The 60,948-nt window shown below is 38.3% G+C and overlaps 3 protein-coding genes, 1 long non-coding RNA gene and 2 pseudogenes across 11 annotated transcripts in view; 5 read left to right on the top strand and 1 right to left on the bottom strand.

Annotated features, from left to right (window-relative positions):
• The window catches only part of LOC148720238 (uncharacterized), a 7,880-nt gene extending 884 nt beyond the window's left edge, over positions 1-6,996 (top strand). The window contains exons 3-7 of the mRNA XM_088739709.1: positions 1-117; positions 218-343; positions 560-595; positions 4,305-4,362; positions 4,716-6,996. The exon at positions 1-117 is cut by the window's left edge and continues 12 nt beyond it. Coding sequence (XP_088595835.1) covers positions 16-117; positions 218-343; positions 560-595; positions 4,305-4,362; positions 4,716-4,807 — 414 coding nt within the window. The 5' untranslated portion in view covers positions 1-15 and the 3' untranslated portion in view covers positions 4,808-6,996. The remainder of the gene's footprint in view (positions 118-217; positions 344-559; positions 596-4,304; positions 4,363-4,715) is intronic.
• LOC148720236 (uncharacterized) overlaps positions 1-7,535 on the bottom strand; it is a 13,416-nt gene extending 5,881 nt beyond the window's left edge. For all 5 annotated transcript variants that reach the window (XR_015993523.1, XR_015993522.1, XR_015993524.1 and 2 more), the window contains exon 1: positions 7,203-7,535. This is a non-coding gene — a long non-coding RNA (uncharacterized LOC148720236). The remainder of the gene's footprint in view (positions 1-7,202) is intronic.
• Positions 7,536-19,679: 12,144 nt separating this feature from the next.
• LOC148720239 (octopamine receptor beta-2R-like) lies at positions 19,680-23,620 on the top strand. 3 transcript variants are annotated; one of them, XM_088739684.1, is made up of 2 exons: positions 19,680-19,872; positions 22,445-23,616. In XM_088739684.1, exon 2 carries the CDS (start codon positions 22,471-22,473, stop codon positions 23,308-23,310), a length of 840 nt encoding a protein of 279 aa, XP_088595810.1. In that variant the 5' UTR covers positions 19,680-19,872; positions 22,445-22,470; the 3' UTR covers positions 23,311-23,616. The 3 variants fall into 3 exon arrangements, with proteins under 3 accessions (XP_088595810.1, XP_088595812.1, XP_088595813.1); XM_088739686.1 differs by having other exon boundaries at positions 19,682-19,819; positions 22,445-23,618; XM_088739687.1 differs by lacking the exon at positions 19,680-19,872 and adding an exon at positions 21,453-21,501 and having other exon boundaries at positions 22,445-23,620.
• Positions 23,621-27,869: 4,249 nt separating this feature from the next.
• LOC148720240 (coadhesin-like) lies at positions 27,870-39,325 on the top strand. Its single transcript, XM_088737592.1, has 9 exons — positions 27,870-27,971; positions 30,198-30,537; positions 30,652-30,825; positions 34,563-34,736; positions 35,179-35,352; positions 36,605-36,778; positions 37,920-38,352; positions 38,530-38,575; positions 39,137-39,325. Exons 1-9 carry the CDS (start codon positions 27,870-27,872, stop codon positions 39,323-39,325), a joined length of 1,806 nt encoding a protein of 601 aa, XP_088593718.1.
• Positions 39,326-45,445: 6,120 nt separating this feature from the next.
• Positions 45,446-55,840, top strand: LOC111327202 (coadhesin-like; annotated as a pseudogene). The gene is made up of 12 exons (XR_015993508.1): positions 45,446-45,486; positions 47,847-47,913; positions 48,012-48,029; positions 48,626-49,072; positions 49,863-50,022; positions 50,810-50,983; positions 52,144-52,317; positions 52,813-52,986; positions 53,132-53,305; positions 53,761-54,209; positions 55,187-55,346; positions 55,690-55,840. The product of XR_015993508.1 is annotated as a coadhesin-like (transcript).
• Positions 55,841-59,554: 3,714 nt separating this feature from the next.
• LOC148720241 (uncharacterized) lies at positions 59,555-60,711 on the top strand (annotated as a pseudogene).
• The last annotated feature ends 237 nt before the right edge of the window (positions 60,712-60,948 follow it).

Consider the following 60,948-nt stretch of genomic DNA (forward strand, 5'->3'; position numbering starts at 1 on the left):
CTACGCAGGGCAAGGATGACAGCACCACCAACTAATGGTGGTGGAACAACCATTTTCATCCGTATTGGCAATGGAAAAAAGTTTTCCAGGGCCTTTGAAAATAATGCCTTTTTCCAAGTAAGAATATAATGTAATATATACTACATGATACATGATGATGTTGGTGATAGTAAGTGATGTATGTTTTCTTTTTTGATGATATCAAAACAATAAATAGGAAGTCTATGACTGGATTGGTTCGCTCGTTGAAGTACCACTCCACTTCACGCTACAGAGAAGAAGGGAAGTGGTGAGGCACTCCGATTGTCTACAAGGGGACGAAGTCCTGGACCTTTTAGAGAGGGTATGTTTCAATCAGAACCCACTTTAGTTTTTTCATTGTCTTGAAATAACGCATTCCCATTCAATCCACATTTAGTTCTGAAAATTAATTAACTCTTAATTCTCTAAAATCATTAAATACCAAAGAACAGCATGGGCTAGGGTAGCATAATAAGTTATTTTAAGTGTGACCTTTCATCATAATGGTCTAATTTTAAATTCTTTATCAAATTTTCAGAATACTGAGGAGATGACTACCTCGGAGCTGTCACTGGTAGGTGCAAAAGTCATTTACTAGAAAATAGGGGTTTCATTCTCAATTTCAGATAGAATGTCAAGTTTGTATTAAATGATGATCAAACTCTGTTTTTATTTGGAACTGCACTTATATTAGCATATTAACATCGATCTGGTATCCTTAGATTATTTCCCTTCATAAATGCCCCAGGTGACTTGTAAGCCAGGACTCCTATGACATGACATTTCTAGATTATTCCCCTTCATAATCCCCCCAGGGCTGCCGTTGACCAGCTCTCCGTGAGCCGTGTCCGGTTACGACCTGGTATCCTTAGATCATACCCCTTGGTAATCCCCCCAGGACCGCCGTTGACCAGCTCTCCGTGAGCCGTGTCCGGTTGCGACCTGGTATCCTTAGATCATACCCCTTGGTAATCCCCCCAGGGCCGCCGTTGACCAGCTCTCCGTGAGCCGTGTCCGGTTGCGACCTGGTGTCCTTAGATCATAACCCTTCGTAATCCCCCCAGGACCGCCGTTGACCAGCTCTCCGTGAGCCGTGTCCGGTTACGACCTGGTATCCTTAGATCATACCCCTTGGTAATCCCCCTAGGGCCGCCGTTGACCAGCTCTCCGTGAGCCGTGTCCGGTTGCGACCTGGTGTCCTTAGATCATAACCCTTCGTAATCCCCCCAGGACCGCCGTTGACCAGCTCTCCGTGAGCCGTGTCCGGTTACGACCTGGTATCCTTAGATCATACCCCTTGGTAATCCCCCTAGGGCCGCCGTTGACCAGCTCTCCGTGAGCCGTGTCCGGTTGCGACCTGGTGTCCTTAGATCATAACCCTTCGTAATCCCCCCAGGACCGCCGTTGACCAGCTCTCCGTGAGCCGTGTCCGGTTGCGACCTGGTATCCTTAGATCATACCCCTTGGTAACCCCCCCGGGGCTGCCGTTGACCAGCTCTCCGTGAGCCGTGTCCAGTTACGACCTGGTATCCTTAGATCATACCCCTTGGTAATCCCCCCAGGGGCGCCGTTGACCAGCTCTCCGTGAGCCGTGTCCGGTTGCGACCTGGTATCCTTAGATCATACCCCTTCGCAATCCCCCCAGGGCCGCCGTTGACCAGGTCTCCGTGAGCCGTGTCCGGTTACGACCTGGTATCCTTAGATCATACCCCTTGGTAATCTCCCCAGGGGCGCCGTTGACCAGCTCTCCGTGAGCCGTGTCCGGTTGCGACCTGGTATCCTTAGATCATACCCCTTCGTAATCCCCCCAGGGCCGCCGTTGACCAGCTCTCCGTGAGCCGTGTCCGGTTACGACCTGGTATCCTTAGATCATACCCCTTGGTAATCTCCCCAGGGCCGCCGTTGACCAGCTCTCCATGAGCCGTGTCCGGTTGCGACCTGGTATCCTTAGATCATACCCCTTCGTGATCCCTCCAGGGCCACTGTTGACCAGCTATTCCTTAGCTGTGTCCAATGCGACCTGGTATCCTTTAATTATTCTCCCTCCATAACCCTTCCCCCATCCAGCTGAAGCTACTTTGACCAGGCTCTTCCTATCTATTTTTAAATTATTCTTTTATTTTATAATTCAGCCAGACAGTAAGCACTGTGCATTGTGAGGTATTCCCTTACTCTTCTCCTCACCCCAAAATCACTGTTATGAAGTGTCCCCTAACCTTAACTCTAACCTGATGTTTTTAATTTGTGGCTAATGATAACCCTTAACAGGATACTTCATGATAAGTGTCATTCTTTGCCATGATCATTCCTTAAAAATAAATTTATATATATATATACTTTTTTCTGATGACTCCCCCCGGCCATGTACTTTATAGTGCACTATACTATTTTTATTTCTTGTTATTATAATGATGGTCATAGCTCATTCTACAGATGTTCAATCGAAAAGCCATCTAGGTTTGTTAATTATGACATTTCTTCCCTGTTTTCCATGATTAAAAGTGTTAAGAATGAAATGATTTATGACTCAATTTCTTATGGTCTTCCTTTTGAAACTTCCTGGGTGTGTTGCTGTTGGCCTTTCAACTTGTTCTCTAGTTTTTGATAAAAGCAAGAAGGACATCATTTGTAGAGTTATCTTCCTCTCCAGAGTTGATGGAATCATTGTCGTTCTCATTGTTACCACTTGCATGGCTTTCACTTTGCTCTACTTAACTTTAGCTAAGTTGGGGTTTTCACTGTCTTGCAAGTTGTTTACATTCTTCAAACCAATCTTTCCCAGAATAATCAGGAAGAGTCTTTCCTGTGTTTTTGTGGTGGTTTCTTTTTTGTTATCCTTTGCCTGCTCTCCTCTTTTCTTCTTATCGAGCTGCATCACCTTGATATGCTGGAGGTTATCAACCACACATGTTGCCTTCACGATCCCTTGCTTTTCTAGTAACATTGGCTTACCCTGAAGCAAGGAGAACAATTTGCTGACTTCTAGCAGAGCAGATGCAGTGTGTCGAGCTCAAGATGTTAAATGCAACACAAGATGAAGATACTTGAAGAGAGAAGCCAAAGTTAGGGAGGCATATTCAAGATGTCTGCAATGACACCATGTCCCTAAAAGAGTGTAGACGTTGAGAGTGTTTTGCTAGCTGTTTGGCAACGATGCAGCATACCTGACACAGCTCTTGTGAAGATACCATTTCACTTATGCCAAGAAAGCAGAACTACCAAAAACCTCAATCAAGAAGTCAGAGACCAAGTCAAGATACGACATACCTCGCACAGCTCTTGCAAAGCCACCACTTTAGTAATGCCACGAGAGTAGAACTACCATGAAACTCAAGCTAGAAGTCAGAGATTAAGCGTACTGCTTCATGTATCCTGAAGAGTATGGCATGGATGAGAAGTACAAAAGCGACTCTCGCAGATGCATGGTGACAAGGAAGAGCTTGACAATGCTAAAGATGAGCGAAGAGATATTGCAGACGACTAACGCGATAAAATGTCTCTTAATAAGAGTACCCTGGTTTTGAAATCTGTTGTGATGGAAACAGTCATAATTATAAATGCAGAAGAATTATTAAGACAAATGCATGTAGTACATGTAGTGTTATCTAAATGGTATAAAATCCATGTAAAATCTATAATTGCTAAGATACTTTAAAAAGTGTTGGGATGAAAAGTCATGCAAATGCAGAGGAGATATAACTACATAAGCAGAATCATGTTTATACACTTTTTGTTTGTTTCTGAACATGTAGATGCATCTAAATAGTATGAAATCATGTAAATTCTATAATTAATAAGAATTACTTTGAAAATTTTTTGGATGGAAACACTCATATATATACTTCTTGTTTATTTTTGAACATTTAGATTTGTCGAAATAGTGTAAAATCATGTAACCTCTACAATTACTGAGATACTTTGGAAATTGTTGGAATGGAAACGGTCATGTATGAACTTTTTGTTTATTTTTGAAAATGTAGTTTTCATTTAAATACAAAACTATACAATTACTAACATATTTAGTGTGACCTCCCTCCTTCCAACATTTCATTCAGGGAGATGGTTCCCCCTTAAATCCATTATTTTTATATAAACTCACCTCCAACCCCACCCCTCCCCCCCTTCTGAACCCTAAGGGGTCCAAATTGTATGACAGTTTTCAGAGATGGGCCAGTGAATAATTTAAATTCTCTGGATAATACTTCCCAGCAGCACCTACACAAGGGTGGTATGCCACTCATGGGATGAGTGGCATATCACCCTCTGCCTTTGTTTCATTGCAGGTGTCATTCAAGGGAAACTACCCCTCAGACGAAGAGGAACTCTCAGAGACAATGAAAGGTAAACAAAATAGTAAATAGAATAAGCATGACCAATGTTAACACCACCAACTTCATATTTATATTCAAAACTCTTCTTTATCAAACTTGCTTGTGCAGTGTTTGTGCCATGGTGAAGCACAGTGAGGCACCTGTTTCTTCCAGTAAATGAACAAAATAAATTATAATGGTTGTGAATTTGATTGGGGGGTACATCCCAAAATATCTCCAACAAGCCCCTTAGCTTGTTATTTTTATCATCAGTTGATGGTATGTAAACATGAACAACCCTCATTTTTGCCTTTATTCTAGTGAGCACATTACAACATTCAACTAATCTCTCACTTTTCCCTCTATGTTACATGGAAACAAAAGATGGAGCCAGGCAGGTAAAAAAAAAGAGAAAGGAAAAAAGATCTCACAAGGATCGAAAGGGAAAGAGAAAGAGGGAAGATCCCAAACACTAAAAATAAATTGTGTTACATCCCTCATGATCAGTAATACCAGTAAACTTGATCATACCAAGACAAAGGCAGATCCCAAATTACTACTAAATTCATTTCATGTGTACCTCACCTAACCATAAGTATACAAGTGCAAATGATATTCTATTACAATATTAGGGTTTTTTCTTGTTTACAATACTGGTTATGTGTAAAAGGAACACAACTTTTTTCTTCAACTTTTCCTTTCAAGTAGTAAATAGAAATAGATAACATGTACAGTGGAAGCTCGATTTAATGAAGTGCCAAGGGACTGGGGAAATTGCTTACTTATATGGAGGGTTCGTTATAATTATAGAGGTTCTACAGCATTCCTATTACTGTAACTTTAGCCAGGCTGGAACTGAAGTATCAGTTCATTATACCAACAACTTCGTTGTATAGAGGTTCATTAAATCGAGGTTCCACTGTCCCAATAACTTAAAATCTCCTACTTAAACCTTTAAAGGGACTTGGATCTAATTTCTCCATACAATATCATCCTTCAATCACACACAAGGCCATGAAGGTTTGAGGAAATGATCATTAACTGGAGAAGCTCTTGATAAATAAACAAACTCTCCTTGTCAGCACCTTAGGAAATGTGTAGAGAACAGTATGGAGAATGTGCATACTAATGCTAGAGTGTAGAGGGTTGATACAAGTCATACCAAAGTTGAATGAACACAACATGTTAAGGCTACAATACAACAATGACTGCATTCATTCAGAAAGTGTACTGTTAACCCTTTAAACCCTAATATCAGGAGGGGATATTCTCAATACCTGTCTTAATACATTTCCAAAGTGTTAACAACAAAAATTAGTTTTAACAATCTAGAGTGTGTTTAGTTGGTGATGACATTTCCTTCATTTTTGTGACCTGAATGTGTAATTCAGGGGTGACATTGTAAGGAGAAGTTAGATGCTAGTCACTCATAGGAGTCAAAGGATTAATCATAGCCTTAGCTTTTTAAGATAGTGATTCCCTATAAAGTTGTGTTCATTCAGTTCAGTGAAGATCCACTATACCATGCCTCTGTTATAATTAGGCCGTATGTTCATTGAGTCCAGAATCTTCATAATAAGGCTGTAAGGATTTCTGCTAACACATTGACTAAAGGATCATCTCCATTTCTTCCAAAGAAAAAAAAAGTACTTAAGATTAAGAGGTTGTCTCCCTTATTTCCACTCGGTCAGTTTTGTGTCAAAAATAATTTTGCCTGATTTATAGGGGCCAGAATATGCTTAAGTTTGCCATTTCAAATAATTATATTGAGAGGGTAATTCAAACTTTCTTTGCAAACTAGAAAGGTTTTTAAGCAATCTGATATGAATTTCGTAGCTGAACTATGCAAATCAAATATTTAGCAATGTTACAAATATGCCTATAATTCAATTTTCAAGATCTTGCAAAAGTCCCTAAATAATTATGGCCCCCAATGCAGTCAGAAAACTATTTCGAATCAAACCAGATCTAATTTAGTTCTTTCCTAAGTATAATATTTCTGTTGAAAGAGTTTCAGGCGAAATTGACTGAGTGGAAATAAAAGAGAAAGCCTCTTAAGCCCTATAGATCAAATTTCGGATGCCTCAGAATCCCTTGTTAGTTGTCAGTGTAGATGGGCTGGATGTAACCAAGGTTACATTTAATAGTAAGACAACTCAACATTTTTCCACTAGCTAAGGCCAAAGGAACATCCAGTGAGAGACAAAAATCCTCATATTTACAAGCACTTAAGTAATTTTCTAAGCTGCAAGCCTAAATATTCAGCCGGGTTATTTTATTATTTTTTCTCTTATTGTGAATGAGAGTTTGAAAAACATAGTTAAGTAGCCATATCACTGTGCTCAGAAGTGTTACCTCCTGGTCGAGGTTTTCGAGACACAAGTTTGCTTTAAAAGGCTGCTACTTTTGGCTACTTAAGTAAAAAGGAAAGGAATTGCGTTGCAAGGTGATGGAATGGTTTAAAAAATCTCGCTATAAACCATAGGTTGCTTTATTTGAGTTTAAAAAAGTGTACATAATTTTATAGTGAACGTAAAGATGAGACCTTTAATTTCTTCTATCGAAATCAAGTGAAGAACTTAAGTGAAAATAAGGGATACAAGTATTCCCCTGCGTACTTCACCATCAAATTTTTACGTTTTACAATAAAATAAGGATTACTAAAGTTCTTGTCTGTGTTAAGTCCCATTCGAGCGAAGTTTTAATCAAGTGTAGATTAAAGTGTATCCTTCTTTACCCGAAATGACTACACCTGACCCGGGGTTTTCATGCTTTGAGAAAACTTCAGTTTCCAATATATTTGCTCCAACTTCTTTTATACCTTCCCTTTGAATTCTATCGCTGAAACTTAAAAACGTACGAAGTACTCACCCAATGATCAAGGTTCTTGCAAAGACACCACTACCCGCCATCGTCCTCCTCAATCAGTGTTTGACTCGTTCCCAGTCTTTCTCGTTATTACTCTAACCGCGCTCGACAAAAATTCGAGCTCCATTAGTTATCGAGCTCGATTAGTTATCGAGCTCGATAAGTTATCGAGCTCGATAAGTTATCGAGCTCGATTAGCAATCGTACTCGATTAGTAATCGAGCTCGACTTGTAGTTATCGAGCTCGATTATAAAACGTGGTTTGCTCATCGAGCAGGAATGGTAATCGAGTACGGCAAATGCATATCGAGCTCGGTTGCCCAGGAACAAAATGTGATCCCTTCGATTTTATCCTGTCACCTTTTCGACATTCCCTTGTATGAGGGTTGAAGTGTTTGCGCAGTGAATGCGGAATCATCAAGAGTGACTTTCTGCATAAAATGATTGTGTCTATGAGCTATAGAATACATTTGTTCCATTTTGCACATTTCATCAGTGAGTTGTTCAAACTTGAGTGCTTTCTCACATCTGACATAAAATACTCATAAAAAAAATCAATTTGTTTTAAGCTGCTACAGCGTGTGCGCGCCGCTACTTCTGCCATTCAGTTCGGGCTCAGTAATTTCACTAATAAGACGTGTGAATCAAAGACAATGTGGGTACCACCACATCTCTCGTTGATATGCACGAAAACTAGTGACGAAATAGGTCTTTAAAGCTTAGCACGAAAATCGTTGTAACAACTGTTTCATTTACATAAGGTCTTTACGAAGGTTCATCAAAATTTCTTCTTTTTATCTGAGAATTCTCTTTTTCTTAATCGCATCTTCTAAATAATCTTGCAACTAAAATGTTGTCTCATAGAATACCTCCAGATCAGTCGGGGTAATTAATTAACTCCCTAAGAATAATACGCACTTGGCGAACGCCGTGTAACCAGTAGGGACAGTGTAAGTAGACCCACATGTGGTGAATGAATTTTAGATGTTTCCAGCGTTATTTCGTAGGTAGATGTTATGTTGTCCTCGATAACCCCCAAACGTTGGTCCAAAACTACTACAGCGGTAGATTGCATATCCTTGATATATCGTTATTGAGCCAGCTTAACACGTTTATAACCATGCACGTTGTAGAGCGAGAAAATAAAGGCTTTAGCCGCCGATGTGTACCCACAAGAACCTCATTTCAGCCAGAGAGATTGATCAGGAGAATGTTGTATATAGTATCACGAGGCACGATGATTTTTCTCCGGGAAGTCATCTGGCAGTTTTACTGCAAGTTGTTCCTTTCGTCCGAGATTACAAATACAGAGGGTATCGTCGTCGTCGAACTGGTCACACGGAAAACGAGTGAGTTTAAAGTCGTCTGATTCAATTTTATTTCAAATAGGGATATTAATAAAGGAAAACTTCTTTAGTCTCAGTGCAGCATTGCCACACGACCCATTTCGCTGATGTCCGCGTTGTAAATGAAAATTGCATATGCATCGACTTGCACACGGCACTTGAATTCCGGCTACCATCTAATTCATTGCTATTTGTGTTTCACATTTTATCTCGTTGCAGTGCTTTTATTGGAATTGAAATTGATGGCTCGTGAGATGGATTTTCGGAAACCTAGGTTGTTCAGGCGATAAGATATCAGTAAGCTCAGGAAAGGTTAACCTTCATTCCAAATTGTGCATCTGTCATTAAAACACTTTGGAAACTACAATTCGTGGGATTTTCATACAATAAATGTTGTAATGAGGAAAGACAAGGAGTGTGAGTACAACTCAAGGGCGTGAAATAAACAACAAAAAGAAACTCACCATTCTTCGCTTGCCAAATTTCAGCCGAAAAAATGTGGAACAATCGTGTCTGGTGTGGGAACAGGTCCATTAATCAGCATTCTTTTTACCGTAACTGAATTCATTGGCTAACTTCCTCTGATTTGATCAGTGGCATGTGTTCATAACAGCCGTTTTCGAAGCCAGGGCGGAGCTTAAGGCCAACGACTTTGAAGTGTAAAATCTCCCATGTGTCGACGATCGAAATGTTTTCATTCTGGCCGCTATTCTTGAAGCTAGCACCATTTGCCGATCTGGCCACCCAATACGTTCAACCCCTTTATTTCCACTTTCTTCACCATAGCTGCTGACGTGTCTTTGCAGTTTTATACGTCAAAGTTATGCAACATGATCGTTTTGGCCGCCCGCCAAATAAGGACACTTTTTGGCCGCCAAATCGTTCTTTAAATGCGCAAAAAAATGGCCGAGGAGAAATCGCTAGGGGCTAGGGTCGATTATTTCAAATTTTAGATACAGCTATCAATCAGGAAACGCAAAAAAAAGAGTAGTGTCATAACCACTTTAATGCTACAAAATACCTTTCAACTTTGGAACATGAGCTCATGTTTTCTAGTGCTAAATTTATATCTTTGCTTTATGCTTTTAACTTATAAAAATAGAGATGATTGGAAAACATTTCAGGGGAAGCACAATCCTCAATAGATTTTAAAAGCCTGTTTGTAACAAATCATGGTTCTTTTTATTTCCTGTCATTATTTTCACGACTTTCCTCGTTTTAAGTGTAATGTAGTCGTTAATAAATATAAAAACATAAGATTTCATAATTAAACTGAAGCTTACTGCTATTCCAAAATAGATTACCTCTAGGGTACGACTTGTTTTGATTGTCAATGAACAAGCGCGGTTAAATTTTAGCGAGAATTAGCTACCTGTGCCTTAGCCAAAAGTAATTACAACTATTCAAAATGTACATCGCCACAAAATCATTGGCCATGATCATTTACGTGAAGTCAAACGGCATCAGTAATTGTACTTAGACGTATAAGTTAAACGAAAGGCGAGACTGAAGTAAACTTTGATTTGATTACGTTCATCATATTTTCTAGCTGACTGAAGTCTTCTACCTGTTCTACCTTCTATCTTTTACCTTGGCCATCTTTACCGGCAATTGAGAGAACGGTACTCTGATCTATAGCAGGACCAAACCCCAGAGCAATTTCTCGAACATCCTTTGTCTTAAACAGGATAAACGCTTGCAATGAATGATACGTTTTATTATATACTAAAACAGCGGATAGCGATGAAGACACGCTCTGATTGGCTACTAAAACTACGAAAATCCCTGGTATTCACCTTTAAGCGAAATTTGCGCCCGAAACATTGTAATTGTTGCAGGAATATTGAATTTAAATCATCTTTTTATGCGATATCATCCCACTGTTTTATTGAATAGTAAAACAACTATTCACCTCAGTGTCGGTACCTGGAGGTGGATATTCATCGAGCCGCGAAGCTTCGAGGTAAATATCTACCACTTATCACCTTCACTGCGGTGAATAGTTGTTAAATATCATGTTAACATGGATTGAACCAACCTTACAATCAAACCAGGCTGTGAAATACCGCAAATACACACACACACACACACACACACACACACACACATACACACACACCACACACCACACCACACACACACCACACACACACCACACACCGCACACACACACACCGCGCACACACACACACACACACACACCACACCACACACCACACACCACACACCACACACACACACACGCACACACGCACACACACACACCACACCACACACCACACACCACACACCACACACCACACACCACACACCACACACCACACACCACACACCACACGAACACACACCACACATCGCGTGCACACACACACACACACAAACGCGAACACACACACACGTGCAGATACACTTGTAGATACACTCAACATGACTGTGTAACATGTTTACATAGCTAGCAAGGTATCTTTGCGTTGAATGTGACTGGTAGGTCCAATAAACATAAACTTGCTTTCGACAACAATGACACTTTATTATTCGACCTCGTGTTCGACCCCGTGCTTTTTCGCGACCACATGGGATCCATGGAAACCCAGCGACCGCAACAGCGATAAAAGTTATCACTTGAATCCAATTTTACCTTGGCATTGGTGAAATAATTTCCTTACATCTGTTTCATTACTACTGCTTAAACATTCTGTGAGGAAAAAATACAAAATAACTACTACAATAAACTCATTTTGAAATCTTTTGCTATTTCATCGGAAAACGTCTTGAAGTTAAATTTTCTGTTGTCTTTAGGTTTCGTTGATCTTCCATCTGTGAGTACAATCATGACATTTGGTTTGTCTGGTCTATTCCTCCTTCCTCAGTAAACAGTTGATCCCGTGTCATCTTCAAAGCTAGATCAGTGAGGGTTTGTAGTTCCAGCTTACGTGGTTCTTCGACCATTTTCTCCAATAGTTCGTTCTTGTCGTGATATTGTGAGTCTGCAAATTTAAACACCATTCGCGCCTTCTGATGAAACGTGATAAAGCTGAAGTGGTCCCCATCTGACGCAGGGTGGAATTTTTTAACCAGGTCACCTATGAAGATGATAGAGGAATCGTGGGTTGTGTGTGCTTTTAAAGGCAGAAAAACGAGCTACGTGATTGGTGGGAACATGGCAACGAGAAAAACACGAATGCTATGTTCCCACCAATCACGTAGCTCTTTTTTCTGCCTTTAAAAGCATACACAACCCACAATTCCTCTATTAACTCCGACGAAGGGCTAACGCTCGAAACGTCAGCTTTTATAATCGCAACGGTGGCCAATTTACCATTTCAACTTTGTTTATATATTCAAATTATTTCGTTACCCCCACCGACGCAGCCCTAAACAGTTTCTTTAGAAACTATCAGCCTTTATTGCTATGAAGATGATAGCCTCATTGAGATTGCCTATTCCCACACTCTTAGATTTGTCGAGAACAATTGTAATGTCCAGTCCAGCTGCACGGAGGAGCTGTTGAAATGGAAGAGTGAGATATCTTGAAAAAAATATCTAGTAGATCTAGTTTGGACTCTGTATGTACTGTCGTTGAAATAATGTATTACATGGAGATTATCCCATGGAAAAAGCGCACGAATGATTTTTATTCACGAGTTGCGATGCATCAAGTACTTCACTCCACTGTAATTTCACAGTCGTTTGCTCTTCTGATTGGTTGGTTGTGCATTTAGCTTTAATTTAACGCAGGCTTTTTTCATTTGCAAATCTCAGTATGTATGAAATAAATTAAAAGTATGAAACTGCCTGGTTTTCTCGTTACTATTGATTTCGAATAATAACAAATAGAAAACTATACAATGTATATATGAAGCTCATATATTTTGAACTGCGGTATTAGATACGTATGATGCACGATCCTCGCAGTATAGAGCGCTATTTATGCAATAGCGAAAATCAGACCTGAAAAAAAATCAGGCCTGTACGGGATTCGAACCACTGACCTCTGCGATACTAGTGCAGCGCTCCACCAATTGAGCTAACAAGCCAACTGGGAGCAGGCTGTTAAGTTGATTCGTAATAAACCCGTGATGATAAATAAGATACAATGTATATATGAAGTTCATATATTTTGAACTGCGGTATTAGATACGTATGATGCACGATCCTAGAGACAGGCCTGCCTTTTTTCAGGTCTGATTTTCGCTATTGCATAAATAGCGCTCTCTACTGCGAGGATCGTGATGATCGACGATCATCACGGGTTTATTACAAATCAACTTAACGGCCTGCGCCCAGTTGGCTTGTTAACTCAATTGGTAGAGCGCTGCACTAGTATCGCAGAGGTCAGTGGTTCGAATAACCCCCAAACGTTGGTCCAAAACTACTATATTGTGGATAGTAATGTTTTCCACTCAATAGTATCTTTGTAATTTGGATTAACATTTGTGACGTTGCACATAAGGTTCTTCACACCATTCAGCAGAAGCTCGATAGAGGCTTGTGTCTTCTCGGATACTGTTCCTTGAGGACCATTCGTTGTTGAGTCCTCCTTGAGTTTGCTTGTTTCTTTGACATTCATCACCGTAGCTTTGATGTAACCATCTACCGTGTTCAGATTCTGAATGACCTGCTCTGGCGTAATTGGCTCAGAGGTAGAGGCTTTGCAAGTAATACCAAAGGTATCATAAAGAATGGCAAGGTGTTTTAAAAAGTCTGTTGTTCCTGACAAACCCGTCATAAGCTTGATTCTCCCTGCAGCAGCATCCGTTGTGAAAAGTGTAGCTGAAACACTGCAAATGCCGTGCACTTGAAAGAAGCTGCAGCTTTTTCCAGTTCCATCTTGCGCTCCTTCGCTTCCATCTCTGGCAAGAGTTTCGACTTTCTTGGTCGATGGATTGTACCACTTTACTTGACGACCCCCAACATCTGTGGAAACTAGTGTGCCCCTGAATCTTGCCACTTTCTTGATCTCTCTGCAGTTGTCAGTCATATTTTCAGCACACTTGTTACCTCACTGGATTCCATGTCAAAAACAGTACAGGCCACCGTTACAATGGGGACTTTTTGCCGCAGCGAAATAAACAACTGAAGAATCAGATTTTTCTAGATTTTAGTAGAGCTGTACAAACGTGTGTCAACTCGCGAAACGACATCCATGCGACAAATTATGCAGACATTTTCGACACTTCCGGTTTCGATTGTAATTCTCGCTACCAGAACCATATGCCAGAACACATAAACGCATAACACATCAGACTCAACGAAAGATCTCGAGACCTTATTTTCTGCTTAGATTTTTTTACGGTTAACATTTTTTTACTGTTAACGGTTAAAATGTTTTCATTTTTACGCCTAACGGGTAAATTTTTGGCCGTTTTACGGCTAACGGTTAACCCCAATGAGACCCATTGACTATTTGCTTGAAAACAAAGTTTTTAACATCATATAATAATTCTTTTTTCTTTGAACAAGAAATTAATGCTGAAAGAGAAGGAGATCTGATCTCGATTGTTTTATTTTCCTTTTCCTCGTTTAGGAGTGTAAAGCTACACATGGCCATCAAAAATTTATTTATAAAAAAAAAGATGTATATGAGAACGATCCTTCGCAGTAAAGCACTATTTGAGCAATAGTGAAAATCAGACTTGAAAAAAATTTCAGGCCTGTACGGGTCTCGAACCACTGACCTCTGCGATACTAGTGCAGCGCTCTACCAATTGAGCTAACAAGCCAACTGGGAGCAGGCCATCAAATTAATTCGATATAAACCCGTAGATGATAAATCAAACAACAACAAACATATGAAACATATGTGTGAACTGCGGTTATGAGACGTATATGAGAACGATCCTTCGCAGTAAAGCACTATTTGAGCAATAGTGAAAATCAGACCTGAAAAAAATTTCAGGCCTGTACGGGACTCGAACCACTGACCTCTGCGATACTAGTGCAGCGCTCTACCAATTGAGCTAACAAGCCAACTGGGAGCAGGCCATCAAATTAATTCGATATAAACCCGTAGATGATAAATCAAACAACAACAAACATATGAAACATATTTGATGAAACATATTTGATGGCCTGCTCCCAGTTGGCTTGTTAGCTCAATTGGTAGAGCGCTGCACTAGTATCGCAGAGGTCAGTGGTTCGAGTCCCGTACAGGCCTGAAATTTTTTTCAGGTCTGATTTTCACTATTGCTCAAATAGTGCTTTACTGCGAAGGATCGTTCTCATATACGTCTCATAACCGCAGTTCACACATATGTTTCATATGTTTGTTGTTGTTTAAAAAAAAAGATGCAAACAAAGTTCTGTCTCAGTCGGCTTTCATATATGAATGTTATATATCTATGGCATAATTCACTTCTTTTGCGTTTATTTCAATCATTCAACAATAAAACCAAGGGAAGAAGGACAGTTATCTTTATACGGCTCCACCTTGCACGACCTTGAGAGAATTTCTCATATCTAAGCTGTTAAAATAGCCTAAAAAACGATTCAATTTTGCGTTTCTAAAGTAACAAAGCTGCTACAAGAAAGCGTGCGTTCAGGTTGTCCTTTGCGATGCCTTTATTTACCAAATCCCTCATTAAGCAGGCATTCCAGGCAAAACACAGCGTTGACATTTATTTTACTGCAACGCAAGATGATTATTAAAAAAATCCATTCTGCCATAAACTGTTTGAGAAACTCACAGCCTTAAGTCATATTTGTCTCTGGAAATTCATTCTCCTTTCTAAGTGATCACCTTGAAACAGATTATGTAATCATGGCAATGTAATGTACTTGATTATGTAATGGTTCTTAGAATAGGCATTTTAAAAAGATAAATTAGTGTTTGTCTCAAGAAATTTGTAAATAGTTTTTGTCCATGGCCGGGTTGTTCAAAGCTGTGTTAAGATAACCCAGGGTTACTGTAAAATCTGATTTCAGATCTGAAAGCTTTAAAGAAAATTCAGTAGAATTCTTTTTGTCTACAACTTGGTGACTGGATGCTCTACAAAGTGTAAGGAATATTATCCCAAAAAAGACTTTTGAACAAAGGATTAAAGAAACCCTGATTAGAATTCAACCTTGGGTTAGTGCTAATCGGCCTTTGAACAACTGGGCCCATGTCTGTAGGCTTATTTACTGAGTCTCTATTTGGACTTTGAGCGAGAGATGTTTAACCTCATTCTCTTTTGATCTCTTATGCATCAATTGTACAACTTATGTATTTAGTTCGCTGCGTCTGGGACAAAATATAAAAAAATTGACCCAATTTTTATCAATGTGGAGCACACCACGGGAGAGGAAAGGAATTGCGGGGATGAAATTCGTTCGAATCAAATTTTCGGTGAATCGGAGTATAAATCGTGCCTCGTATTTCTTCAGGGAGAGACGTTTCAAAACAGCTACATGTTAAAAAAAAAATGGATCATTCGAAACCTTTCGCCGTGGGTGTTTCCTTCGGAATAACAATGATGGAACAGAAAATTAACTATAAAGCGTAAATTAAGGCACTTAGCACTTTAATTTATGCTTTAAAGTTAATTCTCTGTTCCATCATTTGTGTTCTTAGTGCTACGCGGCACACCATTTATATGTACCCATACTTTTGAATAACGCCTACGACATGTCATAAAATTAATCATCAAATAACAGATAAAATTGAATCAAAATCAATTCTGACCGGAGAAGTGAAGATCTTTTATAACCTATTTGGAGTAGTTCTGCACACTTTTCACAGCTCAGGTGGCCGGTGAAGAAGAGGTGAAATTATTGCAAAATGGTCCCGTGGAATGGTTGTCAGTAATGTGTATTGAGGTTCCGCCCTACTCCGGTTGGTGTCGTCCAGGTCTCCTCGCCTCATCTAGCTTATGCTCCTTTGCGTTTAATGAACTCGAAACGCTGGCTGCCGAACTGAAAAGGTGACAATGTTCCCCGACGTTTCTCGACGTTTTGACAAAAAGTAACAAATGATAACGAAAAGAAGGCTGACTTATCTGACTTATTTTCTTTTTCATTAAAGTTAAACACCTACACAAAACACGCATTTTCATTTTCATTTTCAATCATTTTCATTTTCATTCTCATCATTTTCAATTAGACTGTCACTAGGTGTGTTCAACAAACCCTTGGGCGTTGTTCAACAAAACTAGTAACAATCTAGTTATATTGAAAATGATATCACCTTTGTTGGTTCGGTAATAACCAATTAAACATCATTTGATGATACTTCGACCCTTAAACAAGTAATGAATGTTTGATGAGAAGAATAATATAATTAATCTGGATAGCTTTGCTTTAGCACCCCTTAGGAGGGTAAAGTTACACATAATCATTGAAGTCATCAAAAATTGAGGACAGAAAATCCAAACAAAATTTTGATCCAGCACGCTTGTAGAGAACGCTGGATCTACCTTATTAGCATTTAAAAACAGAAAACAACATTGTGTAACTATTGCATGCTTATTTTTCATTTATTTTTCATGCTTACACAGCAAAACTAAAAATTGAAGAGATGAAGCATTTTTCTTGCTTTGTCTTGCAGCATCAGCATTATATATGACAAACGTACAGACAGTGCTAATTTCTTACGTGAAAGCCGGTAATAGGGCAAACAAAATTCAATTTCTATTTCTAGAGTTACAAAGTACCAACAACAAAAATATGCATTGCGAAGTTGTAAACTTAACAGCTTGTATGCTAAACGACTTCTGTTTTTTCAGCACTACCCTGTCGTTTTCAATGTAGAGTTGGCATGATACAAAATAATTTTTAAAACAACTGGCGAAATTACATAAAAACGTAAAACAGAAAAGAGTCAAGTTCTGTTGCTAGAGTTACAATATTATGTACACATTGCAATTAGTAAACTGTGGAGCCAGGAAGGGAACTTTCTTGCCTTTGGTCATCCGACGTTATCATGACTACAAACTGCAAATAACAAAAATTGGACTGACTAGATGTCTATGTCTCGCTTTTCCTCCTGCATCATTTGAATGAGTATGACTGTGCTTTTAGTTGCAAAAACCTACATTTGGCAAACGTTAAAAATAATAATAGCTCTGAATAAATAAACATTCGTCCACGTCGTGAACTTAGAGATTATTTGGACTTGGCTCACTTCTCCCGAAATCTCGAATCAGGTTCCCTCTGAATGCTGAGGATGTGGCGTCGATCGGTTGGGATATATCAGTGTGGAGCTGCTGTGATATTATTGTCAATATCACATTGATATAGTTTCCAAAGAGGGTGTTAATGATTGTGATGGATAAATAAAGGATACTTCAAAATGAGGAATTTATTCTTAAATCGTTCAAGCGCTGGACCGTGAACCGACCATTGATCAAATTCCTGTGGCTTTCTTCCTTATACCCGCTCTAGAAAAGGACATAATGTAGTGCTGTTATAAAATATGATCTTTTTTACGGGTTGCATTCGTTTTCCTTTATATTTTTTACGATTCCCTATGGTTACTCCATGGTCGCTAAAATAAGTACGTTTTAGCGTCAAATCGATCTCATTTATTCTTGAGAGCGTGTCCACGAGAAAACCGGGCCGAGGGCGATACAGCTGAAATCACCGATTTGATCCAAACTCGGTACAAATGCTAAATATCACAAGTTATAAAATGTGGGAAAATAATAGCTCAAAATATTTAATTCCTTGGGGAATACAGGGTCTCCCTGGGAAAACCGCCATTTCCGGCATTTTTTTGCTTAATTATTTAACTGATTTTGCATTGCTGCTGTGACAAACCGAGAGCCATCTGCAAATTCAATCAACTAGGTTGTGTTCTATATTCATCAAACCTCAAGAACATTGGACTGTTTTAACTTTTTCATTTCATTTCTTTCCTTACCTCTCCCTTAAGTAAAGACGACTTTTTCTGGTTTTAACAAAGTCAAAAAATAAGGGTATTTTAAGGCCCAATATTTCCGATGACTAACTGCTTCTGATCGTGGGCAGTGAAAGCCATCACTAGACTTTTAAAATCAGTAATAAAACTTTAGGGCAACTGATTTTATGACCCGTGCTGACGTGAAATTTACATGTAACTCCTACTTTTTGGTCTGTATCCTCAAAATTCGGTAAACCACATCTTTGTGTTATTAACTTAAAATAACTTGAAATTTACAAGAAATTTCCCAGAGAGTATCGTTTAAACATGAACCAGGAGAGAATCTTTGAATAGCGTAGTCTGAGCCCTTTTTGCGAACTTTTTCGCGGCCATATTTGGATTATTCTCGAGGAAACGCGGCAGTTGGTGACGAACATTACGGGCGCTTGTGGTCGAACTCTCATACATAAGAAATCTAGGAAGAAACTTGATAGTACATACATGTCTCTGTGGTGCCTCAGTTGCAACTTTTGGTCTATGACCGCATGTATCTACGGGATTACTTATAGTTGATTCCCTGGGAGATATGGGGTCCCCCATGAGAAAACCGTCATTTCGGGAAGTTTTTGCATAATTATTTAGCTAACTATACATTACTGCTGTGACAACTCGAAAAGCCATCTGCAAATTCAGTCACCTGGGTGGTGTTCTGCCTATTTTTCACTGATGGCTTTGACGATTGAAGCGGAGAAATAGTTTCAGTGATGGTCTTCTTATCTGTTTCGAGATTTCTCAAACTTGATGGACGTCATAGATTTTTTTAATTTTTTTGAAGCGAGGAAGCACCTTATTCATGCTCGCCAAAATGACTTTGAGTCCTCAATATTTTCTTGGATAAGGTTCCGCTTGTAATTGGCTTTAGAGGAGCGTACCTTGTTGTTGACTTCCTTTCGTAGTTTACGGTAAGCGCTCCAATCCATTTCTTTAGTTGACCGTCTCACCTGCTATAAGAAGCCGTCTCTTTTATTGCGTAGTTTCATAATGTAATGCGTTGACCATGAATAATTTACATCTCGAACCTTAATTCTTTTGGATCAAAGGTGACATAAAATAGGCGCGAGGCATTGTTCGCATCGCTTGTGATTGGCTCTCAATTGATTTGATTTGAAAAGAATTCTTGCGGCGAATAATTTCTGTAGTCTATGCATTCAATTATTTTGGATCAAAAGTGACATAAAATAGGCGCGAGTCATTGTTTGCATCGTTTGGGATAGGCTCTCAATTCATTTGATTAGAATAGAATTCTTGCAGCGAGTAATTTCTAAAGTCTATGCATTCAATTTTCTTCGGCGTGAATTTTTCAAAATGCGGATACAGGACAAGGTCGTGATAACTTAGACTGAGAAGGCTCAGTGTTCCCCAGACTGTCTATTATCATCAGATCGATAAGTGTAACGGTGAGTTTGGTTACCCTCGGTGGGCACTGGATCAGTTGCGAGAAGTTATGCAGGTGAAAAATTCTCTTCACAGCCTTTAAATATTTTCCTTCCACCATAGTAGAGTCCCTCTATACTAACTATGCTTCCATCGGCGTTTTTAAGTCCTAACTGAGATCACCAGTCAGCAATGTTTAATTTTTATCCTCTCCTTAGACTCTTTCCAAAACCCAATTTAAATGTGTCCAGAAATTCTCAGTCATCAGGAGTGATAGCAAGTTCCCATAAGAATCCTTTTGATTTCGGGAAAGTTAATTCCAGCTAGAGGCTTTCTAGGGAGGAACTGTCAGTGGCTTAAGTGGTTTATCACTCTCAACAAAGTCCATTTTAGATATGTCGTAGATATTTTTCAACATGGTGGATTTTCATTGGGAGCCCTAATTGAAATAGTTAATAGCAATATAAATGCTTAAGCAGTGAAAACTAAGAAATAAAACACAGAATACATTTAGTTTTAGGAAATAAGCAGGCATTAAGTTCAATATTTCTAATGAAACTTAAAATTCAAATTATCAGAAATACTTTCAACTTCATCAGTTAGTATGTTTAAATAATTAGCGGCTGGAAACAAGAGCGGTTTTGGCCCCAGCAACTAAACGACGTGCATGACGGGTGCCCACAGATGTTTTTAACCATTTCCAGTGTTGTTATTATGAATGTGTTCAAAATTTTGTAAATTGAAATCCGAGGCTCAAAACAACCTTTAAAGACGTGAAGAACGATACTTATCTCCTTGGTAGCAAATGCGAAATGTTTAAGCATATCAAGTACAATTCTGGCAGCCATTATTGTTGCACTGAGAGCCAATTTATACTGTTCAACTGTTTGTTGCATGCGATCGGCCTACGACATGTTTTGCAACTATTTACACGCGCACGACATTTTCACCTATGACATGCCAAAATCCCGTGCACTTCACTCCCTCTTAGAATGTTCCTTTTGCCGGCTATAGAACTAGCATGGAATTCTTTTGCCGGCTATAGAACTGGCATGGAATTCTTTTGCCGGCTATAGAACTGGCATGGAATTCTTTTTTCCCTCCACAGAGAAGTTAAGGTCTTTGTCTCATCTTCTGATAGAGTTATCTTCGCTTTTTTTATTCGATGACTTACCATCAACGGCAACTTCGGGTTCTGTCCTCGTGTACCGGTTCACAAGAGCGGATACAAAAGACCGAACAATACACAACAGCCAACCAAAGACTCCTAAACAAAGAAAGAACAATGGTAATTCCCTTGTGAACCAGTACACCAGGACAGAACCCAACTTCGTTCGCCATTTTGACGCAAGAAAAATTTACTTTCCTCCCCCTACTCGATGGACCTCTATCACTAAAATAGGTTTTTTTTAATCGATTTCCGCTACCATTGTCTTAAAACATGTTTTAAAATCCTACAACATTTCATGAGACGTTTGCGACAATCGCCTGCGGCAAGTTTGTACCGTGAAAATCGTGTAATTGATTGATTTTTTTTTGTGCCTTTAGTATTTGATTGTTGTTAGCCGACGTCAAAGTGAAACTGAGTCAGTGGGTGTTGATGCAGATGTGGTATTTTTCAAAAGCGTGAAAAACAAAATATTCTGTCGTAATTAGTATAGCCATTGTTATTAAGGAAAGGGAAATGATCGGAATAACAAATAATGTAAGTAAATTATGTGAATCAAGCTCGTATCAAGGGTAATATCAGTATTACAACTAACAATAGTCTGTTAACAATGATAATTTTGTATTTTGTATGCATTCTTTAGCTGAAGACCTCAAACTAAAAACAAAATTAACATAGATTGATTCAACGTAAAGTTCTATTCTGGCAGGAGCCTGTCCACCCGCCTTTTTTTTTTTATCATTGTTCAACGTTTTAAAAGTTAACAACTGATGCTCTTTCACCGGCCGTATGCCAACTATGGCAAGGAGCAGCAGCGCTGATGGCTAATCGATTATCCGATTAAATTTCTTTCCCCAGAGCGGAGCCAAAAATAATTAATCAGCAATAGCTCAGCTCACGTAAAAACAAATAACTCAAAGATAAAGCCATTGATCTTGTGTTCAACATAGGGCGGGTTAAAACACTTAGCCAACTTTACTGGTTTATGTCAGTATAACATCAAAAAGTGTCTACTTACAAAGCAGATGAAAGTATTACAAGTTTTTTTTGTTTTTTTTTTTGTTTTTGTGATCTTACTGAAGTGCCAAGTTACCATATCAGCTAAAACAAGGTGTCAGAACACTCTCACTGGTTGGCTGAACAATTTTGCAATACCCGCAAATTTAATCGGCGAATTATCGCTATCTTGAGGGACTTAGCTTTTGCAAATGCCTACAAGTATTGTATAAAAAGGAATGTATCTCAAATTCAGAACTTGCATTCAGCATCACGAAACTGAAATACACCGTCATTACGCTAGTTATTTTGTGTTTGTTTCCGGTGACACGAAATAACATTTCATCCATCCTTATTTAAACGCGTCGGTAAGGAGAAGCGAAAGATGACCAGGTGTTTTTTTTTTTAACTTCCCGTCCATTAACCTACCAACCTAAGATAATTACTGAATATTAATTTTCTTAACCTCCTGGATAATAAACAGGTGAACCATCAAGGGATGACGAAGAAATGGAAACCTGGTTTTGGATTGTTGGTTGGTTTTTTTCCATTCTGGCGATAGCTGGCAATGGATTTATAATCTTCCTTCTTACCAGCAAACGAAATCTTCGAAGCAAGACCAACGCGTTTGTGGTTTCACTCGCTCTGGCAGACCTCTGCGTTGGGATTACAGTGGTTCCCACCGTGTTCATCTGCAACAGGGTGGCAGGTTGCAACTCAGAGGATAACATCATGTACATAGTGAGAAACTTTTTCGCGTTTGCGTCCGTGATGAACATGTGCAGCTTAGTCCTGGATCGCTACATTGCTGTTGTTGAACCTTTAAAATACTTGACTTTTATGACACGTCGCCGTATCATTCAAATGCTTTCCTTGTCTTGGTCAGTTCCGTTTGTTACTCGGACTTTTTATGCTTTTCCAAAATTCGTTTCAACCCCATCTCACCTCATGTTTCTCACTATCCTAACTCTGATTATCTTTGAGTTCCTTCCAACTGTCATATGTGTGTTTTGCTTTCTACCTATGTTACGAATTGCCTTTAAACATAATCGAGCCACTCGTTTGTTAGCGAAACAGTTACGTTTTAACCATACTTTTTTGTATAAAACGCAGGAAAAGTCAGCTGTTATAATGACAGGAGTTGTGATAGGAATATTTCTTCTGTGCTACAGTCTTTATATGCGCTGTTCTTTTGTGTACATATTCAGTAATTTGAAAAAAACATGTAATGATGTTCACTACAAAATCCCTATTCTGGTGTTAAACTCTGCCGCCAACCCGTTAGCGTATTCCCTATTTAAGAGAGACATAAAGAAGGAGATTAAACGACGGATTTGGTGTATGAAATAAAATCTAATGAATAAAGTGATAAAAATTAAAATGAAGGTATATGTTTGCAGTTGCATTCACTACCACTTGAAACAGAACGAGTACAAGAAAACTTGGCAAACATTAGTAGCAACATTATTATGCAGTGTACACGTATAGACGCTATAGTAAATAAAAGAACATAGGGTGCAAAGCTTAGCCTATGTCTTCTTAAGAAACGTAAGTCTATACAGATAACTATGTTTATGTCTAAAAACTAAAACGATATATTCCCTAAAAGTCTCTACAATATTACCTAAAAGCCTCTAAAACACTAAAGTTCGCACCGTTACTTGACGGTGGCCTTGAAGGTGTGCGCAATGTTAAGCGAGCTTAAGAGCGTCGCTTTCTGCATTTTTCGCCGGACTTCCTTGCTCCTAGCGCCCGCAAGCTTCTTCATTGTTTTCTCGAGCTCCTTCGACCACCCCCCTAGCACATCAATAACTACTGCTCCACGCAATATCCAGGATATTGCTTTTTAAGCTCCCATCGTAGTGGGGCATATTTTTTCCTTCTTTTCCTTCTCTTTCTTTCCGCGGTTGTCTAACCAGGGACAACTCATTTCCACCGCCAAGACTTGCTTCCTGTTGTGATCCACAAACCTCGCCTCCCGGTTTAACTGCCTCCCGATTAGCTCAATTGGCAGAGTGCCGGACTGTTGTGCGGGAGGTCGTGAGTTCAAATCCGGCCGGACCAACACTCAGCCTTTGTAATAATATCTGCAAATGGTTAGACTTTCTAGTCTTCTCGGATAGGGACGAAAAATGGAGGTCCCGTCTCATAAGCCCGGGGACCCTTTGGGTACGGCTAATCAAGGAGCTGGATTAACCCCTATGTGACCGCTCTAAACCGATCCGATGTCTAGGAATATTAATTTGTGACGTGTACGATGGTCTTTTTGTTTCTATAAATTTGCATATAAAGTCACAGAATATGATTGTGATACAAATTTGGCGCCAAAAATAAACCAACAACAACAGTTTTTAAGCACAGTGGGCACACATAGGGAGGCTAGTTATTAGTTTACAAACTCATGGGGAATGGAAAAAACATTTGACAAAAAGCATATCACATAGATCCATCCACTCTCAGCTGAGCATTTATCTCATATATGTCCGTGAAAATTAAAGGAACCGAGTCACCGAGGCAGATGTGTCTGAGGTAGAAGAGGACTGTGCCTTATCATAAGGAAGGTAGTCATGTTTCATAGGACATTCATCCACCGAAGGTGGGCCCATCATATTTTGAACATTTCATCCACATCAACCGGGACAGATAACGAAAGTAAATTCGATGAGTACCTGGTCTCCAATTGTTGAATTTTCCACCACAAGATGTTTAGGTGCTTTGCCTTTACCTTTGCCTTTCCCTTTCTTTTTCTTATTCGGGTGAAAACGTATACTCTACCATTTTCGTTGTTTCAAAATAAGAAGCCATAGAGTAAAGAAGGCATTTTGATAAATAACTCGTATCGCTATCTTGTCAGTTTTGAAAAAGCCAAAGAATTCCGTGAAGCTCACCTTAAAATTGCTTAAGAGGTAGGGAGCAAGATCGAAAAGGCAATGCGTATTATTTCCTTGGCGGTACCTTTGAATTCCTTAATTCTTTACAAAAGGCTGTGGACTGTTACAAAAAAACATCATTCTTCATTCAGTTCGATTGCAGCGGAGCCTTACTGAAACCATTGCTACAACAGTATCGGTTTTAATCGATAGCTCATCCCCAGGATTAGTGCGCGAGGGTTGTTCGATACACACGGTGTATTAGAAATGTATACATTCCTCATTGACCAAGTACGAGGTCAAGATGATTGGATATTAGCCGAGTTCCTTTTTTTTGTATCTTTATGGACCTCGACTTCGTCTCAGTCCATGAAAAACGCAATAAAAGAACGAGGCTAATATCCAGCCATCTTGACCGAATAAGCTTTGTCAATAAAGGATTTCTTATACTGCAAAAATATTTCGCTTTAATCATAAGAGTCAATAATGACGAGGATCGTTTGTTTTTTTTTTTTGTTTTGACTGTCTACTACCGATTTTTGCGACTTCATCGCTGATATTGTCCAAACTGAGTCACGGATCGCGAGCGGCCAATCAAAACGCAGGATTTGTCTCATATTGCCCACGGACGCCGCCAGCTATATAATAAGGTTAGTTAACAGACTTCAAGTTATTCATCTTTTGTTGCCCTCCTTGATCTTCATCTAATGACTGTGGTCATGTGAATATCATATATTTGAACTGCAGATTACAGTGCAAAGCAGTTATAAAAATAAATCATTCTCATGCTTTAATTTAACTACTGCTTAAGCTGTGTTCATTACTGCGAAAGTCACTCTCATCTTTATTTCATAAATTAATTTTTGAGCGTCCGTTACAGAAAAAAGACCTTAGCGAATGGTTAATGATGAAGGCATTTACGAGATAATCCCTTGATGAACAAAGCTGTTTGGTCGAGACGAGACTTGAAGGTTTAGGCCAGTGCTCGTCTTCACAAAGGCTCCAAGCAAACCATTACGGAACTAAGCCTAACGTATCCTGTCCAGTTTAATTTTTGAACAGACTGACTGACAGCAGCTAACATTTAGAAACATGAGTGGTTCGGATAGGGTGTTTGTCCGACGAAACTTTCCACTGATCACCGTTTTTGCACCATACATATCAATTCAAAATTGTTATGTTCTTTCTCACCTTAAGAATATTGCATATTGGTGGGTGCTGTCCTGTTATTTTCTAAATTACACCAAAGGTTGATTAGTTTTCTTTACGACCTTCTGAGTTAATAAAAAGAACACCCTTTTGTTTCGTGAGCAACGAACCAGACAATTTCTTAGAAAATCACCGAACCGATAATCATCCTAAAGGAATGAAATATGTGCATAAAAATGCCTCCTACCTTAAGACCGAGCCAAAGTTAAGATGATACAAACCCAAAAGGTTTTCATTATCAGCGACTGCTCAAACTCTGGAGAACAATGACAGTGAGTAGCACGTAGAGGTACCTTTGAGTGTAACGCTTGGCCAGAATGAATCTTCAGTTTAGCACATAGATATTGATTATATATTTAAATAAAAAACAATTATCAAACAATGCTTATTGAAAGTGAAGCCAATTAAACAATAAAGCCGTTTTATCGAAACACGTTTAGAACAAGAAAACATTTTTCGCATACATTATCGATGACCGTAGACACAAATACCATGATGGCGAATTAGGACCAGTGCGCGTACTACATTTTTAAACCAGCGTGCTAGGCAAGAATTTATACTCTTCGAGTGTAGAACTTAGTGTGCATGTTGATATTTCAAATGATAATTTATTGATAAAAATGATATCATCAGTAGGTAAGTGTCTTGATCAAAAGATGGACATCACGATACTGTGTACACTTCGAGAATATTTCTCAAGGAGAGAGACTTAAATTCTTAAGTTGGACAATTGTGCTATTTGTTTGTGTAACTTACTAAATGTACATGCATTATAAATCTATTTTGAAACAGACAATCAAGTTGGGATCAATGTCAAAAAATTGAAAACATTTTCGTTATTCATAGGTCTATGGATATCGCGATTTTGGGTGACACATCAAGAAGCATTGTCCACATAGCAAAAACCTTGAAGACAATTGAAATAAAATACAATTTCAGAATAACGATTGCAACACGAAGTACACCCTCAGGATGGAACAGGAATGACGAAAACCCAACTTAATTAATTACCAAGACAATGCCTTTAGATATAATGCTCTGAAAGACTAAAAACCAGACAACCAGACAACCACTGAAAACAGAACAGACAAAGCGCAAAAACATAGTAAACAAAAATACGACAAAATGACGCCAAAAAACAAACAAAAAAAGTTAAATTAATCACATACCTTGCTAATTGTAAACAAATTGCGCATGCATAGTAACCTCTGCGAATCTCAGTATCAACATCTTGAGGAAACATGTCCTTCTGGAGGATATTCACCACAACACTGTTTAGAGAAGGCAACAAAAAAAGAAAACAGCAACACTCACTATACTTACAAAGTCATCCATCCGTTTATCATCAACAAATACGGGAATAGACGAGGAAGTCATTTGAAATCACTTTGTTTTAAAAGAGTACTGAGCTCCACAGTTAAGGTTGCGCTTAATAGAGCAGTTTTCAAAGGAGTGCTACAAAATCAAAACCAAAGTGATTCCAGCGACCAATCAGAACAAGGATTTACATTATCACTAGCCAATGAGAACTCAAAGTAAGAAGTGGCAAACTGCTTGAAGCGCGGGAAAACGTGTATGACCAAGTCGCGATTATTTTTATCTGATTGGTCAAAGAGAACGGTGCAAGTTTTTTGGACCAATCACAGAGCAAATTTATGTAAAACCAAAGTAATCGAAGACTACTTTTGACGCTCAATTAAAAGTTGCTCTATAATGATTAAGTAATATCCCTCATCGCATTTGTGTCTGCAATGCAAAGGATCCGCGGAGTTACAGTTTCAGGACGAGGCTATCGGGTCAACGTTTCTCGAGAAACACCAGAAACACTCCATGTCTGACCATATAACTCTGCAATTTGCGTTTTGTTCTGCCGTGGAAAAGGTTAAAATTCTTAGTGGTAATTGTCCTGGCATCACGAAACGAAGATTGAAAGTAAGTAAGTAAGTAAGGACTTTATTTATAGAGGGGGACACGTAACAGCTGTATAGCTGACAAACCTGTGGCCCTCTAACTAGATTACACAACATTACAAAAAACTGATAAATAAGTAAATATATAAATAATTACATAATTCTATAATAGAAATAGCAGGATAGATAAAAAATATTGAGAAAGATAAAATTAATTTATAAAAAATTAAAATTAGATAATGTACTATTGCTTAATATTGTTTCAAAGTTGTCCAGGTTTTTATATGAGCTTATAAAATGCTTTTTCACAGCTGTTTTGAATAGTTTTACACTAGGCTTATTTTTGATATCATGGAGAAGGCTGTTCCATGACTTAACTGCGTCAACACTGAATGCCTTGCCACCATCGTTATTTCTTAGACATTTGGGACACACTAAATTTAAATTGCCATGTCTAGTATATCTATTGTGTACAGAACTGTTCGTCTTGAGCAAGTCTCTGATGTAAATCGGAACATCGCCTTTAAGGCTCTTAAAAATCATTGTACATTTATTTTATTTGATTTCATCAAAAAAAGGCAACCAGCCTAGTTTACTAAAGTTTACAACACTTCTAGTATAAGAGTCCACCCCAAGAATTACTCGGGCAGCCCTTTTCTGTAACCTTAGGAGACAGTGGAGTTCTTTAGCGCCACAGATATTCCAAACCATGCTCCCGTACATAAGGAAGGGTTTAATCAAGGCGTTATAGTATAAGAGTCTCCTTTATTGGGAAGTATCTCTTTATCTTTTTCAATAAACCAATACGCTGAGGAAGCTTGGCCTTTAGGCTAGAAATGTGGTCATTAAATGTAAGATCTTGATCGAGTGTTACACCAAGCAATTTATAAGAAGTTACTTGTTCTATTTCGGCCCCATCAAGGGTCACTGAGAGGTTATTGCCATCAGCTAATGATAAATGTAGCCTCTTTCCGGTAATAAGTAATGCTTTGGTTTTAACGGCGTTTAGGACCATCCCATTTTCGCTAGACCATTTACTTAATTTATCCATGTATTCTTGAAGACGTCGTTCTAATTCCAAAGGTGCGTTATCATTATTAGCGCTGGCTTTAAATGTGGTGTCATCCGATTAAGCGTGAATAGTTGAGTCCGATCCAACAGCTTCGGGAAGATCGTTGACGAAAATTAAAAACGGTACAGTACAGAATGGCTGTCATTTCGGAAAGGAACGGCAAAATTTTGTCGCGTTTGTTCCTGACTACGGTTGTTGTTCCTTTGTCGGCCTATTTGAGGTTTAACTCAGAGTCACGTTTCAAGGCCCTCAGCGCCTTGCGTTCGGCCGGAAGCAAATTGTTTTGGCTTTGTAATTTCTATTTCTGAAAGGTCACTTTTAACCTCTTCTAAATAGCTTTCAAGGGCTACTAATTTTTGTATTGGTGGTATCCATGTAGATTTGACATGGCAGGGATGGGTTTTTTGTCCTCCCCTCGGAATGTGTAAATCAGACGCACTCTCCTTGCGAACTGATCAAAGTCACACAATAGTTGTTGTCTGATCTGTTATTGTTTTGTAGCGGGGGTTGGAATGAATTTAAGCCCTTTTGCAAGTAAATTAATCTAGTCGTTTGTAAGTTCTTTATTTGAGAGGTTTTTTATGTGCGTGTTTTTCGCCTCTTGTTTGATAGTTGAACGTGTTTGGCAAGACCGCGGATTTGATCCTAATCTTGTGGATCTCGTCAGTTGTCGATTCACTGAATAGACTGTTGCACCCGTACGCAATACAATGTCTAACCATGACGAGAACACGCTGTATCCTTAAGAAAATGAATAAAAATGCCTCCAAACGTAGCCGTTTGCTTCGATTTTACTTGGAAGTTCTACCTGTGTGACCCGATAGCCTCACCCTCACAGACGCCCCGTTACCGTCAGTAGCACTGTACCAGGCATGAGTCATACTAATTAGGGCTTCGGTGGTGCTTGAACCGGGAACAGTGCCAAACTGCTGAGGGTCTACCTTAGCAAGTACAGCTGGTTTAACGATCAACCACAAAGTCCTCAGCCAACTTGGAAAGGACAGGTGTAAGTGAAAGTGGTCTCAGGTGTTTATTAACGTCATAAACAAGGGTCTGCTTAGGAATAGGGACGACGTTGGCGAGCTTCCAGGACTGGGGAACACGAGCCTCCAAGTATGAGCTATTAAGAATATCAGCAACCACAGGGGCCAATAGGTCCGCGTTCTCTTTCAAAAGCCAGGCGGGCACGCCGTCAGGCCCAGAAGCTTTGGCAGGATTAAGAGCGATGAGCTTCTTCAAGACACTGAACTCAGTAATAGTAACAACAAAACTAATTCAAGTACTGGAGAGCAAGGAGAAAAGCCACAACAACTCCAGTGGATTATTCTGATTAGCGTTATTTCACATTTTCCCCTGATCAGGGTGTCAGCAATAATTGCCATTGGAGTTGGTAAGGACTTATCCCAAAGAAAAGAACAAATGAAAAAGATAGCTGGCGAGAAAGGAAAAGTTCTTCTGTACGGCAGTTTCGACGCACTCATCAACAGTCTGAACCAGATCCTGAAGGCTACGTGCCGTAAGCTCACGTTTCCTTTAAATGCGTCTCCCTGCTAATATTTTACTTGATCCTTATTTGAAAAGTGCTCATTCTAAGTTGATCAAGATTGATCTTTCTTTTCCTCCCATAAAGCTGTTGACGGGGGTTACACTGATTGGTCTGAGTCGAAGTGCAGCGTGACGTGTGGAGGAGGAGTGAAGACGCTTACAAGAACCTGCACCAATCCCCCGTCATCTAACAATGGAAAAGACTGCAGTTTGCTCGGGCCAGCTACAAAGACAGTTCCATGTAACGGACAAAAATGCTGTAGGTTTTCTTTTTTATGGAGTAATTTTCTGTTGTTCCTTATTTTTTAATGAAAGATTTAGTTATGGCTCAGGGTGAAGGTAGGATTCATGTGCTAGAAATGAGCTTAAGTGGAACTTTTCTAATAAAATATCAATTGTATTTCATGATTAGTAAAAGTAATAGGACTGGGTGGAGTACAATTCAACTGAGACGAGTCCTTTCAAATTGGCAGAATGCGAAGCTGATTTGAAATAGTGAGCACGAATACTCCTTCAATCAAGAACATTAAAATATCCCCAACTGTGATTCGAAAATTAGCTGTTTTATTGTAATAGTACAGTGTAATCGGACAGTTGGCTGTAATCGGACACCTTTGATCAGACAGTTAAAGGGGGATTGGTTTTACTTCAATTTCATGTTTCCTCACAACTCAGATCTCACTGTCGTCATTTATCACTGACATATATCCTCAAGACATTTCTCCTTCTTGTTTACACAGCTTCTCCATGCACGGTCAGATTGGGCATTGCAATCGTTCTCGACAAATCCTTGAGTGTAAAGATACCCAATCTCAATAAGGCTATCAGCTTCATAAGTGACCTGATTAAAATCTTCCACCCTGCGCCTGATGGTGATCACTTCGGCTTTATAACGTTTCACGAGAAGGCCGAAATGGTGTTTAGATTTGCCGACTCAAAATATCATGACAAGAACGAACTATTGGAGAAAATAGCCAACGAACCTCGTCGACTGAAACTTTACACCCGTACTGATCTAGCCCTGAAAATGGCGAGGGATCAGCTATTTACCAAGGCTGGAGGAGACAGACCAGACAAACCAAATGTCATGATTATATTCACAGATGGAAGACCAACAAAACCTAAAGGCAACAGAAATTTTAACTTCAAAGAATTTGCCAGTGAAATAGCGAAAGATTTCGAAGTGAGTTTTTTTGTTGTTGTTTGTTGTTTTGTATTTTAATTTGTTTTTCCACAAAATGTACAATAAGCTCTCATCATGTAGGGAGGGAAATATTTATCATAAAACCAAAGTGAAATTGGATTGGCGTGAAAAACTTTTAATCAAACGCGAAGATACCTTGTTGGCTATGGAAGTTTGTATCCCAATAAGAAATGTTGAAAGCCATCATGAAAGTGAATTTTAAGTCGACGCAGCAAGGCAAAATAGGGTGCTTTTTTCTGCACAGTTGATCCAAACTGCTGTGTTGCAGAAGTGCTGATAGCACTGAACCTACTTTTCGAGTCTTTCCTATCAGTTATCATTACTGAATATTTTCATTGTGTTTTGATGTTTTGAAGACATATTAAATGCGCTTTTGTACTGTTTTGCTTATTACTTTCCTGCGTTTTTATGTCATAGCTGTGAAAATCTATTCACTAAAAGGTGTATCACTGAGCTCAATGAATATCTCCAATACCTCAGCTTCATATGCGAAATCAATAAGTATCAATCTTTACCGGAGACAAACACTCGAATAACAACTCTTGCTTCATTCTTTCAAAGTCTAACTTAGCCAAAGCAAGTGACATTTCAGCTGAGAAAATGTCCTATCAAATTTGAAAACATTAAGGCATTTGTTAGACAAAGAATTATTAGCAGAAAATGGTCTTTCTATAAAAGAAATTGCATCAACTTAAGGTGGCCGAACACAGTTTTCGCGCGCGCTTTTGCTGATGCAATTCAGCGCGCGCACAAGGATTGCGAAAAACAAACATGCCGTCAATAGAGTGGTCATTTTATTTACTCAACACGTATCTGCACTATCTGTACTATTATTCTCTATAGTTGGCGCAGAGTATTGAGGGCTTTAATCTTTTACTTCAAAGACTTGTCAGAAAAGTTATCGGTGCAAAGAACACAGCAATTCTCAGCTCTTTCGTCGTTACCGAAAGAAACAAGTTAAATGCAGCGCATACGTAGTAAATAAAAAATTGCAACTGAATGGAAAATTGCTCTCTCGGAAATATGCCTATTTCTTGAGAACCACTCATTAAAATTTCACGAAATTTGGCACGAAAATAGTTTAGGAAATAAGTAACTGGAGTATTGAAAAAAAATTGATTTTTAGCAAAGGAAATTCTAGGTAATCGAGTGAACCTTCAACAAGGGATAATTAAAGATCTCTATTTAATCGTTAGCAAAATGGTGTTAACTTGTGAGTATCGTTACAAGCTCGTTGCACGCAAATTATAAAGAAAATCTAATGACTGGATTTTTTAGAAATAAAGAAAACCGACTTTTAAGGGCTGTTTACATTTATTCATGTCGCCATGGCAACGACACATACGTCAGCTTGACTATCAAAAAAACAAAGTTTGTGTTGTTAACTTGCTTGTCGCCTGTTTTGGCGACCGAGAGATCAAGGGTTTTTAGAGAAAATGGTGAAAGAAACACATGTATCAAAAACTTTGTTCAGCCACTTTAAAAGATCATCCACATACTAGCTTGCAATAGGATCCTCTTTTCGAGACTTAAGTTTTCAGTTGCGATCTCCATGTTGGAAGAGGTTGGTATGGTGTCATTTCTATCGTATTTGTGTTTTCTGAAGTAGTGATTTATGGCTCTGAGTTGTTTGATTGAATTTTGGTTCAATCCATGTTAAATGCACGATTTATCGTGTCATTCATTGCAAGCACTTATCTCGTTAAAGGAAAAGGATGTTCGAGTAATTGCTGTAGGTATTGGTCCTGGTATAGATCAGAGTACCCTTCTTTCGATTGCTCGTGATAAAAGCCGCGTCGTTACGGTAGAAGGCTTCAGTAAGCTGACAGACGAGTTAAACACAATCAAATCGAAGACTTGTTCTGGTAAGTTTACATCAGTTGCGACAACTGACTAATTTTTGCGTCAAGTAAATACAGTAACGATAACTGAAACACATATTAATTGCTAACGAACCGTATAATGTAAGTAAGTAAGAGCTTTATTAATGTTTCAATGTATTTATTTTCACAACTATTTGAGGACACAAAAAAGAAATAAATAAATAAGCAACATAGATGAGATAAAAAAGAATTATTTACAAATAAGAAATTATGAAGGATGTATATATAATTTATATGAATAACATGTATAAATTGTACATTAAAACAGTAGGTATATGAAAGGTGGTCTCTAAGAGTACAGTTGCAAAGGTCACAGCAGCTATTGTTGTTGTTTAAGAGCGACGTTAGGTCTTTTTTCCTAATATTCTTTTTAAAAGATTCAATATTCAGGGAGTCTATTGACAATATTCATTTTTGTGTATCAGAAAATACTTGTAGGCCGAGTTCATGTAACTGATTCCCACCAAACGATAACTAAGCTTTCTTACTAAAAATATAAACAATCAAGGTGAATTAATTAGAAATGCCTCAAAAAGTTTGAAAGAAGGAGCCGATGAAGGTGTACCGAAAATAGCAGTCAGGCTATCACTATGGACAAAACTTCATGTAGTTAAAAGAAAGACGATTATGAAAATAAAATACAACAATTAAAACGACGGTTTATTATAAAAGCTTTTAAACATCCAGTTAGGATTGTTTTTAGCCTTTTAGTATTTTTCAATGATCTCCGTGTTTACATGTTGTAATATCATAATCCAGCGAAGATATAGATTGGTGACAGGAGAGAATGAGCCCCTGCTCCGATGATCAATGGCAGTTGAATACGTTTTACGAAAAAAGTCGTTAAATCATTCATGGCTGACAATACAAGTGATAAACACTGTTTGACCAGCATGATTTTCTCTTTAGCTGTAAATGGTGGCTATTCTGAGTGGTCTGAGTCTGAGTGCAGTGTGACGTGTGGAGCAGGAGTGAAAACATTTTTAAGAACCTGCACCAATCCCCCGCCATCGGTTGGTGGAAAGGATTGCAGTGAGCTTGGACCAGCAAAGAAGACAGTTTCGTGCAACGAACCAGAATGTCGTAAGTAATTTATGTCTGACTTTTTCTATCCCGTGGGAGAAAGTTTACCAACCCCATCATCACGTTTTGATAAAAAAAAACCCACTATCTCCATTTTTACAGCGGTAACTGAAAAGCTCTGTATCGTCATTCGAAACCCTAGAAAGAAGCACAATTTTATTCAATTTGACTGATTTTAATATGCTACCATGGGAGTTTCCAATAGAAAGGAGATATAGAATTACAAAGTGCTAATATCGGCTGACTATAAGTTTGTTGGTTAAAATAGTAATCAGTCGAGTTAAAGAAAGTGCGAAAAAAGGACGAATAAATCGTGCAAAACAAACAAAGAAACCATTATACTAGTGAAACCATTATACTAGACTAACCTTTTGAAAATATACTTTACCTTTTGTCACTTGAGCAGACGAGTAGGCGTGGAGTTTTATTTTTTGTCATGCAGCAATTGATGGTGGTTACACTGAATGGTCTGAGTTCGAGTGCAGTGTGACCTGTGGAGAAGGGACAAAAACACTGACGAGAACCTGCACCAATCCACCACCATCTAACGGTGAAAAGCACTGCGGTGAGCTGGGACCCTCTGCAAAGATAGTTCCATCTGATAAAGGAGCATGCCGTGAGTCTTTTATTTTTACCGTCACTTTAAGGATGCCTCTGTCATTGATCGGAGAGTTTTTCCGAAAAAAAAAGGCGATAAGATTTAAAGTTATCATCTTCCACAAAACTCGACGTGGACATTCAAACTCTTCTGGTTTAGGAAATGTTGCTCGGAATGAGTGTGTTTAATCACTAATTTCTCGGTGGTAAAGTATCCGAAGTACAGAATTGAATGGTACAAGGTTCAACTCTGGCCTTAAAAAATGCGAGACAAAGTTAGAAAAATAAGTACACATGGAAAGAAAAGCATTTTCTATGTAGCGTTCTTTTGCTTAATATCGAATGTAATTCAATCTCTCCTGAAGTTATGGTGTTTTAATAAAATGCAAGGAGGTTTCGGTGTACATGTTCCATAAACCATAAAGTAAGCAAAGAAGTGGAATTGGGCTTTTAGTTTTTTGTTTTCCTTGTATCTCTGAAATGTAATTCACTAAATGCAACTCACTACAGGCGTATTTTGGGTTAAAACTTACAAAAAGGCCACACGTTTAAACAGTTTGACCCCATCGCGATATTTTGAAAATTCGTGGCTTCAGTTAACTGGTATTCATGTTGGTGTTGCCTCCCTTAAGTTTGATAACGTCTGTCCTTCACAATATTACACTATCATTCAAAGATGCTGTCACGGATTATGATTGTTGTTTTATTGGACAAATACAAGAATAATAATACAATAATACAGGAATTTATATAGCGTCATTTCCATGAGCTCAATGGCAATTTACAATAATCGTAATTCTAAAAATAAAAAACATTCAAGTTCTCAAAGAAAGTATATAACAGTCGAAGAAGTTAACTTTCCAAAATAAGAGACAATCGACTTGCTAATATTAACTAAGGAAAATATATACAATAAAAAGAAAAAAGGGTGGTCAACTAACTAATAAAAGCCTTCCTAAAAAAGTAGTGTTTTAATCTTATTTTTAAAAACATCAAGGTTCTGGATTAATCTTATGTCATCGGTTAGGGAGTTCTAGAGCTTGGACGTAGCAACTTGAAAAGGTCTTTCACCGGACAACTTGAGATTAAACTTTTGTGTTACAAGGAGATTTTTTGAAGAAGATCGTAATTGCCTCGTGAAGGAGATCTGCTATGTATTTTGGCGTCATGCCATGTAGTGCTTTTTACGTAATTCGTTGTCTGACTGGTAACCAGTGTAGTCTGCGAAGAACTGCTTGGAACGCTTATTCAGCGTTATTTTCTCTCTCCAGCGATTGATGGTGGCTTCTCTGAATGGTCTGAGTTAAAGTGCAGTGTGACCTGCGGAGGAGGAGTAAAGACGTTTACAAGAACCTGCACCAATCCCCCTCCGTCTAACGATGGAAAAGACTGCAGTGAACTGGGGCCAGTGAAAAAGACAGTTTCATGCAATGAACAAGAATGCCGTGAGTGCTTCTATAAAATCTCACAACATACTTGTTATTATTCAAAATCAATAGTAACGAGAAAACCAGGCAGTTTCATGCTTTTCATTTATTTCACACGTGCTGAGATTTACAATGAAAAAAACCTGCGTTAAGTTCGCCAATCAGAAGCCGACTGTGAAAATACATCGTTCGTCTAATCAGATACACGAACGATAGTAAATCACAGTGCAGGGCAACAAGCGTGTGGCTTTCTGTAAAAAGAAAATGGAAGAGGAAGAGCCAAGATTTGCTTTCCTTGAAAGAGAAATAAGGGACTGCATATATGAGCAATAAAACAAAAAACACGAGAGCAAAGATGGACAGAGACGTATGCCTGGTTAAAACCTTTCTTCAGAGGAAGGTAGAATTCAGGAACGATTAAGAAATACTTGGTGCTCAACTTAATGAATTGCTGATCGAGTTCGTACTCACTGTCTGTCAGAACCAAAGATGGAAATGCCTGTGAGAACTAATTTGTACTTAACGATGAAGAACTACCGTATTTTTATTTACATCAATTTTTTCGCATTGGTTATTTTAAAAACCGAGGTTGTTCCAATTTCCTTTGCAAGTTTTTATAAGTCATAATTGTAAGCATCTGCAAATTTGCGATGTAATTTAAAAATTGAATTTTAGAAATATTTATTATCTCTTATAAGTAGTTTCTTAGAAATCGACTTTGAAATAAAAGCTAGCGCTAAGAAGTCACGACGTTTCGACCTCTCTGAGGTCATTTCCAAATCAGCATAAATATGTTGAAGCAAGTTGAAGACGATAAAATGTGGCGAACACTAAAATATGCGAAAAAGTGTAAACAATATACAGTGGAAAGAAGAACTTCAATGGCTTCCAATCTTTGAAATGTGTCGGTCAGTGAGAACAATTCTCAGTTTGTATGAAATAAAAACATCATACTATGGAAAGTACGCACGAACGGTTTTCATTCATTCTTGCGATGCATCAAAAATCTCAGTTGCTCGCTGCACTCACTCGTTCTTTTTTTTTTTTTTTGATGCATTGCATCTCTTAAATAAAAAGTCGTTCGTGCGTACTTTCCATGGAATGATCTCTATGTGAAAGACCTTATTGATGTTACTTGTTTCAACAACAAAATCTCTAGTGACTTTCTTCAAGATTTTTCACTCTTTCATTTCAACAGCTCCTCCATGCACAGCTGGACTGGACATCGCAATCGTTCTCGACAAATCTAAGAGTGTGAGGATACCTAATCTCGATAAGTCTATCAGCTTCATAGGTAACCGGGTGAAAAACTTCCACCCTGCGCCAGATGGAGATCACTTCGGCTTTATCACGTTTCACGAGAAGGCCAAAATGGTGTTTAAATTTGCCGACTCACAATATCATGACAAGAACGAACTATTGGAGAAAATAGCCAAAGAACCTCGTCAGCTGGAACAACAAACCCGTACTGATCTGGCTTTGAAGATGGCACGGGATCAACTGTTTACCGAGGAAGGAGGAGATAGACCAGACAAACCAAATGTCATGATTGTACCCACAGATGGAAAACCAACAAAACCTAGAGACAACAGAAAATTTAATGCAGTAAATGGTTTGAACCCGGGGGTAACATGTGAAGGTGTAGTCTGATCGTCCGGGTGAGTGTAGTCCTGAGAAGGACTGTTGTCGGTGGCAGTGACTTATGTGGTGTAGTCACTGCCACCGACAACAGTCCTTCTCAGGACTACACTCACCCGGACGATCAGAAAATTTAACTTCAAAACATTTGCCAATGAAATAGCGAAAGATTTCGAAGTGAGTTTTTTGTAATAGTTGTTTTGTTGAATTTTAAGCAGTACTAATGCAACAGATATAAGGAAATGAGTGATAACTTCTCAGTTATGTTGAAATGTATGTACAGGTGTGTGCGTGTGTGTGTGCGTGTGTGCGTGTGTGTGTGTGTGTGTGTGTGTGTGTGTGTGTGTGTGTGTGTGTGTGTGAATGTGTGTATGCATTTGCGATATTTCACGGGCTGGTTTGATTGTACAATCCATGGTAACATGATATTTAACAACTATCCATTGAAATGAAGGCGATAACTGGTGGATATTTACCTCCCAGCTTCGCGGCTCGATGAATATTTACCTCTAGGCACCGACACTGAGGTGAATAGTTATTTTAGTATTTAATTGAAACTCGTTATTCCTGCAACGATTACAATATTTTCAGGCGCAAATCCCGCACGAGTTGTTTGAAGGTGAATAGTTAAGGATATTCGGAGTATTAGAAGCTAATCAGAGCGTGTTTTCAATGCTCTCCACTGTTTTAGTATATACTAAAACGTATCATTCATTGCACGCATTTATCTTATTAAAGGCAAAGGATGTTCGAGTAATTGCTGTAGGGATTGGTCCTGGTATAGATCAGAGTACCCTTCTCTCAATTGCCTGTGAAGATGGACAAGTGGTTGAGGTAAAAGACTTCAGTCAGCTGGAAAATATGATGAACATAATCAAGTCGAAGGCTTGTTCTGGTAAGTTTGCCTCAGCCTCGCCTTTCTTTTAATTTATACATCTAAGTTCAATCACTGGTGCCTTTTTATTTCACATAATTTATCATGGCCAATAATTTTGTGGCTATGTACATTTTGAGTAGTTGTAACCAGTTTTGGCCAAGGCACAGGTGGCTAATTCCCGCTAAACTTTAACTACGCTTGTTCACTAACAATGAAAACAAGTCGTGCCTAGAGGTAATCTGAATGAATGAATGAATGAATGAATGAATGAATACCTTTATTTAAGTGTCAGACTAAAATAGCAGTACATAACCACTAAATGGGGACACTACAAAATAAATTAAAAATGACTAAATCCATATATTAATTAAAGTTAAAATGCTAATTGAGCTAAAAATACTAAGATTGGTTAACATGCTAAAATATTTACAATATGTACAAGATAAAATTTACATTAAAAACTTTTTTACATTAAGTACTGCATAAAATACAGTTGGTACAGTAATTATCGGTCAGTAAAGTATTTAGATCAATCTTACGGATATTTATCTTGAAAGATGATAATGTTGGCAGATCTCTAATGTTCTTAGGTACAATATTCCAATATTCCAATATCTTAGGTACAATATATCTATTTTGGAATAGCAGTAAGCTTCAGTTCAATTATGAATTTTTATGTTTTTATATTTACCAACGTATCAAGACTACATCATACACATAAAACGAGGAAAGTAATGAAAATAATGATGAGAAATAAAAAGAAAACCATGATTAGTTACAAACAGGCTTTTAGAATCTATTTAGGATTGTGCGTCCCCTTAAATGCTTTCCAATTATTTTTCATTTTCATAAGTTTTAACGTCATAAAGCAAAGATATAAATTGGCACAGGAGAACATGAGCTCATGTTCCAATGATGAAAGACATTTTGTGGCATTGAAGCGCCTATGACACGATTTTTTTTTTTGCGTTTTCTGGTCGATAGCTGTATCTTAAGTTTGAAATAATCGATCTTAGCGCCTAGCAAGTTCTCCTTGACCATTTTTTTGCGCATTGAAAGAACGCGATTTGGCCAAAAATTGTCCACACTTGGCAGTGGCCAAAATGATCATGTTGCATAGCAGCGACATAGAAAACTGCGAAGACATGTAGGCAACTATGGTGGAGAAAGTTGAAATATAGGAGAGGGGTCGAACGTATTGAGTGGCCGGAGCAGCAAATGGTGTTAGCTACAAGAATAGTACACATACACCGGGTATTTCTGGACACTACTTTCCAAAATGAACGCGTTTTGATCGTCGACATCAAGGAGACTTTACTCTTCAAAGTCGTCGGCGTTAAGCCCCGCTCCGGCATCGAAGACGGCTGCTATGAACACATACTACTGGTCAAATCAGAGGAAATTCGCCAATGAGTTCAGCTACAGTAAAGGATGCTGATTAATGGGACTGTTCCCACACCAGACACGATTGTTTGGCATTCTTTTTGGCTAAAATTTCGCAAGCGAAGAATGGTGAACTTCTTATTGTTGTCTATTTCACGCCCTTGAGATGTACTCACGCTCCTTGTCTTTCCTCGTAACAACATTTATCGTATGAAAATCCCACGAATTGTAGTTTCCATAATATTTTAACTGACTTTGTAGTTAAGGTGAAGCCCTTTCCTCAGCTGACCGATATCCTCGCTATCGCTTGAACAACCTAGGTTTCCGAAATTCAACTTTACGATCAATCAGTTCCAATTCCAATAAAATCACTGCAACGAGGAAAAATGTGAAACAAAAATTTTGATGTTTTAGATGGTAGCAGGAATTCAAATGCTGTGTAAAAATCGATGATGATGATGATGATGATGATGATGATAAACTTTATTCACGTGTCAATGTATTTAGCTGACGCTAATTGGGGACATAATGATAAGAAATACGCTATAGATTATATAACGTAAGAGGTACAAATTACGCACGCGGAGCAATTGTTACCATTTATCAGTTCGGTAAGATCCTTACGCCTACTATGGAACTTAAACCTAGAAAGGCAGTTAATTTCAGATGCATGTGCAATTTTCATTTACAACGCTGATATCAGCGAAATGGGTAATCTGGCAATGCTGCACTGAGACTAAAGGAGTTTTCCTTTATTAATATCCCTATTTGAGACAAAATTGAATTAGACGACTGTAAACTCACTCGTTTTCCGTTTGACCATTTCAGCAACGACGATAGCCTCTGCTTTTGCAATCTTGGACGAAAGGAGCAACTTGCAGTAAAACTGCCAGAGGAACTCTCGGCGAAAAATCATCGTGCCTTGTGATACAGCAGATTCTTTGGATACCGCCGTCAAAAGTTATCTTTCGGTTGCTGATGGAGTTATTCTGCAGGAACGAAACTCTAGAGCACTGACAGAGGGGAACCTTCGCTGAAACGAATACAGCTACCCCTTTTTGATACAGATTTTGCAACAGAAAACAAAACACAGACGCAACGAACTAAACATTCAGTAATAGGAATTTTTTTTTTCTGATCTTAACCTGAACATTGCAGGCGAGAAACCGTCTTTGTCAGTCTTCGTCGAAATCTTCGTTTAATGTGCGCGGTCCTCCTTCGTGGGGCTGAACCGTTATTATATATCAAATATTTGTAAGAAGATAAATGTAATGCTAAGATTTCGTAAACTTATCTCTAAAGATACTCTACTAAGATTGTATAAGGCTTTTATTATGCCACATTTTAACTATTGTTCGTCTGTATGGCACTTCTGTGGTGCGCGTAGTACTGAGAAAATAGATACTTTAAACAAGCGAATTCTTAGAGTTATCTTGCAGGATTATAATTCTCCCTATGACTCTCTACTTAGCAAAGGTAACTCCAAATCTCTGTATAAAAGACGCCTTCAGACTTTCTTAATTATATTGTACAAGAGCTTGTTTTTTAACTGCTATCCAGGCTATCTAAGGAATATTTTTAGTTTCCGGGCTGTATCCTATAATCTACGCGGAAATTATAATTTGTCTCTACCGTCTACAAAAACTACTACTTATGGTCTTCACTCCTTTTCATATATGGCTTCAAAACTATGAAACTCTCTTCCGGGCTCTTATAGAACGTCTGACTTTTCTGATTTCAAGCGCAAGATTCTACAGTATGACTCTTTCTCATAGTTAAATTTTAGAATGTTACAATTTTACATTTTACATTTTAAAAGTATTTAGAATTATACTTGTAACTCGAAGATACTAGCTTATCCTTTAGCTACTCCAAATTCGAGATTTCATAAATTCTATGTATGTATGTATGTTTGTATGTATAACCGTACTGTAAGATGTATCACAACGCTCGGTAGAGCTTGACAAAGATAGGTATATATCACTATCGGACATTATTATTCAAGCTTCTCGTTGTTTGTATTTTGACGAGCCCGCAGGGCTCGTTGAATTACAGTACAACTCGTAAAAATACTCAGCGATGCTACACAACAAAACGTTTATAACATACATTTATTTGAAGAGCATTTCAACGCTGACTTATACTCGATTACAAGAGAAGTGAGAGATTTGCGTCAACTAAGGGTTTTCATAGATTTCTACGCCATCACTCGCTAACTCGTCACCAATCTGCAGGACACTTCAATTTTGAGCCAAAATAAGAGCGCTTTAGGGCTCGAAAAACCTGTTTTTTTTAATTTGTCTTCAATCGGAATTGGTTTGTACATATGATTAGCTGAATAAATCCGCCAAAAAAAAAGACTTCTTATCATCGGCACCTTGATCTAGTTTCAGTTCTCTGACACAGAGCTGGTTATAATATTGGTTTAACATAGTCCAGTCTTACATAATTTTGTTTCTTTGATATGATTTTATTCGTACACAATAAATGAAGAGTCTGATTAGAAGCAAGTGAAGGCTATATAAGATACTATGACGAGCTAAAACCTGTGCATTGAACGTTGTTGCGGTCGAGTTCTGTCGATTCCTTCCAGATATCGACATTTACTCCTTACTGAATGAAAAAAATTCTTTTGATTGTTTTGTTTTTCAGAATAAAGATGCTCCGTACTGAATTAAAAAAAATTTATTGTTTTCTTTTTGTTTTGAACGTTGTTGCGGTCGAGTGCTGTCGATTCCTTCCAGCTATCAACGGATATTCCTCACTGAATTTAAAAAAAAAATCTTTTGATTGTTGTCATTTTCAGAATAAAGATGCTCCGTATCTACGAATTGACGTTCGCCAAGAGTGAAATTTTGGTGCAGGGAAGCTGCAGCAGTGTTAATTACACAAAATTATTGTATCTGCAGATGATATCGGTGATGGGATGAATAAACAAAACTCAGATCTACTGCTTTGCCTGTGAATGAATGCCGTTATATAACTTTGGCCAGTTTTTGATTTAAGAAATGGAGAATAAGGTTTATGGTAAACTTGGTGTTAAAACGAATCGTGGTCTCACTGTAGCTGGAACAATATGCACTTTAAGCTGCAGCAAAACTCTCTAAGCGAACCTTCGCTGATATTTCTGAATACTTCCCTATTAATTTACATTAACAGTTCGTGCTTCATTTTTTCCGGTACATCTTACGAAGTTGCTTCATCGCTCATTTACCTAACATCTCTTGAAACTATTATAAAAAAAAATTGCGACAGCAGCAATAAGAAGGAAAAAACAGAACAACAAACAAAGCAAAGAGAGCAAAAATAAAGCACAAATTAAAAAAAGAAAAACAAACAAAAACAGCAAAAAAACAGAAAAACAAAAACGCTTATTAAGCTTTTCGTTGCCACAGTCATCCTTATTTCGTCATTTCTGTCCGTGCACACCCAAAACAACTCTTTACCATCCTGCAAACGTCGGCAAACTTCCCGCGTGATTTACTTCTCGATCATCGAGATGAACACGCGCTTATGTATTACGAATTAGCAGTCATTTTTTACTTTCTGATTCAAATGAATAAAATTGCACGCTCTTCAAAACGTTATTCGATGATTTGCTAAACTTGCACAAAAACTTGGGTTCCGTTTTTGACGACTTGCTGAGACAGTAAACTAAATGTGACTTTAAGGTATCATGGCAGGTGGAGTCGCCCTAAAAGACTGGTAATATATTCTTCTCTCTTCGGAGTGAGAAGCCAGAGAAAAATGTTATCCAATAAAAGAAAGGGATAGTAAAACTTCCTGCCTCTTTGAAATACAGACGAGAACCTGTTTTTTTTTGATATCATTAATCATCGACTGGTTATTGAAAAGTTCCTTAAACCGCTAATCAAATCACCGCCGCTACCACGTAGTGTGGGTTTCAGTGCATGTAATACGATTATCAGTCTAGTAGGGTTTGAGGGTTAGAAGACTGTTCTCAACAAAAAACTGGAACGAATTCAGCAGAGACGTGGGTCAAACTCGTAAGAGAATGGGGCGAAGCCTTTTCACTCAAAGATCAAATGAACGCTGAGTATAAAAGGCTACAGACATGCACGAAACCATAATTATAAATAGTAGTTATCCTGAGATAAAGATTAACCTCAAGTCTGTCAACCTTAACCATTAACAAGAAAGACTAGTCTACTCTTCTAAATCATGAATGGTTTTCGTGAGGGTATTAGATTAAATGCTTTTTCTAATACCTTTGACTCACAATTGATCCTCTCGATGATCATATAATCAGGCATAATGTTGAAAACTTCTAGGAAAGTGAGTTTTCAGTAATAAATATGACACTTAGTGGGCGGCAAGATATCATCCTACTTACCCTTTAACAAAGGTTACATTCATCTCGCTTATTGATGAAACAATGACAATTGTCAAGGTTATCTGTTTTGCCTGGAGTGGCTGCCAGGCGAAGTTTTGGTGGGTAAAACCTCAGTAAAACATAAAGTTGTGCTGAAAAAATAGCTTGTAATGCCCATTTTGTATTCAAATGACCACGGCAAGACTAAAAGAAGATATATGTCTTTGAGCTGGTTCAAGGTATCCTGTTCACAAACACCACAACGCATGCTTTGTGGTACAACCATGTAACCCTAGAGAACGAACTTGAACTTTTTTGTCGCTATTAACAGCCCTCTTCTTTGAGTTTTAATTATTTTGTATTAATGTATGCCTGGTTTGATAAATGACCCCCGCCTATGCGTACCTCTTGTTTTTTAATTTGGTCTAAAAGCTAGTTTTAAAGATAGCCGATCCTTCATTGTCATTTCTTACTCAGCTTCATCGGTTGAAAAAGGTAAGGGAGCATTATCTTTATTATATTTGACTCGATGAAAAATTATGCTAGATGCTTGGCTTTACTCTAAATGGGCTTAAGTTTAAATCTGCGCTTCCCTTTTTTTTTCTTGTGATTCTCGAGTTGATCCGTTCCCTTAAAATGCCATGACACAGATTTAATTACAGCATGAAAGGTTATAGTAGTCATTTGGCTTCTTAAAAGTTCGCATCTGTAGCTTTCTTTAAACTTTTTACTTACTCATATATCCAATCCTTTAATCTGCCACAGGCTGAACAAATTTATTAGAAGTATTCTTTTCTTGTGAGCCATGAAATGGTCATTATTTTGGAATACAAATTCTTAAATATGATGGAACACTAATTTGCATTTTTCTAGAAAATAAAGTAATATAATAGGCTTAACACTGTTCGAAAACGCACCCCTAAAATGTTAAGAGTGAAAGCGATTTAATCATCCACTTGAAATAAGATAGCATCAGGAACATCGAAGGCTTTTTCGATTTTAACGTGTTTTCCTGTCGCACGAGCTGCATTAGCCAATCGTGAAATCAGGCTACTTTGTTTCAATTGAGAGAATTTATGGGCACTTCAGCTTTAAATCTACGTATATAATGGTTCTTTGGCGTATTAATTTAGGTTGGAAAAAATAAATTGTTTCGCATAGTCTCACATGCTTGAATCTATTTCTTTTCCGTTTTGGGTCTTCAAATGAAGGACTGAAAGTTACAATATTTCAATCACTCTCTCTTGAAGAACGATAGTACGTATTTGAAACAGTTCTAATGTCAGCGTTAGGGCTTTTTAAAATGAGAGACGTGCAATCTAGCGATGGAGAGATGTAAGGCAAACTCGAACTGTAGAAACTGGTTCGGTGGCAAAACCCTGATCATTGCCAAAACTTCAGAAGTGTTAAATAATTTATCTCGTTAGTATTCAACAGCTATTCGTCTGATGCTTCCTCGATAGCATTACAGTTTATGGTTAACCAAGACTTATTAACCCTTCACGGTTTAAACAAAATTATCTCTCTATTAACAATACAAAGACTCAGGACATGATTCTTGGTTCTTCGACATATGAATATGAGATCCAAATTAATGGCATCAAAGTAGATGTTGAACCCACTTTGAAAATCTTGGGCGTCACCTTGGATAAACGGCTTACCTTTAAGGAGCATATCACTGAACAGCTTAAAGAAGTTTATGCAAAGAATGCTGCCTTCAAAAGAATTTCCCGATTCATATCGGTGAACACTATGATTTTATTATGTAAAGCATTCATTGTCCCACATTTAGAATATTGTAGCATATTATTTATTAGTCTTTGCAAAGTGCAGGCCAATAGACTTGAAGTCGCTAACTATTACATTTTAAGAACGTTATTTAAAGTTAAGAGTAACAGTTATGAAAGTCTTTTAGAATTAGTTAAATCAAGTACTTTAAGACGGCGTAGGTATTATCAGACATTGATCTCGATATATAAATGCCTTAATTCTATTGGTCCTAGTTATATTACTGACTTTTTAAATTCAAAACATATAGGCTATAATCTTAGGAGTCAAGGCAGCAATCTGGCTCAACCTCATTTTAATTCTGAGTGGCTGCATAAATCTTTCTCTTTCATTGCCAGTAAGCTATGGAATAAGTTACCTATGGAAGTTAGGAAAAGTGAAAACATCAAGGCTTTTAAAACAGCTTTGAAGAAGTTCTACTTAGAATTGCTTTTTTAAGAGGCATGTTTGATAACAGAGCTACCGATATTTAATTGAACATTATAATAGTCATAGTAGTTGGGGATTTCTTCAGTATTAGATATTTCACATATAAATTGGGTTAGAAGGGACGGTTAATTAATGATGAATTATGCATTATAGTAGTTATAGTAGCTGGGAATTTCTTACTGCAGATTATTTGATTGGAAGGGACGATCATAAATCATAACTTGTAAAAGATTACGATTTTCATACTTTTTATCATATGCTATAACATCTTTTCTAGTAATTAGCACGTGCACGTTCTTACGAGCTTTGTTGTAAGCTCTTTTGTGTTCAACGTGAATAAATAAACTTACTTACTTACTTACTTACTTACTTACTTTGACATGGACTTTGCTTTTCTGGACTAAGACTACAGGTTGTAACCAATGCCTCATCTTTCACGTTTGGAATAATCGTTTCTTTTGAAACTCTCCATCCTGATACTAATTATCATGTTTTGAACTTATATGCCTTACTAAACCATTTGATTTACCTTTGCATTCAGAAGTCCCCTTACGTTATTTCTCTTGATGAATTTTTTTAAAAAGTGTACGAGCATATTACTCGCTAATGTCGATATATTTGTTTCTTTTTACTTTCAGATTTTGAGCGATTACAGTATGGAAACTCTTTGGGTTTTGACCATCGCACTTTTCACCCTGTCGTTAGGTAAAACAATAGCAATTGTGCAAAGTTTCTGTGTTTACTGTTTTCCGGTATCGTAGAACTTTTTTCTAATATTTCATGCCCTTTATTTCCCTTTACAGAGATATCCTCGGCGAAAGGTTTGTATGTGTTGCACTGTCCAATTGTTCTTTTTTAGCGTGTCGTTTGGTTGAATAGAGTCAGTTTTAGAAGAAGTCCCTGGTGCTAATTGCGAAAAACGTTTAGAGCCAAATTCAGTAAGCTGGCCCGTCTTTATGCAGAGATCGTACACAAGGGGTTAAAAAAAAATAGAAATGAATAAAAGTCATAGACATTGCTCATCTGAACTGCTTTCCATTTTTCACGCTGACGTTTCATTTCACACGGAGCTGCGCTCGACAGTCTGCGAATTGTTCCTCTTGATACATATCTTCGAGAATAAAACAAAGTTTGATTGGCCGTGCCACCGTTTAATTTTATTCGTGACCGATTGAAGCACGTGTCATTTTATTGCGCGCGTGCGCTCACCTTCTCATTTATTTATTTGAGGTCAAATTTACTAGATGAACACTTCAGGAATATTTTTCAAGGAAAGAAAGCAAAATTTTAAGTTGAAATATTTTCCTATTTGTTTGCTTACAAACTTACTATATTGATAGTCACTGTGAATCTTTTTGAAAGATACAATCAGGTTGGGATCAATGTAGAAAATTGAGAACGTTGTCGTTATGTACAGGTGGCTGTCGTGATGAGAAAATGGATATTGCGATTATGGGTGACAGATCAAGAAGCATGAACAAGTGGCAACGAGCATCTCTGATAAAGCTGGTCTTCAATTTGATAGACAAGGAAGGCGTTTCCTTTTCAGGAAACCATTTTGCTATCGGCACATTTGGACCAGGCGCCACCATCCATATTAACTTTAAAGACAAATTTTACTACAATAATAAGAATTTAAAAAAAAGCATCCAGAAAAAGTTCAGCTACGAGCCTAAGTATTTGGGGACGCGAACAGATCTTGCCATGGATCGTGCCATGGATCAATGGGTTGTTCACCCCACAAGGAGGAGACAGGCCCAATGTTAAGAACATTTTGTTCATCTTTACCGATGGGAAACCTTTTATAGCGAGGAATGACGAAAAGCCTTTGATTCCGTTCTGGAAATCCAGATTAGCATTGGAGGTAATGTAGCTGATTCCCAAAAAAACTGCTATTAACTTTCTCAAGTGCATTCTCTTGTTAGCAAGTGTATTTCTCTATGTTTGCAAAATTACGCTTCGAACCAAGTTCATGTCAACTCAGTGCTAATCTGCAATATGATATTTGTGACTGGTGACAAAAAAGGGTAATGGCTGAAACTGGGAAAAAGTCCGTTTATTGTGTAACACCGCCTAGGACCGTCCTTGGCCCAAAGTGTCTATTTGGAAAATTAGAAAATTGCAATATGATATTTGTGACTGGAGACAAAAAAAGTAATGGCTGAAACTGGGAAAAAGTCCGTTCATTGTGTAACACCGCCGCCTAGGACCGTCCTGGGCCCAAAGTGTATTCGTATAACAATCCAATGGATTCAAAATCGTAAGAGAGGACTTGTGTTTTTAATGAAACGAAGGAAGCGGCAAGTAACCAACGTTGAAGAAGCAGTAATCCGGGGGAAATGACATGCCAGTGGCACTATGATGAGAAAGCAGCCCAAGTCTATACGGCTGTCCTTCCTGCATGTAGACCCCACCTGAAACATTTTATAAACTAAGGGGGAGACCCCCCTTGATAAAAGGTCAAAAAGGTCCTTGCGACGTCATCCAATATTAATATCGGTTACTATTAAGATGTCATTATCGTCATTAAATTTACCACTTGTATGTGATGGAGAAATATCATCCTTTTAAATTTTTTGTCGCTAGAATATACAAAGCTCACTTTAAACTTACATAAATTTCTACTTCGAATCTATTTTACCTTTTTTATTTAGAGGAAAAACGTGAAGATAATTGTGATAGGAGTCGGTCAAAACTTATGGAATGAAAAAGAAAAGATGCGAATGATTGCTGGAAAATAGGGAACAGTCCTTCTGTACCGCGATTTTACTAAATTCTCCCAAAGTTTGGACGAAATCTTTGAAGCAATGTGTGGTAAGGATCTCCTCTCGAAGTCATCTGGTTTTATTCTCAGGGTCTGAATATGCATGTAAGGAGAATTTCCTCGTGTTTGAAGATAGGAAGTTTTGAATGTTGCTATGGTGCCTTACGTCGAAAATAAGGGCTTGAACAAGTTAGAAACCATTTGAATAGATAAAACTGTTTCCCTGTTGTTTTACAAAGAATCGAAGGTCTATCTCGCTAATTATTTAGACCATAAATGCACTCCTAAACTCTAAGAAGATCATTTCTTGTGGCTATGCAAGCTTGAGTCAAGGTTTACTCAAGGGACTGAGAACTAAGGAAAAACATTATCATGCTATGTACTGACTTCATTGAGATAGAATCCTTTCTGAGAAAAGGCACAAGCTTTGAAATAGCATACTTGTCCCAGTTCTAACTTAATCACTTTCCCTCCAGCCGATAATAAGAATTATTTTCATATAGTGTCATTCCTTTGTCCTATAATTTTCTTATTTTAAGCTGTTGATGGTAATTAAGCTGAGTAGATGAAGGCAAGGTTCAGTATGGTGGATTGAGAAAGAATAAAAAGACTAACAGGACCTGTATCAGCACTCATTATAAGACATGGAGTTGTTGCTTGTTTATCCATAATCGTATTAAAATAACCTTTGTCTAATCTCCTATTGCTTGTTATCGAAAGTAATCTCTCGCACAATCAAATTGGTTTGTTAAAATGCAACTAAAATCATGCGCCCATCCTTTACATGCTGTCACTTGAGTAAACAAGAGTAGGTGAAGTTATAATTTTGTTTTGTAGCGATTGATGGTGGTTACACTGATTGGTCTGAGTCTAAGTGCAGTGTGACATGTGGAGGAGGAGTGAAGACACTGACAAGAACCTGCACCAGTCCGCCGCCATCTAAAGGTGGAAAGGACTGCAATGTACTTGGGCCAGCTGAAAAGAAAGTTTCTTGTAACGAACAAAAATGCCGTAAGTAGTTTAACCGCTACTTTTTGTATGCCGAGTATTATAGGAGGAAAATTTCTCCACTACAATGTTCATAATGAGATAGAATGAATATATGAAGTTCATATATTTTGAACTGCGGTATTAGATACGTATGATGCACGATCCTCGCAGTAGATAGCGCTATTTATACAATAGCAAAAGTCAGACCTGAAAAAAATCAGGCCTGTACGGGACTCGAACCACTGACCTCTGCGATACTAGTGCAGCGCTCTACCAATTGATTGATTCTACCAATTCAATTGGTAGAGCGCTGCACTAGTATTGCAGAGGTCAGTGGTTCGAGTCCCGTACAGGCCTGATTTTTTTCAGGTCTGACTTTCGCTATTGCATAAATAGCGCTATCTACTGCGAGGATCCTGCATCATACGTAATGTACATAATCACAGTTACGTTTAAAAAACCTGGCATCTCCGCTCTGCATCGATATTCCAAACTCGTCATAACATGGAATGGTTATCTTCCAATGGATGAGTGATATAGTTCCCGAATTACCAATCGGCTGAGTTCAAATTTTAATGAGAGCAATATTAATACACTGAACCGGGACGAATAAAACATTCATAACAAACACGTACAAACAAAAAACACACGAGCAGCATAATAGGGCAAGAGAAACGAGTCATCACGGTCTCACCTTCTCCTCAGTTTGCTTCTTTTTTAACCAATTGACAAAAGCTTCCGTTCAAGTTTTCTTTGCTTGGATCTATTCTTATATGTCGTGAGGTTAGTAGCGATTCGCTAAAATGCAAGTAAGTTTCTGTACCTATACTTTACCAACATAGGCACTTTCCTGTGCCTGTAATTGAAATAAGCAAGCGTAAAGGCAGTATTATTTTTGTCCTGTAGCGATTGATGGTGGATACAGTGAATGGTCTGAGTCTGAGTGCAGTGTGACATGTGGAGAAGGGAAAAAAATGCTGACAAGAACCTGCACCAATCCTCCGCCATCCTATGGTGGAAAGGACTGCAGTGGGTTAGGGCCAGCTGAAAAGACTGTTCTGTGTAACGAAGGAGATTGCCGTAAGTATTTTTACTGTTAACTTGAGGGTCCTATGGTTAATGTAACTTTAGCAAAGGAACCCATCTGAACTTGCAGCTTTTGTCTTGTTGTGTCAATGTAGCGATTGATGGTGGATACACAGATTGGTCTGAGTCTAAGTGCAGTGCTACATGTGGAGGAGGGACAAAAACACTAAGAAGAACCTGCACCAATCCCCCGCCATCTAACGGTGGAAAGGATTGCAGTGAGCTGGGGCCAGCTGAAAGGAGAGTTTCATGCAATGAAGTAGAGTGCCGTAAGTCTTTTGATTGCTGCTTTACGTGTGTTGTATTACATAGGAGAAATATTTTTTAACTACATGGCCACACTCACCTTAAGTAAAACCACCATCTTCGCTCTGCATCGACATATGAAACCCCTGATACCATACAAAAATTTTTGTCAGATTGTCTGTGTTTGATATATTTTCCATCTAATAAGTAAGTTTCTAATAAGTAAGTTTCCAATAAGTAAAAGATAAAGTTTCCGAAATAAAACTCGGTTGATCATAATTTCGACTTTGTTGTGAACAATATAAATATACTTTAAAGAAAGCATGAGAAAGACTATATTCAACAAAGAAAAGAAACAAGTTATCATTACAGTTTTTTTCTTTTGCTTGGAAGCAATCTAAACTTACCCAAGGTTAATATCGATTTGTTAAAAGACAAGTTAATTGTCTTGCTTACACTTTAAAAGCTATCACTTAAATAGGCAAGCATAAGCGCAGTGTATCATTTGTGTCGTATAGCGATTGATGGTGGTTACACTGAGTGGTCTGAGTCTGAGTGCAGTGTTCCATGTGGAGGAGGAACACAACTACTTACAAGAACCTGCACCAATCCTCCGCCAGCTTACGGTGGAAAAGACTGCAGTGAGCTGGGCCCAGATAAAAAGAAAGTTTCATGTAATGAAGGAAAATGCCGTAAGTATTCTTACCGTCACTTTGAGTGTACTATGGTTAGAGAAGTTTAATTAGATCGAAAAGTGTTCCTGTGTACATATTCACATCTTATAACTTTAGCAAAGAAGCAAAAATTAAATTTTAACTTTCGTTTTTGTGTGTGTAGCGATTGATGGTGGTTACTCTCAGTGGTCTGAGTCTGAGTGTAGTGTGACATGTGGAGGAGGAACAAAAATACTTACAAGAACCTGCACCAATCCTCCGCCAGCTTACGGTGGAAAAGACTGCAGTGAACTGGGCCCAGTTAGAAAGACAGTTTCATGTAACAAAGCAGACTGCCGTAAGTATTTTTACCGTCACTTTGAGTTTACTATGGTTAGAGAAGTTTAATTACATCTAAATATGTTTCTATATATAAGTTTCATATGCGATAACTTGGGAGGAGTACGACCAAACTTCGTGTAGCGATTGATGGTGGTTACACTGTGTGGTCTGAGTCGGTGTAGTGTAACATGTGGATAGGGGACAAAAATACTTACGAGCCTGTGATCACAACGGTGAAAAACATTTTTGTTCGTTACTGAAATATACTTTATCTGGTCCAGTTAAGACTAAACTGCATGGAAAAATGGAAATTCTTTCGAGGTTTTCGCCGGTGGAAGAGTTTTGCTACCTGTCTGTGATGTCCTCTGAATGAAACTCACTGAAAAACAAAAGTCACTGTAAATCTTCTTCAAACATGACATCAGCCAAAGCCTAAAGGGTGAAAACTGAAAACATTTTCGTTATCCGTAGGTGGTTGTCCTCTTGCAAACATAGTTTCAGATATCGCCATTTTGGGGGACAGATCACGAAGTATGAACAAGGAATTTCGAAAAGTTGTGATTAAGCTGATTACTGACTTGGTGGACAAGACAGGTGTTTCTTCTTCAGGAAATCATTTTGCTATCGGCACATTTGGACCAAGTGCCACCATCCATAACAACTTTAAAAACCATGTTTACCACAATGGTGAAAAGTTGAAAGACCACATCCAGAGGAAGTTAAGCTATATACCTGCGAAGTGGGGAACGCGCATAGATCTTGCCTTGGACCGTGCCGTGAAAGATTTGTTCTCCCCACGTGGAGGAGACAGGCCTGAAGCTAGGAATATGATGTTTATCTTTACTGATGGAAAAAATTTTATAGAAAAGAATGATAAACGGCCTCTTATTCCCTTTACGCAGTCATTACAAGCGCTGAAGGTAATGTAGCTGATCCTCGACAAATTGACATATTCTTTAGCAGATTCTTGTAGTTCAAGACCGGCAAGTCAGAAGATCTTACGCCCACTGTGCTCAACGTTTAGCGATATCAATTTTGGGTCTCAATATGAGAAAAAGTCAGTCAAGTATTGGTTCCAGAAAGGTTTCTCTCTCTTTTAACTTGGCAAACTGATGAAGAAGCGTTGAGAAATCAGTAATGATAATTTATAAATTCAAATGAAGAGATAGTTATTCCCAGGGCCTCGTTTAAACCAGCTGCCCTGTCTAAATATTCATAATAAATAAATAAAAGCTTATTTTCTGAATTTGGGGTAACGTCACACAGCCGTCGATCCCAGGAGTTATTTTCCTAGAGAAAACCCTAACCTTAAAATGTGGACGTATTTACAAGACGGAGGGCGTTTGCAAGGTCGTAAGAGACCCTTGAGAAAACGAGCCAAACTTCTTACGGTAATTATAAATGAATATGAAAATGATCTTCGCATTAATAAACACTACTTAAGAAGTAGTGAAAATAGAGTCTGAAAACACTTAGCCTTGTACGGGAGTTGGACTCATGACCTCTGCGATGCCGAGTGCACTGCTCTATCAACTAACCAATTGAACTCACAAGCCCCAGCTCATATACATGATTTTCTCATATTCACAGTCATTTATTTGTCACTTGAAAGGTTCATTACGAACTAACAAAATAATTAGCTCCGATTTGGCTTGTAAGCTCAGTTGGTAGAGCTCTGCATATTTTCATATATTCACAATCGGTAATTTTAGAGATATAAACTTCTTCATCAAATTTGACAAAGAGTTGTCGCAAGTGACTTTTATACACTTTGGTCAGAAGATACGAATGCCCAAAGGTGCAATAATATGAGACTTGGTTGTTTCCACGAACGCCAACTAAAATGTGGTTATTGTAATGAAATCTTTTACTGTCATTGCTGTATTTTTTTAAACAGGTGAAAAACGTCAGCATAGTTGTTGTAGGAGTTGGTAAAGAGATAAATAAAGCAAAAACGCAGTTCCTAGCAATTGCTAGCAAAAATGGGAAGGTCTTTCTGTACGATAATTTGCAAAAACTATCTAATGGTTTGGATGAAATCCTCGAAGCCGCTTGTGGTAAGCATCCCTTATACCGGTTTATCTCCTTATCATCTGGTTTTGTTCTCCGTGTGTCTTAAAAAGGTGATTGCAATTTGAAAGGACAAAATAGAACGTAGGCCCACTTTCTCTTGACCAATGCGAACACGCTAATATAGTTGTATTTCACCAGCGTGGACACTTTGGTGATCCTTATAGCAACGTAGATTCGCGCACGAATAGCAAAATCAAGGCTTTGAGTCTAGTTTGATATAATTTTCTCTCTCTGAGAGTTTTTATTAGTAACGTGGAAATGCTTTTTGAATAGTAGCACTAACAGTGCTGATTAAGGATGACCAGATGTGTTTTGCTTGTTTTGTAGAATAAAGATGCTTCGTATTTAGAATGTGACGTCCACCAAGAGGGAAATAACAATGCAGGGAAGCTTTAAATTAAATGTTAATTTGACAAAATTAATGTATTTGCAGATGATATTAGTGATGGGTTAGATGAATAAAACACCAATCCAGTTATATTGTCTTCGTTTTATTACCACGGAACAACTTCAGTCAGCTATTTGAGAAAAACGGTGCTGAAGTAAACTTTTCTCAACTTCGCTTTCAAAAATGGGCACTAAGCTGAAACAAAGTTCCCTCAACTTGCTTGTGTTGATATTCCCAACCGATGTCAAAGGTTTTCAAACTCCGCACATATCCCGTAAATCAAAGAGCGCTTAGATTCCTCCACTGATGATAAGTTTTATGAATTTTATGAATTTTCTTGTCCAGCCGAAGTTTTCAGCGAGATTTCTTCCACTTAATCACCTTCTAAAAACCCTACACTAAATAAAACTCATTTCTATTCCTAGTTCTTTCTGTTGTGAGTCTAACGGAACGAAAAACACACTCACTTTTTACCGTTTATATGTTGCAAAATCACAATTTTGGGTCGTCAGGCAGTCCGCCCAGTAGTTTTTCTTTGAACCATCATCAATGATGAAGTAATGGAGACAAACTAACTCCCGAGTTAGGATTTCGAGTTAGGATTTCAAGTTGGATTTTCGAGTTAGGATTTCGAGTTGGGATTTCGAGTTGGATTTTCGAGTAAGGATGTAGAGTCGGTTTTTTCGAGATGCTTACTAGTAATCCAGCTGCGACGAATCGGCTAGTCCAATGCAGTCAACAAAAGAATTCGTGTAGGGTTGGGGTTGGTGTTTTACCTTTTTATTCTGCGACGTCACTATGTAAAGCATACATGAAGTAAGAGGCAAGACATTGTGTCTTCCTCGAACTCATTTCCCTTCGCCACTAACATGCTCCTCATTTCAAAAATGGCAAGATTGGGAAAGCTTTGATACCAAAAGATAAACGAAACGAAAAAAATTACGATAACCGGGTGTAAATCGAAGGTAAGATCTAGAATATGATTTCTCTTGTCATATCTATTCTGGTGGTACAAATTTAGAATTCCGCGTTAAGAATTGGACAACAACAGGCAAATATATAAATCCTGTAATCCCACCATATTTTGAAGACCGAAAAATGGCACGAATGCTGCTTTACAATGCTTTCCTAGTTCCCCAACCCCCAGTAACTGTTTTGTTTTCTGCAAAAAGGCTTCATAAAAGGGGAGGCCCTTAGACTTCTCAGAACAAACTCCTCTCAAACGATATTCCAGGAGAATATTGCAAATTTCAAAGCGTATTTACTTGAAAGGCTACCCAGAGGACCTCATTACCACAACCCTCTCAGAGGTGAATTTCAAAAACAGGAAATTAGCTCTTCAACAGAAACCGAAGCCGAACCAACGAATCTTGCCTTTTGTTACACAATACCAACCATCAGTGCCAAACCTAAAGCAAATTCTCATGAAAAACTGGCATTTAATAGAAACACAACCACTACTGAGCGAACTATACAAAAATCCGCCGCTAGTATCTTACAAAAGAGGGAGGTCGCTCAAAGACATACTCGTGAGGGCCAAACTTTGAATAGGCTATTCTAAACACGCGCTGGGAGTCGTGTAGGCCTGTCAACCCCATTTAACACAAAAAATCCCGCCAAAAAATCCTAATTCGAAAATCCAACTCGATATTCCAACTCGAAATCTAACTCGAAATTCAACTCGAAATCCTAACTCGGTAAATAGGCAACCCGTGATTAATGTGTTCTTTGATAAAATCAGAATAATTTCTAATTTGAATCTTCTTCGTTTTGGTAGGAACCCTTTATTCATTCGAGGGAGATAAGCACAATTTAGCGATTAAGCATCATTTAGCGGTTAGCACAATTTACGAATAATAACATTTTTACAATAATTCTCGCTCCGGTGATTATAGAGACGAGCGCGCTCTGATCGGTCGAGAATCGTGTAAGGAATCGCCATAATTACCTCGCAGGGGTGATTTTAACTGATTCGCTAAATTTCAAAATGGGTGCCTCACATTTTGTCCTTGTTATACAGGAATTGATAAACGCGATAGAAGGTACAATTCTTTGGAGCGCAAAAGATGCTACTAAACTTGGAGTAACATTTTTAAAAAGAAAGATATAAAGTTTTTGCCGGTTAACTTGAATAAACCTGTTAAATCCTAGTGGTAAGTGGCTGCTCATCTCGATACGAGCGACCAAAGCAATTTATTTTCAGAAATACTGAAAAAAGTTTCAGGCTTAGGTTTAGTGAATATTCACTTCGCCTTCAGTGAATGACTGTTAAACTGAACATGTTAAAAATGCTTGCAAAAAAAACAAAAAAAACACCGACACACTTAACTGACCTTTGAGTTTGGTAGGCCCTCCGAAGCTCATCTTAATCATCTTACAGAGCTGAGCGATGTGTCGTAATTCGGAGAACAGTTATCGGAGAAAATGACTCAAAATTGATCCATAGACTAGCAGCCGCCTGTTTTTGTTTATCAGACATTCAAAGATATATTAAGTAACAGTCATTGCGTCAGTCGCCTTGAGCTTTAATAAATTCAGATGGTATTTTGGGCTTGGAAAGCAAAAGTTGCGCCCCCGCGCCTAAACCTATATGGAGAGTAGCCAGAGGATTCTAGATCAACGGCACTAATAACCCTTGTGAGAAAAGAGCAAAAATGTGCATATGTTATAGGGCGGGTAGAACCAGCTGATCGAACTGAAAATAAAGACATGTCCTGCGGTACCTGGGTAATATGTAAGCGATTGGACAGCGCGGCTACGGGGCACAACAAACTGCCTGGTATGCGCAGCAATGGTAAGGAAAAAATGCGTTCCTGAAACGGAATAGTTTTGGAGGCGCGAACGATGCGTGGAAACTGACGAACATCTGACCGTAAACTGACCTTAGTCGAGGCCGCACGATCAACAACTAAATTTGACTTTCGTAAGAATGTCGAAAAAGCCGTTTAGAAAAGCGTCCACATGGCGACGTGCAAAGGATTTGAAAAATCAAAAAGGGGGACAAGGCGTAATAACAAACGCGGAGTAATTGGCGCCTTGCGCTTGACTGCCGTGCTTAAGTAGTGTTTAGCTCCGTCTAACAACAATTTATAACGATGATCAGCATCCCAAGCCAATTGATGACCTAGAGGTTTATGCAATGTGTTTGATACTAATCAAATGATTCAAAATAGTGCCATCAGCGCGGCCGAGTGATACCAAATATGCTATGTAACGCGTAACTAATTTAACAGTCACTGGGAAAGGAGCAAATGACACCTTGTCGCAAATCACAATATAACTCTGTGTATGCGAGTTCAAGTTCCTTTGGGTAGAATCGGCGTATGTAGCATCCATCGAGGCACGGCCAAGTGAATCCAAGGCCAGAAGATCAAGTGCCGATTGAGCTGAACGTCGACGATCTGAGGAAAAGTCCTGAGGCTAATCGATGGTGCTTTTCTTAGCCGAACTTTCTTGTCTTGATGCGCACGTGGTGGCTGATGAAATTTGATTCGGTGCTTGTGCGAAGTAATCTAAAATAATATTTAGGAAAACGTAAAGTAGAGTTTTAATGTAACATTGGTGAATGAAGTATCTTAAATCCAGTTTTAAAAGGCTTTTTCATATTCTGGAAAATTAACTTACTCGAAACCATTAATGTCCATGACAGAGTTATATTTTTGTGTTTGTTTTACGTCACCTTACCAGAACAAGCTTTTGCTTTGATTTCTTCGATCTTTTCTTTAAGTTTGTGCCTGTTGCCGTCCACCAAACAAGTGCAAGATTTCGAATCTTATACCTGCCTCTACCACAGCAACAGAAAAGATGTACACAAAACGCAAGGAAATTATATTTGTGGGTGATTTAATACTCCTTAAAACCAAAATGGCTTAAATAAAGAACTCACAAATTTTGCAAGACAATTCTGCTTAACTAATAACAACAAGCGACAAGAACAACAAATCATTCTAAAACGCTACTGGACGTCACTCTTGCTTCACATCCCGAGACACTTGCCAAAAGTGGCACCTTACAACTTGGCATAAGCGATCACGATTTAATCTTCATTATCAGAAAACAAAAACTACCAAAACCTAAAGCAAGAACGATAGAATTTCGTTCACTCAAGAACCTGAACTTAGAGGCCTTTCTCTCTGATTTACATAAAGTCCCGTGGGACAGCTCATACATCTACGATAACATCGATGATATCTGGTCTCACTGGTCGTCTCTTTAGAAGCAAGTTGTCGACATCCATGCTCCACTAAAATCTGTACGAATAAGAGGTAACCAACTTCCATGGATTAACCCCAACATTCAGAAGCAAATCCGGGTACACAATCGCCTTTATAAGAAATATCGTCTCTTTCCCACAGATGAAAATTGGTGCAATTATACAATTCAACGTAATGTGGTGACTAACTTGAAAAGATAATCCCTAAAACAATTCTGCAACGACGCAGCATCATCAACAACAACATCCAATGCTCGATTCTGGAGGTTGATGAAGCCTTTAATACCAAATAAGAGCAGATCTGACATGAACGATAACCTTAATATTTACCTAATTGAAAACGGCGAGGTTGTACCAGGTCCCAGTGTTGTTTCCAACAAGTTCTTTGCTCAACCAAGATTTGACAAACAAGTCTTACAGTTATCAGTAGAGGATTTCTCTGATCATCCTAGTATTACCGCCATCAAAAACAAACACTATGATTTAGAATTCGACTTCCAAGAGATAAACGCTGAGATCATTGGTGGCCATATTACAAAGCTCGACATAAAGAAAGCAACAGGCCCGGACGGCTTCTCACCCAAACTACAAAAATTATCAGCACCTGTATTAGCTACTCCCTTGGCAACTTTATACAACTACTGCATCAACTCAAGCTCTATTCTCAGCGCCTGGAAATTAAGTAATGCCACGCCGATCTACAAAAAGGAAGAGTCAACCAACGAAAAGAATTACTGACCAGTAAGCGTTCTGTCCGGTATATCGAAATTATTTGAAAAAGTAATCTATGATCAACTTTCGGCTATCTTTACCCTATCTTCTCTCAGAACATATCCGGTTTCATTAAGGGTCACTCTTGCGCTACTGCTCTGATTAAATTTACAGACGACTGGAGAACTGAACTCGACGAAAGAAACGATGCAGCTGCAGTAGGAATTGATTGATCAAAAGCATTTGACAGCGTCTGTCACAACCTTCTCACCGC

This window comes from Stylophora pistillata, chromosome 11 (assembly GCF_964205215.1).
Source record: "Stylophora pistillata chromosome 11, jaStyPist1.2, whole genome shotgun sequence".
Taxonomy (NCBI): domain Eukaryota; kingdom Metazoa; phylum Cnidaria; class Anthozoa; order Scleractinia; family Pocilloporidae; genus Stylophora; species Stylophora pistillata.

What these genes read in the sequence shown, in the direction of transcription:
- LOC148720239 (XM_088739684.1), top strand. Translation starts at nt 22,471, where the DNA reads ATGGAAACCTGGTTTTGGATTGTTGGTTGGTTTTTTTCCATTCTGGCG.
- LOC148720240 (XM_088737592.1), top strand. Translation starts at nt 27,870, where the DNA reads ATGTCTGACCATATAACTCTGCAATTTGCGTTTTGTTCTGCCGTGGAA. An exon ending in ATGTAACGGACAAAAATGCT is followed by an intron (nt 30,826 to 34,562) that starts GTAGGTTTTCTT and finishes TTTTCTCTTTAG; the next exon opens with CTGTAAATGGTGGCTATTCT. An exon ending in GTGCAACGAACCAGAATGTC is followed by an intron (nt 34,737 to 35,178) that starts GTAAGTAATTTA and finishes TTTGTCATGCAG; the next exon opens with CAATTGATGGTGGTTACACT.